This window comes from Peromyscus maniculatus, chromosome 7, assembly GCF_049852395.1.
Source record: "Peromyscus maniculatus bairdii isolate BWxNUB_F1_BW_parent chromosome 7, HU_Pman_BW_mat_3.1, whole genome shotgun sequence".
NCBI lineage: Eukaryota > Metazoa > Chordata > Mammalia > Rodentia > Cricetidae > Peromyscus > Peromyscus maniculatus.
Window position 1 is genome coordinate 89,993,577 of NC_134858.1, and position 72,089 is coordinate 90,065,665.

The window sequence follows — 72,089 nt, forward strand, 5'->3', positions numbered from 1 at the left end:
AATAGAGGGGAGAGACAAATTAATAAAATTAGAGATGAAAGAGATCTGTTACAACAGATTTCAAAGAAATGTGAAGAATCATTAGAGTGTGGAATGACTCATCCCTACCAGGCTCAAGGGCCAGGGAGCCCAAACCAATAATAAGATACTTCCTGAGAGCCAACCAGGTCTGCCTAAAGGCCTTAGCAACAGCAGCTGAGACATGATCTGAGATGACCTGGACCAATGAGAGGCAGCCATGCCACACCAGCAGATGCATATTCATCAGACCTTCCCCTGGGGCTGGTTGGAGGGTCTGTAAAGCTTGCCTCTTCCTGAACAAACTGAGCTTGTCCTTTCCACATCCTCCAAGAGTCTGCTCAGTTGACTCTGTGCCTACTCACCCCCTCCTCCAAAGGGAACAGCACAGGACCCTGCCTCATTAGAGAATATTTGAATATTTATATTTTAAGAAATTGGAAAACCTAGAAGAAATGGAAAACTTTCAGGACACACGTAACTTTCCACAATTAAATCAAATTAAGACATAAACAACAAAAAAGATTCATACAAGTAATAACTTTGAAACAGTAATAAAATTCCCCTAAAAAGAAGAGTCAATGATTAGAAAAATTTACTGCCCAACCTTTAAGGAAAAGACAATACTAATATTTTTCTGTTTGTTGTATGAAATAGAAATGGAAGGAACACTCCTAAATTCATCTTAAGAAACCAGCATTATCCTTGCTACAAAATTGGCTTAGAATACGAGAAAGAAAGAAAGAAAGAAAACAACAACAAAAAACAAATTATCATCAATTGCCCTTATGAACATAGATACAAATATTTTCAAATGCATACATGCAGAACAAATTCAAGAGCATATTAACAACATCATGTGACATGACTAAGATGTCTTCATCCCATGGTAGGTTTGGTAAAACATGAGGACAGCAATGAGGTGATCTTCTCAACAGGTGCAGATAAGTTCTTTGACAAATTTCAGCATCCATTCATGATACAAGCCCCAGAAAAACTAGAGAAATACGTCTCAACATAATAAAGACTATATATGACAAACCAGAACCAACATTATACTAAATAGGTAAAAGCAAAAAAAAAAAAAAATCTCTTTCATCACTCTTACTCAGTATAATGCTCTAAGTCTTATTCAGCAATAAGACCAGAGGAAGAAATAAATGAGGAAAATAGGAAAGGAAGAAGTCAAAGTATCCCTTTTGTGGATAAAATGGTCATATACTTAAAAGACACGAATATTTCAGAACACTTCGTGCTGGTTAGTTTTAACTGTCAAGACAACCTAGAATCAGTTGGAAAAAAATCTCAATAGGGAAATTCTCAGACCAAGTAGGCCCATGGGTGTATCTATGTCTGTTGATTTTTCATTCATCTAAGAGGACCTAGCCCACTGTGGACAGTACCATTCCCTAGGAAGGGGTCCTGAACAGTATAAGAGAAGAGAAGGCTAACTGGGAACAAGCAAGCAGAGATCCATGTTTTTTCTGTTTTTGACAGTGAATGTGATGCTTTAAGTTTCTGCCTGGATTTCCCTACATCAATTGACTATATAACCCAGAACTGTAAGTCAAATAAACTCTTCCTTCCTTAAGTTGCTTTTCACTAGGTTATTTTCTCACAGCAACAGACAGTAAACTAGGACCATTTTAGACTTGATAAGACAGCAGAGAAGTAAACTACAAAATCAATAGACAAAAGTCACTTCTCTTTCTATGTAAACATAAGGGGGGAAATTTCTATCACAACAGTTTAAAATATTTTTAAATACAAGAAAGGAGGAGCTAAAAATAATTGGTAATGAAACTTTAAAGCACAAGAGAAAGAAGTTAAAGAATACACTAGAAGATGGAGTGATAGCCCATGGGCATAAATGGGTAAAATTTATACTGTGAAAACAGCTATGTAACAGAAGTAAAAATACAGATTCAACATATTCCCCACCAAAATTTCAATGGCATTTTTCACAGAATAACAACAACAACAAATTTCAAATTCATATTGGAAGCACAAAAAGACTCAAATGGCCAAAGCAATTATGATGAAAGATCAAGGCTGGAATATCACACACAGTATCTAGTCTCAGATTATATAAGAACTATAGTAATAAAAACAGCATGGCACGGCCCCCAAACAGACAAAGCATAGAAGAGACAATATAGAAATAAGCCCAAAGAGCTATGCTCACTTAATTTTTTTTTTCTTTTTACAAAATTCCCAAAAATTTACATTGGGAGAGAAGGTGGGCTCTTTAGTAAATGTTGCTCAGATAACTAGACCCATATATCTCACCAATACAAACATTAATTCAAAATTAATCAAAGACTTTAAAGTAAGACCTAACCTTAAAGTAGATAGACTTGCAATATAGGTAAGCTGTAACTTCAAGATACAGCTACAAGGCAAAGACTTTCTGAAAAGAAAATAATTCAGGAAATAATCTTCAGATCTGACAAATGGGACTATGAGATGCTAAAAATTTCTGTGCAGCCAAGGAAACAATCATCTGAGACAGCCTATAAAATGAAAAAAAAAAATTTGCCAACTATATATCAGGACAGCGGTTAGTATTTAGAATATACAAATAAGTGCCAAACCAAAAAATCTAATCAATAAATGGTCTAATTAATGTTTGAAGAAATGTTTGATAACTTTAGCCATTAGGGAAATGCAAATTAAAATTGCTTTAAAATTCCTACTTGTCACCAGGTGGTGGTGGCACATGCTTTTAATCCTAGCACTTGGGAGGCAGAGACAGGTGGGTCTCTGTGAGTTCAAGGCCAGTCTGGTCTACGGAGAGAGTTCCAGGACAGCTAAAGCTACTCAGAGGAGTTCTGTCTCAAAAAAAAAAAAAAAAAAAAAAAAAAAAAAAAAAAAATCCTACTTGTCCCAGTCAGAATGCCTAACATAAAGAAAGCAATGGTGGTAAAGATGTGGGTATGTGCTGGGAGGTGGCACATACCTTTAATTCCAGCACTCTGGACGCAGAGGCAAGAGGATCTCTGTGAGTTCGAGGCCAGCTTGGTCTACAGAGAAGTTCCAGGACAGGCACCAAAACTACACAGATAAACCCTGTCTTGACAAACAAACAAACAAACAACAAATAAAAAAGATGTGGAAAGTGAGAGCCCTATCTAGTACTAGTGGTTCTGTAAACTAGTGTAAACACTATGAAAATTATTATGGTGGCTCCCTAAAAAACTAAACTATCATATGACCCAACCTTACCACTCCTGGTTATATACCCATAGGATTCTGTTAACTGTAGAATTACTTGCACAATCATGGTATTGCTTCACTTCCTAGCAGTTTAGATGTTCACCAACAGGTGAGTGGATAAAGAAAAAGTACCTACATGCCATTTTATTTTATTTTATTTAGCCATAAAAATAAATTGGGACATTTGTAGGAAAAAAGATGAAACTGGAGATCATTACATTTAGTGAAATAAATCAGTTTACTAAATACAAATATCACATGGAGTCCCTATCGTTGAAGACACCATTTGCTTTGGACACAGGAGCAGGAAGATCTGAGCTGGTTCTATGCCAAAAGCCTCCCTCCTGAGCTTTCATAGTACCAAAAGATGCCATGGAAGCTTCCAAGCAAGGAAGCAACCAACAGTCCTACCCCGCTATGATTCCTGTGAACCACAACAATGACCAGTGAGGGGAGATAATACTAAGGGTACAGTAGTGATACTTTGTGATACTTTGATGATAACCATCAGCTCTCTGGTTGAACGTAAGGTCCACTCAACATCAGGAAAAACATGTCTGGTCCTGGCAACCTAGCCAACTGCTTGAAGCTAGTATCAGGAATCTTGGAATTGAACCTACAGCTACCACTTTACTATAAAGGCAGAATTCATATCTATATTCTAAATATTTATCCTTATATTCACAGATAAGTATAGGTCACACTATTTGTGAAATTTTAGATTTAGATATAGCTCCATCTCTTCTTCCCCCTTCTTCCTCCTCTTTCTTCTCTCTCTCTCTCTCTCTCTCTCTCTCTCTCTCTCTCTCTCTCTCTCTCTCTCTCTTTCTCAGTGGATCACAGGAGAAGGAAGGGGTCCATGTGATGGTTAATGCCATCAATTTATTAGAATTACATAGGAGAAAATCCTCTGGGAATATCAGTGAACAATTTTTTGTGTTATGTTAACCTCTGGGCATGCCTGTGGGAAGTAGTCTTAATAGGTTAATTGGACTTCAGTGGTACTATTCCCTAGGTTGGGTTACACTAAAAAGGGAAAGCTATCTGACCATCACCATGAACTCTTGATTCTCTGCTTTCTGATTGTGTGCATGGTATGACCTCCCTGCTTCCAACTCCTGCTGTCCTGACTCCATTCATGATGTACTGTAGCCTTGAACCGTGAGCCAGAATGAATCCTTTTTCCCTTGAGTAGCTTTTGTAGAGTACTTTATCGCAACAACAGGAAAAGAAACTAGTGAGAATAGAAGCTAATGGAAAGTAGGCAACACGAAACCAGAAAGGGGATTGGGATGGGGTGGAGTGAGGAAAAAGAGGACCTAACAAGAGGGTAGTGGAGAGAAGCATGAATAACAACAAAGTATGTTGGCATATATGTAAGAAAATGTCACAATGCAATCCATTAATTTGTGTGCTTATGCACATTTTTAAAAAGTCTACATAATATACAGAATAAAAATTTTCAGATTTTACAAAAGCTATGGATTCACCTGTAATGGATGTGCCCTACAAAAAAATCAATTTCCAGGTTTAAGAGACCTGAAAACACAGATATAAGCAAGCAAGCAAACCAAAACAATAAAGTAGGAGAAATCACATACATGGGAAGTTATACATGCTATCTTATTTTTTTTTTCTCTAAGTTTTGGCAAAAGACAAGCGATCGACTGCTCACCAAAACCTCATAGTTTGTACACTTTATAACTTGTGTGCATGTTAACATTGCAACAGAAAGACAGGATTGAGAAATGCAAAGTGCCATTATAAAAACCTTAATTTTACTGGACTGCTCCAACAGTAATTGTCTTAATTAGGGTTCCTATTGCTATGAAGAGACACCGAGATCATGGCAACTCTTATAAAGGACAACATTTAACTGGGACTGGATTACAGTTCAGAGGTTCGGTCCATTATCATCCTGGTGGGAAATGGGCAGTGTGCAGGCAGATGTGGTGCTGGAGAGGTAGCCTAGAGTTCTACATCTTGATCTGCAGGCATCAGGAAGTGGTCTGAGTGTCACACTTAGCAAAGCTTGTGCAAGGGAGACCTCCAAGCCCACCCCACAATGACACTCCCATTCCAACAAACCCACACCTCCTAATAGTGCCGCTCCCTATGAGACTGTTGTAAATCCATCAAAACAAACAAACAAAAAACAAATTTCAAAGAGACTTAGGTAGAAAGCAGCAGAGAATCAGACAGAAAGCAGTGTATCGATCACCCCCGAACCCCACCAAAGGGTTCATGTTGGAAGGTCACTCAATCTGAAAATGCAGAACGAACCCCTTGATTTCTGTTGATTCTGTCTTCGCTCACAGGCTGGGGTGGGGGTGGGGTCTGTGGTTGCTCTCATATATTCGTTTTGTCTCCCAAACAATGCTTCACAGACATGTTTTGATCTTGAATTTTAGTATCTCTCATGTGGCCACTGTAGATATGTGCACTGACAAGCTCAAGTTCTTGGCCCCTCCAACAAATTTAAAACAAAGTTAAACATTAAATTTTGCTAAGACTTTGATGTAAGCGTCTCCGTTTTTTTGCTTTCAATACAATGCTATTTCTTCATTTGAGTTCTTGGCAGTTATTACTGACAAGAACATTATTAATTGTTACATCTATTCTGACAAATCACGTGCGAAGCAAAATGGAAAATTCCAGAACTTCACTCCCAAGTGCCTGCCCCATGTAAACTCCTCCCAAAGCACAACAAGGCCAAGTTCTCAGATCTGTTTGTGTCTAGTTGTGGTTCTGTGAGAGGTCAAGGGACATTTGGGTTTGCCCGCTTCTTTAATTTTCCTTCGCAGGGATGAAACACTTTAGTTTGATATAGTACTTGTGCCCGACAGCGTTAATTAACCAATTAACCAATGTCCTCTTTCAAGAGTCAGAAACCACAAGCAGGCCTGTTCTTGCCTCCTGCAGCACCCCATTCCTGGCTGCTGTCCCTCTTCCTCCCAGATCAGAGCAGTGAGGCTGCGAAGCTAGGCCAGACCCAACGCGGAGGGGCGAGCGGCTTCTGAGATTCTGAGCGCTGCCCTAAGGGCTCTGTTGGCGACTGCACCTTGTTTTCCCCCTCGCTTGGCTGGGGATCAGGACGGCGGCGCCCCACCCTGCAGGAAGCCCTCCCTTGGAGGCTCGCCCTCTGCCCGCCCTGGATCGCCCCACCTCCTCTGTGCCTTCCTCCTTCCCCGGGCAGGATAGTGGAGCGCGGCGGAGGCGCCTGCAGATGCGGGCGGTGAGCGGGGCCGTCGGGGAGAGGGGGTCCCGGGAAGTTTGAGGGATGAGGGAAGGCGCGGGGTCCTTGGCAGTGGTGTTGGAGGCGGGGCAGCGTCCCAGGCTGGAGTTCAGCCGCAGGTGGTTGCGCAACTTGAGCGTGGTGGTGTGGGCGGGGTTTCCTGCTTTGGGGTCCTGTTTGCACCCGGGGTCTGACAGGTCAATGGGGCACTAGGTGAAGGCTCCATGGGAGAGTCACTGGGCCCTGGTGACAAGAGGGTGCAGACCCTACTGGAGCAACCCTCTCCCAGCGTTTCCCTTTTGCACCAGTGGCAGGCAGTCCCCTCCTTGCAGCTCCAACGGTCTCTCCTCAGGCCTCTGACAGGTTCAGATAACTTGGCAAAGTTTGATGGGCAGAGACTGTGTTACAAGATAGAGCCTGTTTCTCCTGTTGTGTTACAGAGTGCAACATTAGCCTTTCGGGACTTAGATTTTATATTTATTGTGTGAATGTATATACTCTTTAGATCCGCAGTTTGCTTGTGGTTTTATTTGTATGAAGTATTTTATGTGGAGCCAGTAACCGACGTACAAATGAAGACATTATGCCATAAGATTGGTTTCCAAGGTATTTCAAGGATCCAGATGCTACTGTGGAAGTAAACACGTAACATCCACCTTCCTGACCCTTGTCACAGGGAAATAAAGAATCCAAGGCATTATCACTAAATTAGTCACACTGTGACATTGTATGGGCTAATGACTTCACCAGATCAGAGGACAGAAATCTGTCACATTATGTGCAATGTAAGTACAATCTTTAAATGCCCACAAGAAACAGCTGATTTAGGGGCAATAAGAAAGTTTAATAAACTTTCTAGTTCCATCACACTTTGTTAAGTCTCTTGAGGCTCAACTCTCCCTCAAGAGGGAACCTGGAAAGTACAGTAAAAACAGACTTTAATTTAGTATAAAATAGCACAAAATTGAAAAAAAAAAAGTCTCTTAATTTTTAAAATTTTATTTTATGGTGCATCAGGAGATAGGAGATATATAATCTAGAGCACTAGACTTTGGGAAGGCCTGAATGTTCTAACATGGAAAAATGGCAAAGTGCTAATTAAAACACAAACGTGAACAAAAGAGTGTGCATCAGTGAATAGGTACAGTTAGAGCTTGTATGTATACTGTAGCCTTTGAGGACACTTGGAGTACAGAATGAATTGTTGTTACTTTGGATGCTCATGGTCCTCTTATATATTTATGTATGCATGTTTATAAAGAAAATATGATGTTAAAGTAAGAAAAGCAATAAAGTTACAGAGAGTATCTGTGGTTTGTAATTCATGTATATATTTCCTTTCTGGATAGAGTAGCTATTACTTACTATAGAAAAATGTGTTATCTTTCCTGAGGATTTTCATCTTCTTTTCACTTTCTTTTTTTTTAAAGACCCTTTTGAGATATTTCCTTAGGAAACCACGTGTTCTCCTTCAAGAATATTGATGGTTATGATGTTTAGTATAGGGACAAAGGCACAAAACCTTTGTGTACTGAGTATCCTAATCATTAGCGTCGTCTAAAGCAGAAAATAAAGGCAAGTTCATATTTCTTATATATTTCACCAGCATTGTGCTAAAACCCACCTTAATAGCACATATTCTTTTGGAAGAAATACATAAATATGCTGTTATTTAGGAAGGAAAACATCTATCCTGAAAAACAAAACTCAAACCATTGAATGAGAAAAATGAAAACTTTTGGAAAAGTCTTAACATAAAATAAAATTTTGATGCCCTTCCTATCAATGACAAAGAAATGAAAACTAATGAGCAACAAATGAGCAAATGACAAAGGAGACATTTCTTGCAGTGGGGATGGGAATGACCTCCAGATGCAGTTACAGCACAGTGTCTGGGAAATCAAGACAAGTTTCCTTTTCCTGCAAGATAGACAATAGCAAACACTGTGAAAAACCACTATATTGTCCACTTTTTTTTTGTTCAGTGTGTGAATTGGTTTAAAGCTTTTGGATATCAATTTAACAATGTTTAAAGTGCACAAATATTTTACCCAGCCAGTGGCTATCAATTTAAACAGTGTTTAAAGTGCACAAATATTTTACCCACTGACTCTGCTTCTGGAATTTAAGACATTGATATACAGAGTTGTCTACATAAGTTTGTCTCACAGTTGTTTATGATAGCATCAATTGTGGGATAATTTAAGATTTCACTGTTAAGCAACCAGTCAAATAAATTAAGTAATTAAATGAGAATAGTTCTACTAAATGAGAATAGACATCTTAATAAGAGAAGATATGGAAGATATCCATCTCTACTAAAACATAAACAACAAACACAATGATATATATTACATATACAAACTACACAGAAATATGTACCATTGGAATGCAAAATGTCCAATATAAAGATAAGAAATGGGGAGTGAATTCATTTTACATAATGGCTTAACTGCTTGAGTAACTGTTTGCTTTAAGATTATGTATGCTTTAAGAAGTCTCTTTAATATGCATAGTTTTTCAAGCTATTTACAGTAAGCCACATGCCTTTCTGTGTATCTAGTTATAAGATAAGTCATGACTTGGCAGCATTCCTGACAGTGTACTTGGCTTGGTGATGATCCTTATATAAATAGTCCTAATATAATGTTCTATATAAATGTAGCAATAATACTTTTGTACACTGTATAATGAAAACATTTCCTTTTTGAAAGCTAAAAGGAAAAGAACAAGTCACCTTTTCAAACAATTTTGACAGGTTTAATTTTAATCACTGTGAATTTGCCACTCACTCTGCTTCCATTTTAATACACCCTATATTTTGGAATGTACCCCCTCCCCCCATACAACCCACAAGATCCTTAACATTTGGTAAAGACAAGGAAATAGTTAACTGTACACTTTTCTTTGGGAGGATTCATGGTGTGAGTACAATAAGGAATATTTTAGGTTATAAATGCCACACCAAAATTTGATTGGGTTTTTTTCCCAACATTTTCATTTGTTCATTGAGAAACGGCTTCTCCAGTTCCTTGTAGGGTTGAGTTTATGCAGTGAGGTTCTATGAATATCAATTATGCATATAGTTCTGATGGGTGTGTCTACACACAAGCACCTCTTCCATTGCAGAACTGTAGAATATGGCTGACTGGGTCCTTCCGTGACTCTTAATCTACTCAATATTCAGCCCCTCCACTGCTAGTTCTCTCATCACAAAGAAACCCATGAAACGACCAACACTTCACATCACAGATGCCGAGAAGCTGCCTTAAGGTCTATGAAGAGAGTTATAGGAGGGGGTATGCATTCAGCATTTATGTCTGGCAAACTCTAAGGACTGTTTCATGTTGGATTCACTGTGAAGGAATACACTGCCAGCTTTGTTTTCCTTTTTTTAAAGTTCAGAATATAATATACCTAGTATAGAAAATGTCAAGAAGAAATAGGGTTTATTTTTGACATATCTTCTTTTTTGTATTTTGACGAACTCTATAGTAATATTACAGATTACTCTGTAAACATTTCATGGTTCTTGTAAAAACCATTTTCAAGATTATTAGTTTACAGTATTTTGTGGTGAGGTGTTTCAGCATGCTACACCAGCATGCAGTTTACAGGTGCTGCTGCTTGCTTCCAGTCTGGATTCTTCTTCAGAAAATAAGAATGCCACTTAAAGCAAAACCATTAGGAAATCTCTGGGATTTGAAAGAGAGGAAAATTACTTAGGTTTAAAAAAGAAATTTTAGAGAACATTACATCATTATTATCTTGATAGTTTTTCTCTTCCCTCCTTTTTTGTCCCCTCTTGTCCTCTTCCTTTGTCCCTCTCTCCTGTTTCCCTCCCTCTCTCTTTCTATTGCTTATTGATCTTCTGTCTGATCACATCACACAGCTTTTTCATGTTCTGAATAATTCTTAGTGACTTCCTCAGAAACCTTTCTATAGAGGAAATGTAGAAATGTCACATTTTACTTTTTGTTTGTTTGTTTGTTTGTTTGCTTTGAGACAGGGTTTCTCTCTGTAGCCCTGGTTGTCTTAGCACTACATAGACCAGGCTGGCTTCAAACCCAGAAATCTACCTGCCTTTGCCTCCTAAATGCTGGGATTAAAGGTGTGTGCTACCACCACCCTGCTACCCATTTTTATTTTTAATCTGCTTTCCTCATTTCTTTTTTCTAACATAATTGGCCTAGCAGGACCCTCCAGCATAACACTGAATGGAGAGGAGACTAAACACCCTTATGGTTTTGGTCTTCGAGGAAGCAGTCTTTTTCGGTTCTTTTGTTGCTGGCTCTGGAATGTTCCATGAGCTGTTGGCCAGATTACTGAAGTTCCATTCTCTTTATTGAATGTTTGGCTTTATATTTTTAAACAAAAAAAAAGAAAAAGAAAAAAGAAAAGAAAATTGGATTCCTTAGAGGTTTTTCTGGGGTCTATTGAGATTAAATGAAGTTTTGCTTTTCATTTTAGTAGTATGGTTACATTGGTTGATTTTTATATTAAAATTATATTGTTGGCTATAAAAGAATATATGTGAATAAAAATTCTCTAAAAATGTAAGATATACACTCAAGTAAATAAAATACTGTATTGTTATTGAGATAAATTCCACTTGGTTATAGTGTACATATAGTGTGACATGGTTAGAGTTTGTTCTGTAATGTTTTGTTGACTTTAGGGGTCTAAGTTCTTAAGCAGTGTTACTAGAGCTCTCTTTTCATAGTTTCTGAGTCTTGTTACATTAGGGTCACTCAGAGCCAACAAAGTTAATTGGATACATTAACTCTTATTTCCTGGAGATTTGCAAAAGCTTGACATTCATTCTTTCTAAGGAAATTTTGTAGCTTATCAGAGAAATACTGTGTTCCCAGTTTCCCTGTGTGGGAAGATTCAATACTGATTCATTGTCTCGCTGTGATTCTGTTTAGGTTTTCTGTTTCTTACCAAGTCACCATTAGTGGTGTGCCTTTCTAGGAAGGCCTGTGTCATTTAGTTGATCTATCTAAACTGTGTTTGTGTGTCTGTTTTCTATAATAAGCATATTATAATATAACATCTAAAAAGCAAACAGAAGCAAAACTGACATGATACACGGCAGAGCTCAAACTGGGGACTTCACCCACCTTCAGAATTCATTCTACTACTGAGTTACATCCTTTGTTTTTCTATAATTCATCTGTCTGTTTTTCTATTGTTTCTCTGTCTGGCTGGACAATTTTCACTGATTAAGTTCGTAGCTTTTTCTCATAATCTCCACGTGACTATTGATTTCATCCACTGATGTTCAAATTTCTTTTTCTTTGTATTATCTCAGTTCTAAAACTTGCATCTACTCTTTTATATCTTTTATTTCTTCGCTGAGACGTTCAGTCTTTCCAGACTTTCTGGAACATTTTTAAATGTTTTATTTACTTTCAGTGTTGTGTACACAATGTGTAAGTGTGAGTTTCTGTGCCCAGGACACACATTAGGAGATCAATGGACAACCTTGTGGAGTCAGTTTCTTCTTCTACCTTTGTGTGGGTTCTGGAGCTCAACTACAGGTCATTATGCTTGTGTTGCAAGATCGTTTACCCACTGAGCCATCCCTTGGCCCAGAAGAATTAATTAAATACCTATATTATACATAAGTCAACATTGGTATCACCTTAGCATTAACATCTTTTGATATTATTTTCTAGAAGTTGACCTTTTTATGGCTCTTTTTGTGCTATGATTTTGTATTGTTTCCTGGACATTTTGAGTATTATTTAGGAGAACCCAAGTCTAATTAAACTCCATGGAAAAAGCTGACAGTCACTGTTTTGCCAGGCAGTTCATACACTTGTTTTGAGGCCTTCCTCCCTGGCCAGTATCTGAGTGGGTGACTTCAGTGCCAGCTTTATTTTCTGTAACATTCAGCTAGCTCTTGAGTGAACACAACCCAGCACTCAGGCTCACACTGGCCACTGTTTTATTTTGTTGAGTTCTTTAGGTCTTTGTTAGGCTCTGGGAAACATGATTGGGAATTCTTTAGAGTAATCCTTGCCTGCCCAAGCCAGAAACACAAGGCATACATATCCTGATACCACCAAATGCCTCCTTCTGTATTTCAGGCTACTCTGAAATGGTATGAGGCCAGGAGTACCAGAAAGGAACTAAAAGCTTCTTTCCTCATGTTACTGATTCTATTCCTATAATTAAAGTGGGCTAGTAACTTTTCAGTTATCGGGGTACATATTTCAATTTAGTTCTGACAGCTACCCAGACTCAATACCGACTCTGCAGTTTCATAACTGCCAACAAGACTTCCCTCAGAGCAGGCATTTGACACAAGTTTGAGGTTTCCAGATCCCTTCCACTCTGACAGTCTCATGAGTCCCCTTACCCCTTCAGATGTGATCATTTTCTCTAACAACTCTCAGGACAGGGCCCTTACAGGTAAGTAAAGCTTCATTTTAAGGAATACAACTCAAAATTAGACAAATAAAAATGCACATCAGGGAAATACTGGCAAAATGGTTCAGTGAGTTGGGATGCTTTCTGCTGAACCTGAAGACCTGAGTTCAATTCCCAGAATACACACTGTAGAAGAAGAAAATGACTTTTTAAAGTTGTTCTCTGACCTCCACCTACCTACCATACCTCTTGCATGGCCTTCCCTACACACATTGTGTAAAGCTTGGATTGTTGCCCTAAACAAAGCATTCATCCCTTCACCCAGTGGGATTGCAGTGACTGCTTTCCTGACCTGATGCTTCTGTGTTTACTAGTTGGGAAGCTGACTTGAGCCTCAGTGTACAGTTTATATTGGGGTTTCAGTTCATAGGCATTACTGCTAAAACACTTGGCTATGAGGTTGGACTAAGTCTCTAGTCCCCTACCTCCCTAGAGGTCAGGCAGATAGGAACATTCTAATCCTCTAAACATGTGATGTGTCTTGCTGGCATGACCAGTCTGCATCTTGAGTCAGCCCTCTGCATAACCTCAGGTGTGATCTGACGGGGTGTATCATGTACAGCAAGAATAATCCTGTCACTGAGACAGGGTTTGGAACTCAGGACAAGACCAGAGACACTGTTGTTATCTAGCACTAAATTACATTTTACATATATATAAATCACACAGATAACAACAAAAGTTTAAACTATCACTTCAATGGAAGTGAAAGAAAATAATGATTCAGACAGTAGCAAGACCTAATAAACTCCCCCTTTTTAAGACCTAGTAGGTATATCTTTTTAAAGACCTAGTAATTATTCTTTATTTAAGGCCTAACAGAGTAGTCTTTATTAAACAAGGCATATGCTTTTCCTGAGAACAATTACAACAATTAAATATTCACCTGTCTTGGATCCTTGTGACATATGAGGCTAAATGTAAACATTTGAAAAGAACCACAGTATTTTATTTAAGCCTTTCATATTCACCAAACGTAATATGCACATAGTCGATTCTCTAGTCCATGAACATTGATGTTGAAAGTACAATGAGCTTGATATGGTGACTCAGGACTAAAAGAGTTGGAGACAACCCCTGTTCCCACTGTTAGGATTCCCACAAGGGGACCATGCTACAGAACTGTAACATATATGCATAGTGCCTGGGTCAGTCCCAGGCTCCCTGGTTGTGGCTTTAGTCTCTGTGAGCCCCTATGGGTCCAGATTAGTTGGTTCTGTGAGTATTCTTGTGGTGTCCTTGACCTCTCTGGCTCCTACAATGCCTTCTCCTCCTCTTGTTCAGGATTCCCCAAACTCTGCCTGATGTTTGGCTGTGGGTCTGCATTTGTTTCCATCAGTTGCTGGATTATGCCTCTCTGGTGACCATCATGTTCAGTACCAACCTGGTTACAAGAGATGTCCAGATCAGGCTACATATCTGATATTGCTAGGAATCTAAGCTGAGGTCTTCCTTGTAGATTCCTGGGAGATTCTCTTGTGCCAGGTTTTTACCTGACCCCAAAGTGCACCCCCTCTCCAGTAGTGCTCTCCCCTCTGCTCCCCCCAGCCTGATCTCTCATGTTCCCATTCCCAACCTGCCTTCACGAAACCTTCTATTTTCCTTCCCAGGAAGATCTGGGTGTCCTCTGTGAACCCTCCTTGTTACCTAGCCTCTCTGGGTCTATGGATTGTAGCATGGTTATCCTTTATTTAACAACTAATATCCACTTATGAATACCAAACCATGTTTGTCTTTCTAGGTCTGGGTTACCTCACTCAGGATGATATTTTTTCTAGTTCCATCCATTTGCCTCCCAAATTTCCTGGTGTCCTTGTTTTTGACAGCTGAGTAATACTCCATTTTACATTTCTGAGTATTACATTTTCTTCATTCATTCCTTGGTTGTTTCCAGGTTCTGGCTATTATGAACAATGCTGCTTTGAACATAGTTGGGCAAGTATCTTTGTGGTATGATTGAGCATCCTTTGAGTACACGCCCAAGATTGGTATAGATGGGTCTTGAGGTAGATGGATTCCCAATTTTCTGAGAAATCGCCATACTGATTTCCAAAGTAGCTGTACAAGGTTTCACTCCCATCAGCAATGGAGGAGTGTTTCCCTTGCTCCACATCCTCTCCAGCATGAGTTGTCACTTGTGTTTTTTATCTTAGCCATTCTGACAGGGGTAAGAGGGAATCTCAGAGTCCTCTTGATTTGTAGCTAACTTTTTATGCTTTGTAAAATATACTGCTTGGTAAACAAATTCTGTTAGCCAACATTTGTTACTTCTTTGCCTAGGAAATGTGTTTTTGTTGTTTTGTTTTGTTTTGTATGTTTCTGCTAGAACCTCAGTCTCTGGGAGAGGAAAGTCTCTGACCCAAACCCAGTGTAGACTGGCAGTTGTCTAGCGGTACACGCTGAGCAACTGAGTGACAGAGCATTTTAAACAGTGTTGATACCCATGTACAATTTACTAGTGAATCAGTAATAATGATACAAATATCCATTTTTACAGCAGTTCTTTGCAGTTGATCCAACTGTCACTCTTTCTGTGATACACAGGATAACCTGAAAAGGAGGCTGGTCATCATGGTCACCTCCATATGAGATAGACCTGGGTGTGTGCTGTCAGTCATGTGCTGGCACACACTACTGGGTGACTTCCCAGTCCTCTTTTCAGCTCCAGGCGTCTTTAAGTTAAGAATAAGATATAAAAAGAATATCGGCTCTCAGAAATTACACATTAGATTCACTAGACAGGAGGCTGAGTACATGGTATAGGTCTTTGCTGACTAAACTATTTTCCTGCCCTGCTGAGAAGCAGGAGAAACCGTTTCTCCACATATGACTTCATTCCTTTGTGTTCCCTTGGGAATGAAGGAGTCAGAGACAGGCAAATGCCAGGGTTTTAGAACACATATTCCAGTTTCTAATCCTCTGCCTGGAGATTCTCACCACGTGAAAACCTCCTTCCCAGAGATCAACACAGATTCCAGCCAGTGCGTTAGTGTGAATTTCTGACCACCTTGGGTCTTGTGACTGAAGTTTCTCATCTCCATGTATGTGCTAGAACTTCTGGTTTTATGGGACACCACATTATGTCAGGAGTTTTAGAAGTGAAACTTAAGAGCAGGCTACAGTGTCAGTGTCTCAGGCTGCTTGGCCGCCGCTGAGTGACAGGGACATCTCTATACATTCACTGACTATTCCAGGATTAAGACAGAATTCTTGCTTGTGCCAACTGGAAATTGTAATTAGACTTTCCTTTGGGCCTCTAGCTCACAAATAACAACACAGAGACTTATTATGAATTTTGAAAGGTTGGCCTTAGCTTAGACTTGTCCCACTAGCTCTTATAAATTAAATAATTTTAACCTGCTTTCATTAATCTACATTTACATGTGGCTTTTTACTTTTCTTTCATTCTGTATGTCCAACTCTATCCATGTCTCCTGCTCTTCTTTCTTGCTGCAGAAATCTTATCAATACCTCCTGCCTAGCTATTGGTTGTTCAGTTTTTTATTACACTGATCACAGCAATCCACCTTCATACTGTAGGAATACCTTACAACAGGAAATTATCTTGCTTACACAATAGTTTGACAAAAATTATGTGTAAGAAAGATAGAGGCTGGAGAGATGGCTCAGTGGTTAAGAGCACTAACTGCTCTTCCAGAGGACCCAGGTTCAATTCCCAGCACCCACATGACAGCTAACAGTAGTGTGTAACTTCAGTTCCAGGAATTCTGACATCCTCATGCATACACACATGCAGGCAAAACACCAATGCACATAAAATAAAAACAAATAAATTACATTGAAAGAGAAAGAAAGACAATGTAGGTAGGTTAGAATGTGTGATGTTCAATAGGAGGCATTCTGTTGCTGCTGGATGTCATTTGAAGTTGAAGTTGCTTTGCAAGGAGACAAATCCTGCCCCACCAGGCTTTGTCTGTGTCATGACTCCTCTCTTTCTCTATGTTATGCTCCAGTCAGCTCTGGATACCTTGTGTGAATCATATGCCCCCAAATGCCAAGGCTTCAGCAGGACTTTCCGGACCTAGGTGTACTAACCCGTAGAGATGTGGCTCAGTTTCCAGGAGTAGATTCCCGACACAATGAAGGCAGAAGTTGATCTGGATATATGGCATGATTCACTGCTGCTGATTGAGAGAACATCTGAAACAGTTTACTAACTGTTAAGGGAGGATTAAGATGACAAAATTCTTGCTTGTACCAACTGGAAATTCTTCTGCTTACATAACATTTTGGCTAAAATGATATTGTAAATCTTTATGGGAAAGAAAGAGAATCTAGGTTAATGAGAAAAGGCCTTAGTGGCTAAAAGGGAAAAGAAAGGAAAGACACCTACAGCCTGGGGGGTGATAAGTGTGCACTCTGCTTTATCTTATTAGGATTAGTTTATTTCTAATGTTTTATGGCTCTGGGATGGGAAAGGGGTATATTTCATTGTATAGTATCACATCACAGCCCATGGCTGAGAGAAGTCATGGACAAAACCTGGAGGCAGGATCCATGAGGGAGACCATGAGAGACCATGAGGGAGGGCTACTTTTTGGCTCGCTCCCAGGGTTTGCTCAGCCTGTTGGCTTCTTAGCTGGAGGTGGCACCACCTACAGTGATCAGGGCTCTTCCCTCTTAATTATTAATCAAAATACACCATAGGCCAATTTAGGGGAGGCCATTTTCTTAGTTGAGGTTCCCTCTTCCCAAATGACTCTAGCTTGTGTCAGTTTGATATAAAACTAGTTGGTACAGTCAGCTTGTAGACCCAGACTTCCTTGATGGAAGAGGAAGCCAATTCTTCCTGAGGAAGAACCCTATAAGAATAATACTAAAATTTGTACTGTTGATTTTTTTAATCCCTTTCTTCAAAGGCTCTTTTAAAAGTAACTTTATTTCAGGATAGCTATATACTAAAGGAAAGGAAATAACCATGCCATTCAAAAATTACTACACACTGGCTCTGAATTGATATTATTCTAGGTCGCTTTCAACATCACTATGGTCAAGCAGAGTAGGGGTATATGTCAAACAACCAATAAGAGAGTGTGGACTTATGGAACCCAACCAATGAGAGTAAATGCTTATGGAAACCAACCAATCAGAATAGGGGCTTATGGAAACCAATCTCAGTATTTTCAGAAGTTTTTAATCATGAAGGGACATTGAATTTTGTCAAAGAACTTTTCTGCATCTTATGAGATGACCATGTGTATTTTTTATATTTTAGTCTGTTTATATGGTGGATTACATTTATTGATTTACGTGTGTTGAACCACCCTGTATCTCTGGGCTCAAGCCAACTTGGGAAATGTGGTGATATTGTGTTCTCCAATATATTGTGCATCCTAATAAACTTATCTGGGGTCAGAGAACAGAACAGCCACTAGATATAGAAAATGGTGACACACACCTTTAATCCCAGGGAGTGATGGCAGGAAGCAGAAAGGTATATAAGGCATAAGGACCAGGAACTAGAGCCTGTTAAGCTTTTAGGCTTTTGAGCAGCAGTTCAGCTGAGATCCATTTGGATGAGGACTCAGAGGCTTCCAGTCTGAGGAAACAGGATCAGTTGAGGAATTGGTGAGGTGAGGTGGCTGTGGCTTGTTCTGCTTCTCTGATCTTTCAGCTTTAACCCCATGCTACACATGTTGAATAATCTTGATGATGTATTCTTGAATTCTGTTTGCAAATATTTTACTGAGAATTTTTACATCTGTATTTATAAAGAATATTAGTCTATAATATAATTTCTTTATTTTTTTAGGTCTTTGTGTGTTTTAATATCAAGATAGTAGTAGCTTCATAAAAATAAGTAGAAAGTGTTCCTTCAGTTTATATTTTTTGGAATAATGTGTTCTTTGAGAGTCTGCTAAAATACTTCAGTGAATCAGTTTAGTTTTGTTTTTCTTGTTTATTTGTTTTGGATTTGACTAAGAGATTTTTAATTACTGCTTCTGTTTCACTAGAGATTATCAATCTGTTTAAATTGTTATTTCATCTTGACTTAACTTTGGTAGGTTGTATATATCAAAAAAATTCACTCATTTCATTTAGGTATTCCAGTTTGAAGGAATACAGATTTTAAAAATGTGTCTTTATGATTCTCTGAATTTCCTCAGTTTCTATTATAGTCCCCCTTTTCATCTCTAATTTTGTTAGTTTGGATCTTCTCTCTTTCTTTTTATTAATTTGGCTACTGATTTCTGAATCTTGTTGATTTTCCTAAAAAAACAAATCTTCACTGCATTGCTTCTTTGTATTTTTTCCTTTGTTTATTTCTAGTCTTTAATTTCAGCTCTGGGTTTGATTATTTCTTACTTTCTGCTCTTTTGGGGTATTAGTTCTTGTTTTTTTTTCCTAGAGCATTTAGGTGTGTCACTAAGTTATTAATATGCAATTTTCCAGGCTTGCTTGTCTGCCTGCTTGTCTGCTTTCTCTCTCTCTCCTTCCTCATCCCCTCCCTTCCCCTCCCTCTTTCTTTCTTTCTTTCTTTCTTTCTTTCTTTCTTTCTTTCTTTCTTTCTTTCTTTCTTTCTTTCTTTCTTTCTTTCTTTCTTTCTTTCTTTCTTTCTTTCTTTCTTTCTTTCTTTTTTATGTAGTCACTTAGTACTCTAACCTTGCTTCTTTGACCTGCCTTCATTGTTTCCCATAGGTTTGGCTATGTTGTGTTTTCATTTTCATTTAATTCTAAAAGGTCTTAATTTTCTTCTTGATTCCTCTCTTGACCCATTTTTCATTCACTAATGAGTTGTTTGGTTTCTATGAGTTTGTAAACTTCCTGTCTCTGTTGTTATGTGCATGTATTACATTTGTATACATAAATGCATTAATATATTTTGTTTTTCAGGTATAACTGGAATTCATAAAATGTCAGGTACAGTTTTATTAATTTCTTAAGATTTACTTTGTTATTTTAAGATGTGTGTGTGTGTGTGTGTGTGTGTGTGTGTGTGTGTGTGTGTGTGTGTGTTTGGGTTTGCATATGTGAGTTCTGATGCTCATGGAAGCCATATATGTCTCATCTCCATAAAGCTGCTGCTACAGGCAGTTGTGAGCAGCCTAGTGTGGGCACTGGGGTCTGAACCTGGGCCCTCTGCAAAAGCAATAACCACTCAACTGCTGAGCCCTCACGCCAGTCCCATTATTATTATTTTTTAATGTTTTTCTTTCACGTGTGAATTATATGATTGTTTTCTTTGAAGGGGTGTATTTTATTCTACAATATTTGACTAGTTAGCATTTAGATATATTTATATGTAAGTTTATTTGTACATATTAACCCTCTGTTAGAAAAAGAGTAAAAGCAGCTCATGTATGCACATAGGCCTGAAAGGTCTCCAAAGGTTAAGAAGAAATCGAATGAAGTAAAAGAAAGATAGGAGAGCAAATGCAGACAGAAAGAGCTGTGGCCTTTGGCCTGGATGTGATAGAGTGAATGCTGACCCTGTCTTTTTTTTAGGTAAATGGTATAAGAAGAGAAACATCACAGTTACAGTCTTTTGTTTCCTTCAATATAAAGTTCAATCTTTTATTTATGAAATTGAGACTCCTCCTTATAGTGAGTCAAGTAAGGATTTCCTTCTGTACCACCCTTGCAGCAACCACCGTGACACTGTGACCAGGTGGCTTTTAGGAAAAATGCGGTAAGAATGTGAGTCACTGCAAATGTGGGCTGAACCAACTCTGACTGATGTGTTTATGACTATATTGCTTTTTTAGCTGGTGAGAATTTATTTATTTAGTGTTTTGAATTCAAACACATTTCCAAAAGACTATGAAGATTCAGCTTTATATTTCCAGCGTTTCTCACATAATAAGAGAAAGAAACACAATTGTCTGCATGGGATTAACTATGTAGGTAGGGGCCAGCAATCGGTCAGCTGAAGCAGGACCAGGAAAGCTTAGGCTGCAACCACAAGCACAGTATGATGTTGTCTCATTTTCAAAACTATGTTAAATATAGAATTCACAAAATTTATTAATAGGTTATTTTTCATAAGAAATATGATTGTACTTTCTGATGCTTATATGAGGAAAAAAGTGCATTTTGCAATCATGTTATCACTTACTGTGTGGGTCATGTTCCTCCCTTCCTCAAGGTGTGGTCCCCACAGCCCCTGAGCAGCCTACAGGAGAAATGGAAAACCAGTTCAAATCACCAACTGCACTGCCTGATGCCCCTCCTGACTACAGTTCTCATTTTGTGCCAGGTAAGGTAAATGTTCAAGAATACCATAACCATAGTTAAGGTGACTTCTTCAATCAACATTCGATTCAGCAAATAAATACTAAATGTGGAGAGAGTGCCAGTTTTAATATACCCCCATGATCACAGCCTGTGCTCTGGAAAGCAGTAAGGAAGGAAAAGCAGGGATAATATTCTCTCTGTTCCTAGTGGACTGAAGAACACAGGAGATGGTGCTGTCTGATCCCACCAGGGATTGGAAGGGAGCTGTGACTGAATAAAGCAGGCTATGCTACATAAGAATTTGATGGTTAAAGAAAAAAGGAACTATGTATAGCAGAAAAATTCCCTATGTCTTACACAGTGTCTGTGAAGATCTGGTATGAGGTGAGCAAGGAGTAAATGGCAGGAGGGGACAGAGAAGTAGAAGGACATAGCTGTGAACACGGACTAAGGCACTGTGGCATGTATTTTTGTGTCTTAAGACTTGGTGGAGACTCAGGAGGAGGGTTCTCACATGGCATTGGAGTAAAGTTTAGATCGTATAGTCATTTTAGGAAATAACTGCATCATTTACAAGAAGTAAACATTGTTAAAATCAGGTTCCATTCACTATGGGAAACACTTGTTTTTCTCCTTATCTCTCCTGGAGTTTGATTAGCATTGCTTGCATGAACATAGGAGGGAGGTTACTTACTTTAGTGTAGACTACAAAAACATGATACCCTCTTTCCCAGCAAACATTAACTGCTAATTGTTCCTCAGGGAAATGTGAGGTCTCACGAGCAGGTAGCCAAGGTGTAGTTGGTTCATGAATGCAACAACAGCTGTGTTGTGTCCACAAGATGCCTTTTTACATCATGCCTCCTTACCCCTCATTATAATCATGCCTCTGCTATACCAGTGGTCACATTTTTCCTGGGAAGTCAACACTGTAGCTCACAGGGTGCATTGCTGGGTAAGATGATTGATGGCTGTTGGCAGCTTGTATAGCACTTTCTGGCAGTGTGGAAACCAGCCATCAAGAAAGAAGCTTCTAGTTCAGTTCCTGCTTGATTTCTGTGTTTATGTCTATATCCAAAGAGTATGATTTGTGTTTTGAGCAACAAGATTGCACCATCAAGTTCAGTTGTGGGACCAAGAGCAATGCAATAGCCTATCTTGTTTAGGGATCCTCTGGCACATCCATGACCAACAACTCAGGGAAGTGTCAGTTCGTATGAAATGAATTGTGTTCTTATAATTCACAGAAACCAGAAATATTATACTTGCAAAATTTGGTTTAATGAAATTATTTAAATTCAAATTAAATTGTAATTTCCATTATAGTTCTGAATGTGTTATACAGCCAAAAATAATGTTGTCCAGTATTGTTTATTAAAAGAATACTTAATAAATAAAACATTGTTATATGGAACCTATTTGAGAAGAAAAATGGCATGATTTCTTGAAATAAAAAACAATGGTAATACTAAAGGTTATTAGGAATGAAAATCCCATAGGCAGTTTCTCACATTGCTATTGGTAGGCAGCTTCATACTAGAGTTTTCTGTAGATTAATGTGAGCTCTTGTGGTTACACAAAGTTAAACATGGATTGTTTTGTTTCGGATTGTTTTCCTGCAGAAATAGTCAGAACCCTTAAGGGCAATTTCCAACTCAGATGGAAGTATAGTATGATAGTTTCTTACACATAATTTTACCACGTTTTTTCCTCTTCATTTTTAACATTATAATATATCCTTATAACAAAACTCACTCATTTATATAAATCAGTATATAGTTACAGAAATTTAATCATCATATTGAATAAGTCCTTAACATAAATTTTACTTTTCTTCTGGCTATTGATCATGAACTTTTATTATTTCAAGTGCTTTTATATTAAAAGTACAAGGTATAGTAATTAACTCATTTACATAATATAATGATCAATATTCTTTAAATGAGGGTTTTGAGACTCTGAGGAAGGATCACTGATTTCCAGTTCAGGTCGGTACTCTTACAATAGTTCTTTTGGGAATTAAAGTACATTCTTCATGATAAACTCAAACTCAAAATGTCCCTCATTCTTCTTTTATACCTACTCACCTTTGTTCTCATTTAGTTCTAAGTTAAAGGCATTTTTAAATTCCACTCTCTATCATTTAATTATACTTAACTGTCAGTCTTTATCACGAGCTCTATCCCTAGCCTTTAAAGCTAGTTTTACCAGAGTTCTTTGACATTCTCTCTGGTCCCACATGACTCCCCCTTCTTTGAGCCTCATTTCCTTTCACTCTCTCAAAGTGATCTTGACAATCCCCCTAGTTTTGTGTACTTTAAAGTACTAATAAACCCCATCCTGACCCATATCATCATGCGCACTTTAGATTTACAACTGCAACTTGCTGTAGACCATGTTCTCTGCATAGCTACAGGTTCTCAAACATAATTATTGAACCAGCTTTGACATTTTACTTCCAAATTTGTACTCTGTTTTCCACATGTTGGAGGCATGTAGAAGAATAAACTAGAAATTTTAGAATCTTTCCTTAAGAATCAGTGTACTATCAAGTCAACACACTTTTTTAAATGTCAGTTTTAATGATTTCTTATTTTTATTCTCTCTTTGTCACTATTAAACTTCCTTGCCTTACATCTGGACTCTGACAAGCACTTCCTGCTTAACTTTGTATGACAAGGGTTACAAATGGGAAGCATCCACTCTCTATTCTGCTGGCACAAAGTTCAAGCTCTGGATGAAAAGCATGAGGTTTGCCCGTATTCTCACCTACCTTATTTCTAGCATTGTCTGCCAACATTCCACCAACAGTCTTTAATTCTTCAGAGCTAAGCCCCATTAGTACAGTTTTGGCCTGTGTTCTCACAAAACCTTTCCTTCCCATAAAGGTCATGTTGAAGGAGTTAGTACTTATATATCAAAGTCAATCTTGTCTGCATAGGTTAATGAGACCCTTAATCATAAAAGTTACAAAAAGTTAAAACAGGAAGGAAAGAAGTGGAAGAAGACATAAGACCTCTAGTGACCATGAACTGGCAGCTGATGTTGTGAATATGATTATATTATTGAAAATGGTCTTCAGATTGAACACAATCCCCAACAAAATCTCAATGTATTCTTCATAAATATATAATCCTAAAATTCACACAGAAGCAAAAATGTCAGAGTAGCCTAAAATATCTTAAGCAGAGAAAACAACGTTGAAGATATCAAAATGCATAATCTCAAATTATATTAAAGACCTGTAGTCACAAAAATTGAGTGATGCTGGCACAAAAAAGATATGCAGGTGGTGCTAATTTACTGTCTAGTGCTAAGATAAAACACTGACCAGAACTAACGTGAACAGAGAAAGGGTTTACTTGAGTTTACAGATCACAGTCCACCATTCCATGATAGTTGGGAAGCCAGGGCTGGAGTGCAAGGTAGAAACTAAAGCAGAGACATTGGGGGATACTGCTTGTTTCTTCTGGCTTGCAAAGCTATATTCCTTTTACAAAGCCCAGGAGAACCCAGGTCCACTATCCCAAGGGTGGCACTGTTCACAGTGGCCTGGAACATCCCACATCAACATCAATTACCAACCAAGAAAATGGACCACAGAGCTTCCCACAGGCCTGTCTGATGGAGGCAATTCCTCAATGAAAGTTTCCTATTCCCAAGTTGACAACCAATGACTAGCCATCACATAATCCAGTAGAACAGAGAATTTAGAGATAAATCCAGACATAGAGCCACCAAACTACAGAGTTGCCACAATCACTCACTGGGTGTGTGTGTGTATGTGTGGCAGGGGTGGTGGTGGAAACAGACTCTTTCAACAAATGATGCTGTATCTCTCACCCTACACACACACACACACACACACACACACACACACACACACACACACACACACAAAAAAAAAAAAAAAATGGATCAGAGGATTCAGTGAAACTACTGTTAAAAAAAAGACACTTAAAGGCACAGGCAACACATTTCTGAAAAACACTTTAGAAGTGCAGGAGACACTTCTAAGAATTGACAGATGAGGGGATTGCATGAAATCAAAAAGCTTCTGCTCAGCAAAGGTAACAAGCAGCAGTAATTGCCACCCTACAGAGTGTAGAAAATATTGCCAGCTACACATTAGGCAGAGCATTAATATCTAGAATAATTTAAAAAAAATCAACAAAAACCTAATCCATAAATGGACCTAATAAGTGAGTGCAAAGTTCAGAAGAAGAAATACAAACATTCCAAAACACTTTTAAAATTTCATTATGGAAGGGGTGGTGGGTACAGACATAAAAGGATCAGTGTGCGTGTGGAGGTCAAAGGCCATCTTTGGAAGCTGTTTCTCTTTTTTCACTGTGGGTTCTGTGGATTGAACTCAAGTTGTCAGACTTATATGACAAGTTGTTTCACGCACTTAAGCATCTGAGTAACCCCTAAAAATATTTGAAAAAGCATCCTTAGGTTCCGGGGTTATGCAAATTGAACTTCATTGGTATTCTGTCTTACCCTAGTCAGAATGGCCATTACTTTTTTAAAAAGCAAGAAAGCCAGCCAGCAAACAAGAAAATAACAGCAAATGCTGGAAAGGATGTAGAGAAGGAGTCTTCATTTCTGCTGGTGGTTTGAACATGTAAATTCGTGCAACCATGATAGAAATCATCATGGTGCTTTCTCAGAAAGGTGAACAGAACTGCCATATCATTCCTGGTAATATACCCGAGGAACTCTAAGTCGAAATGCCACAGAGGTGAGCTAATTGCCTAGAGGACCATCAACGATGGAACCAGCCTAGATGAATGGAGAGGAGGACTAATACAGTTGTGATAGAATACATATGGCATGGAAACTGATTTGGAGAGGAGGTGGCATCAGGAAAGAGGAAGGGATGGGGGAGTATAGAGGGGGCAAAGATGACTAGGAACAAAATAAAATGGTATATGTGTGAAAATGCCCTAACAGAACCACTTTGTATGCTAACTTTAAAAATATTGGGTTAAAAAGAGTATCAAAGTAGTCAGAATGTTTCATTGTGAGCCTAGCCTTTAACCACTGAGCCATCTCTCCAGCCCATGTAGTCAGGATGTTTAAATTCTCCTTTTGCTACATACTAGCTGATATCCTTCAGCAAGCTATTCGATCTTCGGCCCACGAAAAGCTACCAGTGTATATGTCTTTAATCTCTGCACTCAGGAGGGAAGCCAAGGCAGGTGGTTCTCTATAAGTGTAAAGCCAGCCTCATCGACAGAGAGAGTTCCAGGCCAGCTAGGATTACAAAGTGAAACTGTGTCTTTAAAAAAATGTTCATACTAAATGTACACTGTACACAGGAATGTGATAACAGGAGTGTTATTATAATCACCAACATGAAAGCAGCCCGAGTGTTCTTGAATCAAAGAACACAAATAGTGTGATATATTCCATATTGTAGAATACCACCCAGCAGTAAAAAAGAATAAAGTACCGAAAACACTGTACAGGTGCTACAACATGGGTAAAAGTTAAAAACATACAGATCAGGAGAAACCTAGTACACAAGTACTGTACACTTCATCTATGTGACATGCCCACCATAGATAAACCACAGAGAATGATTTCAAGAGGTGAGAGGAAGGAGTAAGTGACTGCTAATGAGTGATAACTCTTCTGGACTTAGGTGGTGAGGGTGGTTACTCAGCTTTGCTGGCACAAAAAAAATGACAACAGCAAAGCCCACTGAATTGTACATTTAGAGAAGGAAAGAAATCAAGATGATTTTCTTTGTTGTTTTGACTTGGAAATAGTGTTTGACAAATGGAAACTGAGCCAGGCATCTCTTCCTGAGAACTCCAGGTCACTTTTAAAGTACTTAGTATATCAAGCCACAATTAAAGAAACAATCCTGAAATGGTTTTCTTATATGTTTGAACATAGTGGATTTAAACAACCACTTTTTAAAATCTAAATCTGATTTCATTTTTCCATACATCCTTCCTCTGTAGCAAACATGACTTCATAAGGCCTGGTGGAAGATAAGGTTATGCATTAGTTATTGTATGGTATTTTATTATTCTGAATACCCTTCTTAAAAAACATTGGGAAATGCTGTTCCCGGGGCATTGAATGACTTATAATGGCCTAGGTAGTGTTCATTCGATTTTGGATGGTGGTAGAGTATGGAGAATTGGACATAAATATGGATAAGTATTATGACCTGAACATTGTACACTCCTACCCCAGGTTTACCTGTTGGGGCCCTATTACAAGGGCTGGGGAGATGGAGTCTTTCAGGAGTTTCCAGAGATCCTGAGATGGAGCCATTAGGGTGAAGTTAGTGTTTTTATGAGAGGTGGCAAGAAAGTGATAGCCTGAGTATTCTTGAAGGGTGCCCTCCCCAGGCTAGGAAGAGGGTGAGCACAGGCTAGATTAGCAGTTGATCTTGGAGTTCCCTGCTTAGAGGTAGGGAAGGTAATGTTTGTTGTTGAAACCACTCCACTTGCAGTAGTCCAATTAAGAAATGAGCTTAAGAAGTTAACTCTGAGAAATATAAGTGTTGATAAACACTCTGAAGTCTAGATGAAAGGACAAAGAGAGATCTCTGAACAAAGGTAACCCAGTAGAGATGGTAAGGACTTCTTTGCAATAACTAGTAAAAATGACAATGATAATTGCATGCTAGACGTTGTACTGGCCCCCTTTAAAAACCAATGAAGTGTGTTCATGATCAGTCAGGGAGAAGCCTCATACAGTGAGAGGTTACCTTGTTTCTCAGTGTGCAAAACTTCATTTCTATATCCGTGAAATGGGCATAATTATGTCACAAGTTTTAAGATGATATGATGAACTAATATGTGAATAATGCTCTCAGTACATTGTTAATATATAGGTATACACTTGGAGAACAGAGGACTTGTTTTCTTTAAGAACATGTTGCACAGTTATTTTCAAATGTAAAAATCATATAACTTTCAATACACCAAAGTGATAAGCACAATACTTTCATCTGTTTGAAAACACAGGCCCTGCTGGACCAGCTCTCCCTCCACCTTCAGGCTTACCTATGGGATATAACGTTCCACAGCATCCTGGTGCCATCCCCTTGTACCACCCCATTGGTGGTACCCATCCTATCCAGTACCAGCCTGGCAAATATCCTATGAGGAATCAGTATGCTCCAGTAATGTGGATGCCAGGGCCAACTCCTATGTCCAGCTGCCCTCCTGGTCTGGAATACTTAGCTCAGGTACTCTAATATATCTAAAGCATTTTCCTATGAAGTATGACCATGGGGTCTAAATAGAGGAAACAAGATGCTGGCTAGAGTGAATAGGGAGATGGATCATTGATGGCAGAGGCTGGCTTGCTGAAACCATGATAGTGGGTTTACAGGTAAACAATGAGTATAAGGATGCATTCATAGGACACATAAGTTATTTTTGTAGCAATAAAGTTGGCTTTCAAATATTCATTATGTCTTTTTCAAGGAAGTTAGAAAAATAAGAATGAGAATAACTAACCTGATGCTGTGCCATTTACTTAGAAGTAAAGTGTTCACATCAAGAAAAACAGAATATATATAAATCAGCATACTTTTCAGTTCAGTTAGGGTAACAACAACAAACAACTCTCTCTCTCTCTCTCTCTATATATATATATATATATATATATATATATATATATATATATATATTAAGCCATGATACTTTAGTATAATTTTTGTTAATTCAGTAGTATAAACTATTTTCTGTTCTACGAAATGTTTGTTTTATGGCTACAAGGGTGAAGTGTCCTGCTGCATTTACACCTCCCATATTCTGGCATACAAACAGTACTTAATCAAATTTGAGCCCCAAACTAGATGTTTTAGTTTGGGAACTTGAGGGAGCTTTCCCACGTCTACAGCCTGAAATCATAGACTAGTCCCACCTCTAGACTTTGCAATGACTCGTCATGTTAAACTGTGAGAAACAGATGAATCCAAACTTTTAATTACAATTCATATATACAAGTTAGATAACACAGCTCAGTGAGACTTAGCTATCCATCCTAAGGGTAACATACACATTCTCCACTAAATTAGACAAGTCTTAAGTTTTTTCTTCCAAATAATGTACAAATTTAGAAGTAGCTGGTAACACACACACACACACACACACACACACACACACACACACACACACACACACCCTATAATGATCCAAAGCAGACATCCATGTAATTACAGTTGCACAATGCAAACATTCTGGAAAGAACATTGTATCATAGTTCATTCACTTGCAGTGGATCTTTGCTCCATTTCCCCTGTGGTAATTTTAGAAACGAGTGTCAAGGTTGAAATTAGATCTGCTAAGTTGGGGGTTTGCTGTATGAATTCTGCACTGGATCCTCAAACAAACCGATGTGAATGTAGTTTTTTCTCCTGTGTGAAGGAGCAGCCACACCCCAACAGAAAAGGAGAAAAAATCTAGAACTATTTCAAGTTTTATCTTTTTGTACATGAAAATAAATAAGAATAAAGAAAGAAAAAAAAGAAAAACAGAATAAGGAAGAAAAGAGCACTAGACAAGGAGAGTCACAAAATGTACAACCCACAGCTTCTTTTCAACATCTCAAACTAACACTCCTGAATCCCCAGACACTTAAATCTAAGTAAATGTAAGATGTTGCTTCAAGCCAAAATCCATGCCCCTTCAAACAGCACAGTGACTCCCCAATTTCTTGTGCATGTAAATTACAGAGCCAGAATAAGAGCTAGTGTGATACACAGTTTTTGTTCAAATGATATATAAAACCTGCAAAAGAAAACTTGGCGAAAGTAAAACAAAGCTAATTGTGGAAATGTCTTCTGAACTTATAAATTTTGTTTTGCTTTTGAAAAAGTATTTAAATACATTACTTAGTAGGAGCATCCTAATTTAATGTGTTCTGATGTAGTCAACCAAACATTCTTGGAGTTGACATGTGTCAGTTTTCAGTTCTCTGTGTGGGAGGGACCTGTTAGATACACTGCTGCATTGCTGATATATGAAAGTCAACAGGGTTAGATAAAATATTTGAATTTCACATGAATAAAATTTCTTATTAAAATTGTTTGAGCAAACCTTTGATGAAATATAAAATCCATTCACAGAAAGTCGTAGAATAGATGCATTTGTTATTCTAAAAAGCTTTCAGACAGTACTGCATTTAGAAATCTCCATTTCTATACCCAATGAAACTGCCTTTGGAAATCTGAAATTTTTTTAAAAGGGGCATCTCAATTTCTGCTGTTACTCTGAGGATAAATCAGTGCACTTTTAAAAATGAATTCTATTTTCCCATTCAGGAGTTATTGAGTTTAAAATAAATTTAAAAGTAAATTAAAGAGGTTTGGAGCCAGACAAACCTGGTCTTTCTCCTCTACTAATGCTAACCACATAGTCTTCAACTCTCATTACCCATGAAATGGCTTAATCAAGGGCAGACTATAACACTGTTGTGAGAAGTTTTAGTGGACAATCTTGTAATGGCTGTCATGTTTTTGGCACACAGAGGCATGCCCTCCAGCTGCTGGCTGTGGACACTGGTAGTTACACACTCTTGTGTCATTTCCCTGTTAGGTCATTTGAGGTGACACATACAGATTATGTGATACTTTGTTAAGACTACCGAGAGCCCTTTTCCATCCACTGAAGCTTTAGAGTATTTCCAGAGCCTTGTGTTTGCCAGTGACTCCACCTGTTTGTCTATTCACTGCTGGCACAGCACCTCACTAGGAAACTTCTGCATCAGCAATAATCAGAACAGTTTGCCCTGTGGCAAACGCTTTTACCACATAATAATATTTTTAATTTTATTTCTATACTCTAGTTTCTTAGTATTTTACAAAAGAAACTGCAAATAATTGTAGGAGCAATTTTGATATCTTCTATGAGATGATCTTGTATTAATTTATGTTTTACATTAAACATGGATAGTGTCCTCCTATCTTTTCGTAACTAATCACACAATATCATCCGTAACCAGTTGTTTTTAATCTTGTTATTACACTCACATAACTTTCACTATTTAATGAATTTTGATGAAATGCAGCATTTTAGGCAGCATTCTGTACTCAGTGATTATGAATGGTCTAATGACATAAATGATTTGCAATTATGTTAAGATCTGTCTGTCCTAGAGGAGACAGTCTATCTTCTACTGGGATGTTCTGAATTGTAACAGATAATAAAACCACCAAACTGTCCATCTTCAAAGTAATTCCAATATCATTCAAGTAGAAGTTTCTCTAATGGTGTTCCTAACCTTCCCTTTCATGGACTACTGTCTTGAATGTTTCTTCCCCTTTCTCCAGATCCTGCTCACAGGGTGCTCCCCTCATGCATTCATACTAAAGTAGCACGTGGGAAAGAACCTGATATTAGGTGAATACAGTTGAATGAAAATCATGTGCTTAACCTCTTTGAGAGGTACTCAGGAAGTAATGTGAAGCAGAGGTCCTGTTCATGCTTGCTTTAGCTTGCTCACCTTCCCTAAACCACAAGAACATCCCATGCTGTGTCTAGTCTATGTTAAGTCGTCCTGATTTGCTCCCATGTGATCATCTCAGAGAAGATGACAGAGAAACAACCCAAGATCCTTGACATGTACCGGGGTTCCTCTATGTGTTGTCACTGTAGCAAGCAAATGTTTTCATGATGTCAGCCAGCTCTCTCATTTCTGATATGGAACTTCCAGAAAGTGTTCTTATTTAGATACCTCTGCCAATAGCCATCTAATTGGATGCAGATGAGATAATCTCCATTCAATTTTCAAAGAGATATTTGCCATCAATTGATACATTTTAACTATTTTATTTCATGCACATGGGTATTTTGCGTGCATATGTATCTGTGCACCACTTGCATGCCTGGTACCCATGGAGGCCAGAAGTGGGAGTCTGATTCCTTAGAACTGGAGTTACAGACGGTTGTGAGCAACTATGTGGGTTCTGAGAGTCAAATTCACATCCTCTGGAAATGCAGCCTGTGCTCTTAAGACTGAACCAACTCTCTAGCCTCTGATAGATACATTTTAATACTACATCATCCCATTCTTTTCTCTTGCTAATTAAAACTAATTCTGGCTGTTTGTCTTCTAATTACTGTTGTTCTGTCTCCACAGTTGGACAACATACATGTTCTTCAGCACTTTGAGCCTCTGGAAGGTAGGTATAATTGTGTTTTGATTAACATGTATTTTAATCAGATGGAGATTTGTATTGTTTCATACCTAGTGCCTTACTTTATGTCCATAAGCTTTTAGTGACTCAAACAGAGACCATTCTCTGTTTCCTTATCTTCACAAAAGAAATAAAGTGAATTTTCCATATAGTTTTATCAATCCATACTCCATACACTGGTGGTCTCTTAGACTCAGAAAGGACTTATATATAATCTGGTTAGTCCCTTGTACCATTTGTCCATTTTTTCGCCTATGCATTCACCTTTTTTAGATGAGTATAAGAAGGTGAGAGGTGGACTGAGCTAGCTAGAGCCCCACACTCCACTACAGTCAGTGAGCAGCAAAGAGAAAACAGAGTCTAGGGCTATTGAGTTCTAGTCTGTGGTTATTGCTATGGAAGTCTGGATAAATGATCCCAGTCAGGTGATGCTGGACTGTTCTAAGTTCCCTGCATGATTACTCACCCTCTGGTAGGCGCTGGGCATGCCCCTCTGGGCACTACACAGGGCGTAGATTTTTCTGGATTTTTTTTTTCTTATATGTAAGGAGCATGTCCCTAGTCATTTCCTCAATTTCATGTGCTGATTAATTCATGGTCTAATGTGTGATTCATTAACATGGTTTTATTATTAAAATTTTCTTAATTATTTTATTCCAGGAACATTGTATTAACCATAACTTTTATGTGGGAAAACTTTTAAAATAATTTCATATTAAACTTAGCAATTGTTTTGAACTTTTAAAACGCTTAAGCCTCATGGGTCACATGGTTGTATTTCACCTGAAATTAAAAAAAAAATTTTTTTCGCTTTCAGTGCTAATCATACTTCTTCCTGTTTCCTTTCTCCCTTCTTTCCTTCCTCCTTCCCTTCCTTCCTTTCTTCCTTCTTCCCTTCCTCCTTTCATTCTTTTTTATGGCAAAGGCTGCTTGAGGCCTATCTTGACTGGTTCTAATTTAAAATTCTTTTTTCGTTCTAATTTTTAGTGATGACAGGTTATGAAACTAATAATAGATATGACATCAAAAACAATGTAGACCAGATGGTTTACATCGTAACTGAAGATACAGATGACTATACCAGGAATGCCTATCGGAACCTCCGGCCCTTTGTGCTCCGAGTCACTGACTGCCTGGGCCGAGAGATCATGACCATGCAGAGGCCTTTCCGATGCACCTGCTGCTGCTTCTGCTGCTCCTGCGCAAGGCAAGAGGTCAGAGAACAGGAGTGGAATTGACACTTGCTTCCTGACCTGCCCTTTTACAGTGTGGCTGGCCTTCTCCTTCCTGTACTACCTGGGATGGAGATTTCTGCCCGGACAATTTGGAATGAACTTGAAACTGAGTAGTGGGGAAGGAGAAAGCTGACTTCTACCAAAGGACAGAATTTCAGTTTTCCTTTATCTCTTCAACTGAGAGATAGGAGTCAAGTACAACTTGAGTCTGTTTTGTGAATAGCTGCTTTCTGATGGATTATAGGGATGGACAGGTGTCATATGGTATGTAATGGTACCAACATATCCACCAGATGACAAATTGGGATGGGCTTTTGACTGATTGCATTACCCACCACAGCCTATACCTTTGTGAAAAAAAAAATGTCTTTAAAGTATGGAATGCCAGACTGTAGTGCCCCGCCAATGGCAGAGCTAGACCTACAGTGCAAATGCTCTGTATTGTGGTTTGGTCCCTCCCCTGTGACATACACAGGCTCAGAAACAAAAATTACCTAAAAAAGACTGTGTGTCTCTGTGAGTTCATGTGCAATTAGTCCTGTTGTGCCTGGAAGATGCTGTTACCTTAGAGTCATTCATAACCTCTGCTTCTTAGAATTTTTCCACCTTCTTTTCAGAATAGATTGAGGTGTGGGTGTTGATGGAGACATTCCATTTATGGTTGAGTGCTCCAAAGTCTGGCACTCTCTGCCCATTGGCCAGTTGTGAGTCTCTGTGTTAATTCTCATCTACTGTAAGAAGCTTCTCTGATGAGGGTCCAGTGATGCTCTGAACTATGGGCATAGTAATATGGTCTTTTAGCACAATAATACTAGATTTTCCTTTATGCCCATGACCTATCTAGTCTCATGTTTTTGGCCACTTGCATCCTTCGTATATAGATCATGAAGTATAATCATGGGTCATGAAGTGTTCTTAATGTGTGCTTGAATTCACTTCCAATATTTTAATGATAGATTTCTGTCTGTTGAGCAGGAGAGATGCTCTGTAGTTTCCCTTTTTGTTCTACCTTTATTTGGTTTTGGTACCAGGGTAATATTACCTTTGCTCAATTAATTTGCTGGTTTCCCTTACCTTCCATTTTGAAAAACAGTTTAAGACATTACCTCATCCTTGAAAGTTTAGTAGAATTTGGCTCTAGATCCATCCAGTCCTAGACTTTTCTTTAGGAAAGAGATACAGTAATGACTGCTTTAATCTCATTGCTTGTTATTTGTTTAAGTTATGTATATCTTCCTGATTTAATTTTGACAGGTCATATGTGTTCAGCTGTTTGGAAAGTTTTTATAGCATCTCCTAATGGTACTTCTGGATTACATTAGATTTTGTTTTAATTCATCTCTCTTGTCTCCAAATTTATTAATTTGTACCCTCCTTTTATTTTGGTTCATGTGGTTAGGGATTTTTCAAACACGTTTATCTTTTCAAAAAATAAAATATTTTGGTTTTAGTCTCTATTTCATCAATTTCTACCCTAATCTTTATAATTACTTGCTATTTACTGCATTTGGATTTGGCTTGCTGTTGATTCTCTAGAACCTTTGAGTGGATTGCTTGAGACCTTATTTGTAATGCAAGCTCTCCCAGCTATTTCCCTTAGAACTGCCCTGTCTGTGTCCTGGTGGTTTGCGAAGCTTTGTTGCTATTTTAGTTTGTATCTATCATGGTTTCAATTTCCTCCTTGACTTTTTCACTGATTCAGGATTCATTGAAAGTGTGCAAATATTTGTTTAATTTCTATAGTTTTCCTTAATGTTGATTCTAGTATTATTCTGTTGTGATCTGACAGAATATAAGGAATTGCTCCAATTCTCTTGTTTTTCTTGAGGCTGGCTTCACTGCTTACAGTGTCACTCATTTTAAAAGAAGGTTTCATGAGCCACTGAAAGAATGATGTATGGCATAGTTTAGCTGTAAAGTTTTGTGGTTTTTAGTTGTAGTTTTTCATCCAGAAGATATCTTGAAGATGGTAATGGGGTATTGAAGTCTCCCACTATTATTGTATCAGGACCTGTCTGATCTTCTGCTGCCTTTAAGTATTTGCTTTATGAAATTGGGAGACTCAATATTTGATTACAAAATGTTTACTATTATTTTACAGTTGTGCTAGCTAGGTTTTTCTTGACTTCACGATCTAGGGTCATTTGAAAAAAAGGGAATATCAGTTAAGAAAAGAGTACTTTCTTCTATTCCAGACAACCCAAGTTTGGTTCCCAGCACCCATGCTCATAAACTTTAAGTATTTTTTTGCAGTGATGCCTTTGTTGCCATTTAATGTCTTAGTCTACTTTCCATGAAATGTCTTATCTCTCCATCATCTTTAAAACAGAACTTGGCTGGGTGTTTCAATCTTATTTGGCACTTGTTTATTTACATTCCATGATTTTCTGGTTTGGGATGGCATGAGTTGCCATGGCATGAGGTCTGATTCTTGTGTCTTTTTCTTTGTATGTGACTTGGCATTTTTCCCTTCTAGCTTTAGTATTGTTCTTTATTTTTGCATTTTTATATCTTCTTTATGAATTGTCATAGAGAGGTTCTCTTCTGCTCATTCCTGTCATGGTTCTGAATGCCTCTTAGGTTTGGTTTCTATGACTTTCTCTAGATTTGCCATAATTTCTAGAATTTAGACTTTATCACACCCCTTTCTTCTACTCCAGAGAGTCTTAGACCTGGTTTCTTGAATGTGCCCCAGAAATCATGGAAGCTTTGTTCATATGTGTTCATTTATATATACATACAATAAATATGTATTATATATACACGTACATATGCATAGCTACATCTCTATATGTATCGATATATGTATCGATATATTGCCTTGCCATTGTCCTGAATCCCTCAAACTCATGCTCTTGCTTGGTCTTGCCTATCATGATGCTTTCCACTGCGTGTTTGTTTACTTGATTGATTGCTGTTTTCATTTTCGTCATTTCTCTTTCACTGTTTTTCAGAGTCTCAAATTCCTTGCTAAATTTTTTTTTCTCCTTCATCTTTTATGATTTCTCCTCCACTTTGCTAATTTTCTTATCTAGGACCTGAATTAGAATACCTAGGGATTTTAAATGGTATGTTATGTATCATTCTTTTCTAAACAATAATCTGTTTATCACAATCTCTGTTTACCAATTTCCCTGTAAAATTGAGGTTATAATTAATAGTTCTTCTCTGACCAGATGGTTGCTTTGTGGATTGAAGATTTCTTAGTACACACCAGTCTCTAAACTCAGTTCCCGATAGATACTATTGTCCTGCCCATCAGTGTTTCTGTTGTTCTCAATACTCCTTTGCAGTTGTTATCATTGTAACAAAAGCTTTATCTCTTCAGTCCTTGTTCTTTTTTCCCAATACAGCAGGCATTTGTATTCATATATGATATTTGGTTTTCAGATCAAAGCCTTTAAATTCCCATAAAGGGGGGCAGAAATAGATTAAAACAAATGAGAACTACAAACTTATAAACTCACTTTTTGTCTAATATCACAATTGAGACATTTTTCCTTTTTTTGTATTCATTTTGTGTGAGCATTTTCCTTACACAGCTCTATCACCTGTGTAGACTCCTTCACCTATCACCACAAAACAAAGTTCCAATAATTTTCATAACTACAAAAATAGTCTTCAGTACCTCACTGCTTCTTCTCCCTCATTTTCACCATTAATTCTTGGAAACCACTAATTTGTTCTGCTTCTCAAGGATGCTATAAAAAAACAAGGCATACATTAGTCACTTAATCATCACATAATTCTTCACTAAAAGGCAACTCTTTATGTTTCTATGCATTATTTAAAGTAAAATTAGCTTTTTAAAAAAGTTTTTAAATAATTTTTTACACAGTTCTGACGTTTTAATAACTTTCATGAAGTTTTAGTTCTAGGGAACGATCAAATTTAATGTGTTGTATAGCTACAAATGTTTGTGTGAACAATGGCTCCAGTAATGCAACCCCTGACAGCTCTTATAAAATTTCAATGCACAGGTAATTAAATACAGCAGCATAGTGAACAATATTTGAAAAATCTTTAATAAAATACTGTTGTCTACCTCTACATGCAGACTTTTAACTGTTACACCACAGCAGCTCCCCCACTTCCTTCAAGAGCTTTTCTTTTTGTGGTTTTAGTTACTACAGACGAATGTAGTCTGAAATACTAATGTCAAGTTCCAGAAATAAACAGTTCCTAGGCTGAACAGCGTGGTGAATTCTGGATCATGAATTATTCTTTTGTGCAGTGTATCCAAGGTGTTCCTGCTATAGACAAGCTGGCTGTTGAAAGACTACGGTCACATCATTTCTGTTATAGGACAGGGTGTTGTAACTGTTCTATAGTTAATGGTTCCTGTTAGTCCTGTACTATGACTAATTCATAAGTTACACTTTGCTGTAGGAGTGTGTTTAATGGCTGTCGAGTGTGGTGTGGACTGGGTTCAGAACTATCTATTTAAAACATCCACTAACGTCTTGGAACACATTCCCATCAAACAGGGGGCACTTTCATACAGTTTTCACAGTCCTTCTCTCTCTTTTGTTTTTTGTTGTTGCTGTCATGTAGGAGAATTAGTTTTGCTGGTTGTGGTTTATTAAGTTAACTAGTCACATTTCATGTATCTATTTAGAAGACATGAAAGTCCTAGATGAGACATTGGCCATTATAATGTTTTTGTTTTTGGTTTTTCAAGTCAAGGTTTCTCTTTGTAGCCCTGGCTGTGCTGGAGCTCACTCTAGACCAAATTGGCTTCAGATTCACAGAAATTCACCTGCTTTTGCCTCCCAAGGACTGGGATTAAAGGCATGTGCCACCATCACCGGCTCAAAGGCCTTTGTTATGGCACAGCAACATGAACACCAGTACATTCATGCAGGGTCCTCTTTGCCTCAGGTCCTTCAGGAGTGACTGGGGTAGGGGGCTGCAAATTTAGCCAGATAATGCTGTAAGTCCTGTTAGGAGCCCAGGGCTTAGATAACTGGAACACGTTATCAAGCAATTCAGCAGTAATTAAACCTGTTCTTTGACCCGTGGAAAAGCATGACCTCATCTCTTTAGAGTGCTTTTGAAAACACAGCCCTGCAAATGGCCTCAGGAAAACACCAGTCTTTCCCTCCCAACATTAATCCCCCTTGCCCTAGAATGACCAAGAACATGTCCAGGTATGTGCATCTGAGTGACATAGGTGTGTATTGTGCACCTACAACATCATAACTCCTGTTATTATTTCGTATGCAGCTGGAAGTACAGTGCCCTCCCGGGGTCACCATTGGGTTTGTGGCAGAACACTGGAACTTGTGCAGGGCCTCTTATAGCATCCAAAATCAGAAGAAAGAGAATATGATGAGAGTGCGTGGTCCATGCGCAACCTACGGCTGTGGTTCAGATTCTGTTTTTGAGGTAAATATGTGTAAAACAATATTGCTTCTACATTTTCCATTATGACCTCAAAATGTTCTTAACCAGCTTTTCTTGTGAATGAGTCAAGGGGACTGAAGAGTTAATTACGAGTTGACAGCAAATGCTTTTCACATGGTTTCTCATGGCTACTTGAAGTTTTCCAAAATGTGAATGGCATTGCCTTTTTTAAAATATTCTTTCCCATTTAGAACATTAAAATGTTTGGGAGTAAATAGCCTGATTGTTCTTGATATATATCATCCTTTCTTCTTTAATGATTTCTAGAATGGGAATATAGGTTTTAAATGCAAAAAATCTAGCAAATCACAGCACTTAGAGAATTGATAAGGGCGTGGATATGATGAATGACAGGGTTATATTGTAACATTTTCTCAAAAAAAGAGTGATCTTTTATTTTGCACTCTTTGCAGGGACTGCCAAAGAAATTGTGAGAAAAAAAAGCCCTGAGGTTTGGGAGGCTTTTCTTAACAGGATGAGGCTTGATACATACTAAACTTAGTCCTTCTCCTACTTCCTATGATACCAAAAGCTTTCTAGTTTTTATTTTATGTCACCATGTAATGAAACACCACTCACTTATTAAGAGAATTGTACAAAATGTCAACAAACCAGATTTCCAGTGCAGGTTGGGTGTGATCACTCCATTACTGAGTGCCATTAGAAGCTGTGTATGAGGTATTTTTTACATCAAATGTCAGGGTCCCTCTTTTAGAAGCTGAAGCCCATTCTTACATCTAGATCTGCTAAGACAGGGTGGGTTTGGCCCCCAGGCCTTGAGTGGTGTTCAGTATATAGTACAGGCCCCTTTGTTTTGTTTAGAGGTTCCCTTGATTGGAAGTGATGTCCTGTTCCCAAATTCTCACCTTCTGCTACAGAAAAGAATTTAATCATCAATTCAAACCACACCTTCTGACAAAATTCCCCAAAAGATGTATTTAAGGATGAGGAAAAGTCATCAGCTCAGTTAATAACAGTTTCCGGACACTTAATCCTAGGATTCCTCATTTGAAATGATGTCATTAATGTTTTTTCCTGCATTATATATTATCGCAGCACAAACTGCTTCTAAGCAGAGGGCAGAGCCATGTCCCTTGATTCTTTTCAGCCACCCTAAAGTCCCACTCCTCCCTTTGCAGGTCCACTCTCTAGATGGAGCCTCTAACATCGGCAGTATTATCAGGAAGTGGAACGGCTTTTTATCAACCATGGCAAATGCTGATCACTTCGAGATTTGCTTCCCTTTGGACCTGGATGTGAAGATGAAAGCCATGATTTTTGGTGCTTGCTTCCTCATTGTAAGCCTCCTGCTGTGGACTTGAGAGAATTATTATTTCTTATGATGAGAAGCAGTATTCTATAGTAGACAATTCATTTTGAAACTTGGCCAGCTTCTGTCTGTACCACTTCTAGGCACTGGGCGACTGGGTTCACTCATTTGCAGCAGGGAGAAAAATACTGGCATTCCAGGGTGATGGATCTGAGCTGAGTCGAGGCTGCTGGGGCACACCTGGAAGGTGTCAGGCAGACAGTGGATGCAGTAATCATCATTTCCTATGAGTTATCTTTCTCACTACCTCCAAACAGCTGTCCTGTGATAATTAATATAACAAAGCAACTGCTAGGCAGCTGCCCTTCTCCTCTTGCATGTCAACTGTAATCATGCTCACCAGTGTTACATCTTCCTTAGGTTTACTGAGTTTTTCCTTCAGTTAAATGAGAAAAAATTTAATCAATGCTGAATATGAAAAACTTATTACCCATCTGCATTCTCACACATTAGCCATGCTCATAAACATTTCATTAGATTTATTTACTTTTCCTGGTGTAGAATGCTCCTGTGATAAATTACAAAGGCTATTATATGCATTGATGTAATTATTTCTATCTATCTGCCTTCCATTTTTCAATCTAAATGTAATTCCACTTCCAATTTCAGGACTTCATGTACTTTGAAAGGACTCCTCAACGACGTTCATCCAGATAGAGGGATGAAGCAAAGCATCAGTTGAAGACAAAATTAGAGAAATGTGCATTGAGCTCACAGCCAGTCTTCAGTTATTTGCAAGTGTATTTCTCTGGCATGAACATTGTTTTCACTGGTATAAGTTCAAGAATACAGTCAGGACACATGTCCCCAGTCAAGTATTTGGCTTCTTGGGACACTAGCTTATTCTGAAATATCTGCTCTATTAGCCAAGTAAACATATGCAATGCAAGCAATAAAAAAATAGGCACATGAGCCATGGGAAAAATGAAGCTCTTAATTGTCAACTTAACAGGTGGTAACATACCTTCTGCATCTGTCCCTCTTTTCTTTGTCAAGAGGGCAAACTTGATTTCAGGTGAAAGGACTGCAACTCTTATTCTTCATCTTTAGGACCAGAAAAGGCACACAGAAATAACACAGAAATGATTTGCTTTAATGAGCAAAGAAAATGTTTCTTGTGAGCATGTAGCAGAATCTTGTTCTGCAGCATTCATAAAAGTCCATAAAGTTCTCAGCAGGGAATTCGATTTTATTACAAAATAAAATGTGTTCTCTTTATAGTGCAGTTTATATTTCCCATAAATATTTCTTTATTCCTTCAGCTGGACAATTTGAGACTATCTATTTATGAAGGCAGGATAAGGCTACTAGGGAAAGTTGACCAGGACCACAGCCAAATAAGATCTTTGCATCTGAGGGCTTGGGTGCTTGAGTACAAACCCTGGACATTTACTTACTTGGCACATTACACACACTTTATATCTGAATGTTCATCTTGATGTCTAGGATTGCCTATTGTATCTTTGTATCTCATTTGGCTTTTTTTCAAAATCAATCTAATGACCAGGATATTCTAATGACAAGCAGTTTATAAAAACTGAATGTATAAATCTTATCATTGTTTAACACTGCTTAACATGTTAAACAACTCTTTCTATGTAAACAATAGGAAAACACAGTAAATATGTTGCTCCGGATGATCGATGAGGACTATGGAGGACCAGCAGAGTTCTTGTTTGTACTAAGGATGTTGTCTGTATGAATACATCAATTAGAGTCTCTCACTTGGGCTTCCTACCTGCTGGTGGACTGTGTTCTTTCATGGACGTATTCCTTTAGAGTTTTTTAAATGAAGACTAAATGCTCTTATGTTGGGTTATCCTGAGACTAGAGGCTTAGCCACAGCCCTTTTTGAAACGAAAGACAGGTGCTTCGTTTTTAATTATACTAATCGTATTATGATAAAGTTAGCTTTACCCCATTATTTGTAACACATCTTTACTTACTGCCATTCTTTTTTATATAAAAAAATGTGATTTCTGAATTATTTTCTAAAAGCTAATTACCTTATATTTTAAAATGCAGCTCTAATCATAACTAGACATACCCATTTTCTGTAGTGCTATGTTATATTCTGCATATAAACCAGACAAACAGAGCTCATGTATGAACTTGTCATTGTACCCACCCTCACCCCTGTATTGCCGAACTAGCCTTACATTGATAATGCAGGTCAGGATACTTTACATCTCATTGACACATATTGTAGTGTTTTTGATACTAATACTTCCCTAACAGAAAAAATTCTTAAGCATAATAAGCTGTCATAATTTAATATAATTCATGCAATTTCTGTATCACATAATGAAATTGTATTGTATCAAATTGGCCAACTTAACTAAAAAATAAACAAAAACTTTTTTTTAAGTTGAGTGCTTTCTTGTCCCATCAAGTTTCTTAGACTTTTAAATAAATATGTAATAGGACTGATGGTAAGATGGTATTTTATTTCCTGAGTTGTTACTGAGTCTGAATGCTTTCCCGCGAGATTTTTTAAAAATAATTTCTTATTAATTACTAAGTTCTTTTCATTCTTGTATAGATTCACTAATTCCTGAGGCACTGAACAGTAATAACTAACATTCCTTTTTAAAATATTTTTGTCAGTTATTTGATAATTTAACAAATATATTTTTATCATACCCACCTTAACCTTTCCCATTAACTCCTCTTACATCCACTCCCACCTTCCTACGCCCACTTCAGACCCTTATTTTGAGATTTCATATGAGTAATGTATTATATCCATCCCACCCCATCTACCCCTCTAAATTCCTTGTTCTTTCTCCTTCCTCTCAAATTTACAACCTCTTCTTTAGATAAGAAACACACAAGCACACACCTACACTTGAGCACAAGCAAGCGTGCACACAGCCTGATGTGTCTAAGTTTAGGATTGACCACTAGGGATTGGATAATATGAGGGGCTAATCCCTGGAGAAGACTGATTATCCCTATATTAGCTGCTATTAATTGCATGTAGCTCTTCTTCTATGAGTGAGGCCCCTTGAGATTTCCCCCCTCCGTGTAAGAATGTCAACCAGTATTGTTATCGTTCAAGTACTGTTTAGACCACCATATTGTTGTGGTATCTTGAGTGCAGCTTCCCTGTCATATATAGAAAGCATTATTTCACTTCAAACCTTGATGTTCTGTGGTTTTTACGATCTTTCTGCCCCTCTTCAGAGATGTTCCCTGAGCCTCAGGTATAAGGGTTGTGTTGTAGATGTATCAGTTGGGGATGGGCACCCTGTGGTCAGATCTTCTTTTCTCTTTATTCTGCTCTCTGAAGAGCTGTGGATTTGTGTGACCATCTCCATTTGCTGCAAAAAGAAGTTTCTTTGGCTAGCATTTATACTAGTTTATGTTTCCCTAAAACTCCACTCCCACCCATCATTGAAGAAGCTTCTTTTTACAACAGACAGAGACTGTTACACAAATCCACAGTGGTCAAAATACAGAGAACAACTGAGTGTCCTAGGTCCGGCCCCAATTAATACTTGACATTCATTTTATCAAAAATTTCACATATTGGTACTCTATTTACATAATTTCTACCATATACTCCCCCTCTAATTTCCTTGTCCCTCCTACTCCACATACACAACACAACTCCTATACCTATGACTCTGAGAACATCGCAGAAGAGGAGACAGAGGATAGTCAGAGCCAACGGACCAAGACATCTGCTGTTATATAATCTCTTCCAAATGAAAAAATAAAGACAAGAACATGATATGCAGTGGTTAGTGACAAAATGGCTTGAGGAAAGAGTAGGAAGTGAATATAATTAAAATATGAATATTATCAAAATTATTGATTAATTAAGACACTATTTTTGGAGACTCTTCTTCGAGGGGTAAGAGCTATATTATCTATCTTATTATCTATCTATCATCTATATCATCTATCTATCTATCACCTATCTATCTATCACCTATCTATCATCTATCTATCTTTCTATCTATCTATCTAGATCCTTAGGATGCAAATGGGAATTATACTCATTTAAGAAAGTGTCGGTCACAGGTCCTCCTTTAGAGTCCACAACATCACCATCTATGTGTAGTTGGCTAAGTTTATAGTACTTGGCCTGAATTTCCTCCTAGTAAGCACACCTTAAGTTCAATTAGACAGCTGTTGGTTACTACAGGGATGTAAATACCACTACAGCACCTTTAGGTATATTGTGGCATTATGGTCCTTCTTATGGTTTGTAAACATTACAGCTGTGTCTTAGGGTTTCTATTGCTGTGATAAAGCACTACAACCAAAAGCTACTTGGGAAGGAAAGAGTTTCTTTAGAGGCAAGGACTCAAGCAGAGGCCATGGAGGAGTGTTGCTTACTGTCTGGCTCCTTATGGCTTCCTCAACCTGCTTTCTTTTTTTTTTCCCTAATATTTTTTTTCTTTTCTTTATTTTATTTTACAATACTATTCAGTTCTACATAACAGCCACAGATTCCCTTGTTCTCCCCCTTCCTGCCCCCCTCCCCTTCCTCCCAGCCCACTCCCCATTCCCACCACCTCCAGATCAAGGCCACCCCCGAGGACTGAGATCAACCTGATAGACTCAGTCCAGGCAGGTCCAGTCCCCTCCTCCCAGATTGAGCCAAGCTTCCCTATATAAGTCCCAGGTTTCAAACCGCTATCTCATGCAGTGAGCCCAGGACCTGGTACCACTGCCTAGATGCCTCCCAAACAGATCAAGCCAATCAACTGTCTCACCTATTCAGAGGGCCTGATCCAGTTGGGGGCCTCTCAGCCTTTGGTTCATAGTTCATGTGTTTCCATTTGTTTGGCTATTTGTCCCTGTGCTTTATCCAACCTTGGTTTCAACAATTCTCACTCTTATAAACCCTCCTCTTTCTCGCTAATTAGACTCCCGGCGCATCCAAATTCCTCAGTACTTGGATGGGGTTTCTGGCACAACTATTAGGGTGTTTGGCCATCCCATCACCAGAGTAGGTCAGTCTTGGCTGTCTCTCGGCCCTTGCCAGCAGTCTTTTGTGGGGGTATCTTTGTGGATTTCTGTGGGCCTCTTTAGCACTTTGTTTCTTCCTTTTCTCATGTGGTCTTCATTTACCATGGTCTCCTATTCCTTGTTCTCCCTCTCTGTTCTTGATCCAGGTGGGATCTCCCGCTCTCTTTCCCTTGACGCTCGCCATTCATTGCTCCCACTTATGTCCAGGCTGTTCATGTAGATCTCATCCATTTTGAACGCATTGGCATAGGAGATCACTTCCTAAATATAACACCAGTAGCACAGGCACTGAGAGAAACAATCAATCAATGGGACCTCTTGAAACTGAGAAGCTTTTGTAGAGCAAAGGATACAGTCAACAAGGCAAAGCGACAGCCTACAGAATGGGAAAAGATCTTCACCAACCCCACATCTGACAGAGGACTGATATCCAGAATATATAAGGAACTCAAGAAATTAGACATCAAAATGACCAACAGTCCAATTAAGAAATGGGCAATAGAACTAAACAGAGAATTCTGAACAGAGGAAACTCAAATGGCTGAAAGACATTTAAGGAATTGCTCAACATCCCTAATCATCAGGGAAATGCAAATCAAAACAACTCTGAGATACCACCTTACGCCTGTCAGAATGGCTAAGATCAAAAACACTGAGGACACTTTATGCTGGAGAGGATGTGGAACTCAAGGAAGTCTCCTCCACTGCTGGTGGGAATGCAAGCTTGTACAACCACTTTGGAAATCAATATGGCGCTTTCTTAGAAAATTGGGAATCAATGTCCCCCAAGATCCAGCTATACCACTCTCGAGCATATACCCAAGAAATGCTCAATCATACCACAAGAGCACTTGCTCAGCTATGTTTATATCAGCATTGTTTGTCATAGACAAAACCTGGAAACAACCTAGATGCCCTTCAACTAAAGAATGGATAAATAAATTGTGGCACATATACACAATGGAATACTACTCAGCAGAGAAAAACAATGACATCATGAGGTTTGCAGGCAAATGGATGGATCTAGAAAAAATCATCCTGAGTAAGGTAACCCAGACTCAGAAATACAAATATGGTATGTACTCACTCATAAGAGGATACTAGATGTGGAACAAGGATGACTGGACTGCTACTCACATCACCAGTGAGGCTGCCTGGAAAACAGAACCCCAAGAAAGACATGGAGATCAACCTGTTTTCTTATAGTACCCAGGACCATAAGTCTAGGGTATTGCTTATGGAGGCACTGCTCCCAGTGAGATGGACCCTTTCACATCAATCATTAATGAAGAGAATGCTCTACAAACTTGCTTGCAGGCCAATCTTATGGAGGCATTTTCTCTTTGAAAGTACTTCTTCCCAAATGACTCTATCTTATGTCAAGTTGTTAAGTATCTACCCAGCATACGGTGGGTAGGAATATTGATTTCTTTTCTACCTTGGCAGCTTGTACAGTACCTTTCAATACTTTGAAAGCTAGTCCTCAGGAAGGAGGCCTCTAGGTCAGTTCCAGATCAATTTCTCCAAGTCTTTTGTCCTAAGTATCTTCAGCAATAAGGTTTTACCTTCTTTTTCAAGGAGGCACCAAAAGGCAACAGTGTCCTTGTTGGTTGATACAAGCTAGATTATCTCAGAACGGAGCGCAATTGAGAAAGTGTCCCCATAAGATTGGCCTGGTGGCAAGCTTCTTAATTAATTGTTGATGTAGAAGGACCCAGGCCATTTTGAGTGGTACCACCACTGAGCAGGTGGTCACTATCCATTTATCAGCTTAAGGACATTTAGATTGTCTCCATTTCTTAGCTATTGTAAATAGAAGATCAGTAATATGGCTGAACAAGTATCTGTAGAGGAGGATATTGAGTCCTTTGGTCATATGATTAGGAGTTGTATGGCAAGGCTTTTTGAGAATTTTCTGCTTGGATTTCCAGAGGGGCTACACTAGTTTACAGTCCTATCAACAGTGAATGGGAGTTTCCCTTCTCCCCACACCCTTACTAGCATTTGCTCGGTGCTTTTCTTAATATTAGCCATCCTGACTGGGGTAAAGTAGCTTTAATTTTCATTAATTGCTAAGGATGTTGAACACTTTTGACATATTTATTAGCCATTTTCATTTCTTCTTTTGAGAACTCTCTGCTCAGATCCCTAGCCAATTTTTGTTTTACTTTTATTAAAAATAGATTTTTTTCTAACAAAATATTTCCTAGTTATGTTTTTCCCTCCCTCTACTCTTTCTAATTACCTCTCTCCTCTCTCCCATCTGGATACACTCTCTTTCTGTCTCTCAGTAAGAAACGAGCAGATTTTTAACAGAATAATATACTATAATATTACAATGTAATACAGTATAATATGATAAGAAAAAACAAAAACTAACACAATAAAGTTGGATAAAACAAACAGAAGGAAAAGAGCCCAAGAGAACTCACAAGAATCAGAGACCAAGTCGTTTGCACACCCTGAAATCCCAGAAAAACACTAAACTGGAAGCCATAATATATATGCGGAGGACTGGTGCAGACCCTTGTAGACCCTGTGCATCCTACCCCAGTCTATGTGAGTCCATATGAGCCTGTGGTTAAGTTGATTTAGAGGCCCTTGTTTCTTGGTGTCCTCCATCCTCTCTGGTTCTTACACTCTTTCAGCCTCCTTTTCCACAGGGTTCCTGAACTCTGAGGGGAGGGATTTGATGTAGACATCCCCTTTAAGGCTGAGTCTTCCAAGGTCTCTCATCTGCTGCATAATATCTAGCTGTGGATATATATATCCATCTGCTGCAGGATTAAGTTTTTCTGGTAATGACTGAGCAAGCCACTGACTTATGAGTATAGAAAAATATCATTAGGGGTCATTTTATTGCTACTTTTTTTTAAAGAACAGTAGTATTTGGTTTTCCCCTAGGTCCCTTGCTATCTAGTCTCAGGTTCTTGGTCACCCAAGCAGTGTGAGATGTGGGTTATATCTCATGGAGTGAGCCTTAAGTCAAATCAGATGTTGGCTGGTCACTCCCACAATTATTCTGCCATCACTGCACTAATGTTTCTTGTAGACAGTACACCATTGTGGGTCAAATAATTCGTCCCTAGCCAATTTTTTAATTGGATTGCTTGTTTCCTTGACTTTAAAAAAATCCTCTATTATGTGTATTGTGAGAAAATATTCTTTCCCACTCTATGGGCCTCCTATCAGTTTTACTGATTGTTTTAATCTGGTTTCTCCTCTCAGAGATTTCCACCGCCCCCCACCCAATCTCAACTTCATATCCACCTTTTTATTTACTTTTTCAGTGACCTGTTGTCTCTAATTTGTGCTGCCTGGGTGGGGGCCATTCACTAGAGTATGGTTGACCTACTAGAGACCATATCCTTAAAGAAAACTGACTCTCTTTTCCCCCTGGTGAGTGACCAATTGTCAATAGCAGCTCAGGTGTTCTTTTTGGGATTTGGGGACTCATGAACTTCTGTCCACTGTAGGATCAAATGCTAATTGGATTAATTTTGTGCAGATCTTGTACAGTCAATCACTACTATTGTGAGTTTATCAGTGTAGTAGTCTTGTCATATCTAAAAGACATGGGTTGAGTCTGTCATTCCTGACCTCCTACTTGTACAGTCTTTCTGCCCCTTGTTCATGGTGGTCCCTAAGCCAAAGGGAGAGGGGTGTCCCATTTGTGGCTGAGCACTCCACTGACACTTATTTTCCCTTGAATCTTTACCCATGACTCACAATGCATTTCCCATGTGCATCTAGGTATGTCTTTAATGTAAATCTCAGAAAAGACAGAAGCAAAGTGATACATTCATAAAGTCAAAGTGGAGGTGGGTAATATATTACCTGACAATATATAGCATGGCTAAGAAGAGCATGTGGTAGACATTCTCTCAGTATTCACAAAAAGAAGAAAAATATGGTAAGTTTGTGAAATATTATAATAGCCAATAAGCTTGGGTCAATCTTTCCACTATTTTACTCCATCAGTAATTACTTTATTGCATATCTGCTAAATTTAGGAACTGAACTGAAAAGCAAATACGAGCACAATTTTATATATATAAAATAAAGGCTTGTAGTCAAGACAGATCCTTAGAACACACCTCTATGATGGCTGCCGTAGACACTGACCTTTTGGAGTACTGGTATATTCACAGGGGGCTGCTAGCTCTATACTATATGATTTACTGCGGTCACAATCAAACTATCAAGGCTGACTATATAGTATTCCAGAGAGAGTGAGTTCCTGGAAGTGCTATAGATAAGGTAAATTTTACAGCCATGTCTGCAAGCAGATTCCATCATGATATAATTTTAAAAGTCAATCTGGAAATTTTCATGAAGGAAATTAGTGACTGGCTGTTTATTATAGCGGTACACAGCCCCAGACATTGTCCAGTCTATTTAATATGGTTCATTAGGAGGATACTGCTATGCAGCTGTGACCCCTTTGTAGCACAAATCTTAAATGGTCTTATTAATAAAAAAATTTGAGAGCCAGATATTTGAGTAAAAGCTGGAAGATCAGAGAGACAGAACAAGCAAGCCACAGCCAACCTCACCTTGATAATTTCTAAGCTGATCTTATTTCCTCAAACTGGAAGCCTCTGAGTCCTCATCCGAATGGATCTCAGCTGAACTGCTGCTAAACGTCTAAAAATTTAAAAAGCCTCTAGTTTCTGGTCCTCATGCGTGACATGAGATCTCAAGTGCTGGGATTAAAGGTGTATGCCACTACTGTCTGGCCTCTATGTCTAATCTGGTGGCTCTTCTGTTCTCTGACCCCAGATAAGTTTTATTAGGGTACACAGATAAAATATCACCACACCCCTGTCATCCTTATGGCAGGTCTCTGTGATAGGCACTATGAGATTTACATTGTAGGGTGGAGGAAAGCAAGTGGGAAACTTTGCACATGTTCACACATGTTACTGTCCACAAAATGACCAAAAGTTCCATCTTAACCACATGCTGTGATCTTCCTCTAGGTAGTGTTTGGTTAGTTTTCATTTTGATGGTGTATATGAAAACAGAACAGAATGGCAGCATGTTTTCTTGTGGTTTGATATTCTGGAATACAGTTGAGAAGGACTTGAGGCAGGAAGGAGGTCTTATATAAGGTGTACTCTCTTTAGAGTTCAATTGCATCCCTGCTAGTGCCACAGGGGTACCAATCAAACATATTTCCTGTGATCATATGTGTTTTTAAATATAAAATCCAGGACAATACTTGGTTTTTAAATTCTTCACGATTAATTTAATTTTCTTGCCTGTAGCGCAAGTAATCATATATTATATAACTAACACATAATATTAATTAAAGTATAATATATACATACATAATTCTCTTCATGTCCACTTAGTAGTGGTTTAATTTTCTAGTTTACTCTTTGTGTCATGTATACCTATAGGGCTTGGAGAGTCTCTATTCTAAAATGACACCTTGTTATGCCCAAGGCTGACTACCAGCCTCATCCTGGATGATGAAATGGAAGTTACTGTTCACAAGGTTAGTGGACTCCCATCCAGCCTCTCTTTATAGTCAAGCATTCAGATTGTTTCTCATTTTTAACCTCTACCAAATTCTTACTCTTCTAGAAGGAAGCTGTACTTTGCCATCAAAATCTTTGGTTTATACTTCAGCCACACTTTCTAGGTTTCCTACAGCAAGAGAATTCTGTGATCATTTACTTTGCAATCATAGCAGCAATAGAAGGAAACTATTAAAAACAACAAATAAACAAGCCAGCATCAAGTTTGGTACTAGATAAGTATGGGAAGGTCTGTAATAGAGACATAAAGTGGTTGCATCGTGCTTGCAGATCGTTGCAGCGTGTTACGCCTCTGTTTTCTATTTGAAATGACATCAACTTTCATTCATCACATTGTTAAATTCCAGATAGTTTTTAAATGCTTAATATTCCTAATACTGTTGTTAGGTAAAAGACTGTTGACGCTGAAACACAATGGTCACCTCAAAGAGAACAAGGAAGGGCTTGTTCTAGAGCCAAATATTTGTGACCATGACCCTTTCCAGATACACTGGTGGAGGCATCAAAGAAGCAGGCTGCAGTACAGCAGAGAACTCAGTCTCGGCATCAGGTGCTCTCTGTGGACGCTGTGCTTTGCATTTGGGAGGAACTGGTGTTCTGCTGATTTTGGTATGTTCCAAAGGCTTTGATTTGTCACAGGACATTAGGTCTGACACTGAGGTGGGCAAATTATAGCTATTTAGGGGCTAAAGCTAGCACAAGATAAATTTTAGTTGAACTCTAGAACCACAACATTTCAACTTCTCCACAATCGTAGAAGTTCTAACCAGCCTTGAAGAAAGTTCAGTTTGAAGGTACAGTTCCTAGGAACTTTTGTCCCAACCACATTCATTACTCCAGACACAAATAAAGTTCATTTGTCATCTTCACCGAACAACTTTTTAAAGTTTGTCCAAATTGTCTTCACTAACAGTCATTAAGAATAATTAGAGTTCCAACTCTTGCATTATAACATATAACAACAGAATTAAAATTGTGCTGTCTTTCATGCTTTTGATTTTGTAGAAATACACAAATGGAGGGTACTAGGGAGAAGCAAACTCTAAGTACAAGACCAAAGTGTTAACTGGTTTTGCAGCCTCCCCACCATGGGAGTCAGAAAACTGAATATGATGGCGTGCGATAGGGGGCAGCAGAGGCTTATGGATTTCATTCGTAAACCACAATCATTTTCTCAGCCAGACTCCATCTGTTTTAATCTATGAGATGTAAGTATTCAAACCCAGAAGGGACATGTAGGACCTCCTACTCTACATTTTGTCTACAAAAGAAGGAATTGACACAGAGAGAGAGAGGTCAGATATCCAATGTGCCCTGGAAATTCACAGAGAACCAACAGTGAAAGCACAGGTCTGTTTGTTGTTTTTTTTTTTTTTTCTTTTTCCTTTTCCATCTCCTTGCCATAAAACCAAGACTTTCACAGAGTCTTGAAAACATTTAATGTAACATGTTTTACAGCATTGATAGTTTGAATTATTCGTAGTTTTCAGAGTTGTTTTTCAGCCCTCAAGCGATCAGTCTACATAAATCGCCTAGCGCCTGTAGAGCTACACTCTTACTGCTTTGACAGTACAATCTGTGCAGGGCACACATCACAGACACCAGCAATGGCTATGTTCTTCCTTCAGCCACTTTGGAGGTCAATATATCACAGGGTGGTGAGAAACGCCAGACATCAGAGTTGTCCATCTCAGTCATTTGGTGGAAAACCACACAGTTTTTTCCCCCCCAGTTATTCAGTAAACTGATCCTTTAATGTGGATTCTAAGAAGTTCTAAAGAACACCCTGTTCCTTCTGAGAAAGAAGCCATCGGGTTTGGCTTCTCTTGACTTCATATCAGTCCTGCTGTAATGAGCTCTGTAATAATGGGAGCTCTGTGGGTGACACAGACGACTCAAGGCTTTGCAGACAGACCTGCTGCATGAGGAAAAAAATAACCTTGGTTTTGTAAGGAAGTAAACACTTTTACAACTTTGTGATTTTTTTCATTATTTTGCTTATTTTATGTGTATTTGTGCATGTCTACATGGTATGTATAAGGTCCAGGAGGGCATCAGATGTTTTGAAACTGGAATTACAGGTGGCTGTGAACCACCATGTGGGTACTGAGTCATCTCTCCAGCCCCTGTAATGATTTTTGATAATGAAAATGATCCATCTTTTCCAGGTAATGTTGGGCAAATGATAACTTTTCTGCATAAAAACACAAAATTAAATATTTAAATATAAAGGATATCTTTCATTGGTGTGTGTGTGTGTGTGTGTGTGTGTGTGTGTGTGTGTGTGTGTGTAAAGGTAATTTCAAAGCAGGAAAATCTATGAATGTATTTCAAGCAAATAAATAGATATTATTCCCAGATCCCTAGCCTGCTGTGGGATATCTTTCTGTATGCTGTGAATATGTGTTGCTCTGATTAGTTGATAAATAAAGCTGTTTGGCCTATGGCAAGGCAGCTTAGAGGCAGGCAGGAAATCCATGAGAGAGACAGGGAGAAGAAAGGCAGAGGTGGAGGAGATGCCATCATGCCATCCTGGTAGCAGCATGTAATGGCACACAGGTAAAGCCACGGAACACGTGGTGACATATAGATGAATAGAAATGGGTTAATTTAAGATATAAGAGATATCTAGAAAGAAGCTCAAGTCATGGCCATGCAATTCATAATTAATATAAGCTTCCCTGTGTTTATTTGGGTCTAAGCAGCTGCCAAACACTGGTAGGAGAGATTCCTCCCAACCGTAGGGCTGGGCAAGACCGGAGAAACCTTCTGGATACACTAGTCATGTCCTCCAGCTGTCTAAAAAGAAGTAGCAGACAAGTAAAAATAAGAAATTTTTATTTTTATTTCTTTTATATTTTTATTATTTTAATAATAAATTAAGGGGTTGCCCTGGATTTAGTAGATAAAGGAAATAAGGCCAATGGCATCACTAATTCTTTCTAGATATGGCCTGGCCTGCCTGCTGGCCCAGCAAACACCTTGAAACAGACAACATGGCTGGGGTGTGAGAATATTTTATACAAAAGTTTGGCAAGTCGGATGTGAGGACTCATCATCTGTAAAGACGGGTGGCTATTTGATCTATTTAATTTCCTGATTTGTTTTCTGTCTCCTCTGCTTTGGCTATCTTCTTCATTCCATTTGGCTTTCCTGTGGTTTTGTTTATAAAGTGTTCCTGCTATTTATTTGAAATATGGACAAAAGAAATCATGTTCAGAGGGTACTGTTTTCTCCCCCTCCCATGTCTATGGGAAAAAAATGTTTTCATTGCCAGTGTTTAGTGAGCTTCCTGTGTGAACATAATCAGTTGAGACAGGTGTAGGAAGGAAACAAACATAACTTTTATCCTGGTTAGGCTATTTTAAAGAACATGCCATGTTCTCTCGTAACAATCAGCCTAATGATGGGACAACAGCATGAGTTCCTTCCCCATCTCAGGCAACCAAAGGCCCCATAGACTCTTTTCTATAAAATGTACTCTATGGGTATGCTAAGAATATACATTTTTTTAGACAGACTGTGTCCCCAAAGATGCACAAAAATGGACAGAGCTGCACATGCCTACTCTGACCTTTTGCATTGACTTCTTGAGAAAGTCATCAAAGTTCAAAGAAAGTACATGAGGGCTGAGAAATGTCCAGGTGTCTTCTCCAACACCTGTCTGCACAGGGATGCTATAGATTGTGAGTGACCAGGGTGAAGTTGTACTTGTTCTTTCAAGCCTGTTCCCCATTTTTTACCCAACACTACAGTTTCTAACTTGCTATGAAGACTAGTACACAATGTGTTTCTGCACAGCTGGATGGAGACCCAGTGACAGTCCATTCCTGTGCAATGGTAACTGGCTTGGGTCTTTTTGCCAATGGTCCTTTCTGTCTTTTTTTTTTCCTGAGGACTCCAGTGCCAATGTCATGGTTGACATAGTGTTTCTTATACTTTCTTATATCTGTGTGCAGATCTCAAGAACAGAAAGTAAATAATAGAACAAGATAACAGAAATATGATCTTCTATCCAGAGCTTCTTAAATAAAGTAATGCTACCCCATAGTTTTCAGAAAATCCAGTGGCAAACTTGCATGTACAAAATGAAGAATATATTTTGTTTGCTCTGGAGGACATTTAAACACAACAACAACAGATTGACCACTGAACAAAAATACTTTAAAAAAAAAATAAATCTGTGTATGTGTGTGTGCATGCAATTACTTCTAAAGGCCAGAAGAGAATGTGGACTTCTCTGGAACTGGAAGTACAGTCATACTCCAGCTTACTAGAAGTTTCTTTGGAATATGAATAAGCATCCTGTCCTTAGATATTGATTTTATTGTCTGAAGGTAGATTCCAGGCAGTATTTTAAAGGTTACTGTGGGTTTTGTCTTGGTCAGATCAAGAGCCACTGAGCATCAGTCTCCAATTCCTTGTTATTACACCGAGAAGTCACTTGGATGTTGTGGGAAATCATAGATCCACATCAAATTCCATAGCAACAGCAGCGGCACCAGAGTTCCCCAGGAGACTCTATCCTGCCTTCAAATTTAAGAATGTCTGCCTCCAGAAAACTTTCATCCAATTTGCATATAAGTGAATAAAATATACTCTCTTGCTTTCATGAATTTTAATGAAATTGCTATATGGAATACAAGATGCCTAGTTCAATGCAAATTCCAAACCAAGTGTGGAAGCCCAAGCCTGTAATCTCAGCCCTGTGGAAGGTAAGATAGGAGGATCCTGAGTTCAAGCCCAGTCTGGGCTATGGAATGAGACCCTGTCTCTAAACAAGTACACGCATAAATGTCAATTTCAGAAATCAATATTTTAACTATTTATTATTTTCAATTGTGTATTGGGGGGGCGTCGTAGATATATATGAGAGTAGGTGTCCTAGGAGTCTAGAAGCACAGGATCCTAGAGCTGGAGTTACAGACAGTTGTGAGCCACCCAAATGGGAGCTGGAGAGCTAATTGGGTCCTTTTGAAGGAGTAGTACAGGCTTTTAACCTCAGCCATCTCTCCAGACCCCAAACACCAGTTTTTTAAGGCAGACATATTCCAAAAAATACTTGAGACTTAGTTACATTCATAATAAAATAGTCAGCTTTCCTGAATGTCCTTGATGAAAATCCAATCTAATTGGAGAGCATCCTGTAGTAGTTCCTTAGGATTTTATCTGTGAAATCTTGCAACTCTACAAACACAGCATTACTCCAAATGTCACTGAAGAGCAATTCTGTCTGAAAAGGAGAAAGAGGATGGATTTGGGGGAAGAAGGCAGAGGCGAATCTCTTAGCTAATGTTTGTTGGCAATGTTCATTCTTAACCCTTCTCCTCGAGCCCTGAACATTGAAACAAGCTTCCCTCACTCAACACAATAAAAAGTCAGATAATTCTCAAACCCCACTCATTTCTCTTCCACTCTAACTTTAGCCCATCCACCTCTCAACCAATTGAATTTGCTTTAGTTTTTGCTAATCTTGATTTTTTTCTTTTTTTTCTGACACATGCAAATGGTTCTAAATCAAAACAATACAGGTAGGCTAGCTACTGTGTGTGTGTGTGTGTGTGTGTGTGTGTGTGTGTGTGTGTGTGTGTGTGTGTTTGTGTGTGTGTAGAAACTCAAGTCTCCTTTTCTTGCTACTTATTATTCATGTGGAAATGAACTTCAGGGCACAGGTGTGCCTGCTCAACTACAAGTTCAGGTAAATATATCTCCTAACTGATGATTTCAGTGTCACTTTCCAATATAAACTATGCAATCTCCTTCTGAAAGAAAGACTATAATCACTGCCAACATAGAAACTCTGCTTTCCAGAACTTTCCATTAATCACACAACAGGTACATAATGAAAAATAATAACAAATGCTTACACTGCAACTGAATGATTTTCAACTGTGAGTATCATGCATATGCCTCTCAGGTCCTGAGTATTTTCTAGAGTCACCAGGAGTCATTTCAGGTGTTCACTAGGCTTTGTTGCCCGAAACCTGCAGCCACCCTTGCTAAAATGCCTATAATGTAGACAGGGAATTCTGTAGTCTGCATGTCTGTATCTAGAGAATTAACTCCACGATGACCTAATTGCTTTGATGACAGTGTTATTGTGAGAATTTATGAATAAAACTGTATTTTTTTAAACCTTGATGTGATGTAAAAATGTAGAAAAAAATTTTGCTTTGCTTTATGCAAGGTAAGTAAGCCAGGCTTTTATAGAGTCTCAAAGCAAACTGACCCAGAAATAGCTGAAGAGATTTTTTTTTAAACAGGCTAACTCTAAGTACTGATTTTCTGAAGGAAAGAAAAAAGAAAGACGATAGCCAAGCCACAAGATTAGCTCCTCTGAGGCTGCTGCCATCATAACTGGGGATCATGGACTGAGTAAATAGTCATGTTCCCCTCCTGGAAGCATTAAGTCATTGGAACCTACTGCTGAGTCACAGACAAACTTACAGGAAGATCTTCAAGTTGGAGATGCAAAGGGAAAACTTCATTCCCTTAAGTCTTGGTTAGCTCCTTCAAAACTCTCATTAAGCACCAGAGTCCATTTCTGTGTTCAGAAGTCAGGGAAATCACAATACTTTGGGGTCCTTTCAAGTGATATTCAATCATTCCAAGCTCAAGAATTGTTTTACAGTATTCATGAACTAAACAAAATACAACACACCCATCCATTCAAAAAGAAACATGAGTAGCCATATTATCTGTCTAAATACAATTCATATATTTACTTTAGAATCCTAGAATTTTTACAAATGTGACCATCTACATGTGCATATCTATTCTAAACTAAATATTTATTCCTTGTGAGGAGTTACTTGTTACTTGGTGAGGAGGACTGGCTAGAGGAATGTGCTGTGGGATATTCAATCATACTGTGAACTCCAAGTTTGCATTTGTGTTAATTAAATAAAATCAACCTTGGGTCAGGAGGCCAAGTTAGCAACTAGTTGACAGAAAGTAAACATAGAGTCAAAGGGTTAAGGCCAATAAGCTGATTTGCAAAGACAGTTTGGATTTGATGATGACACCTTGACCCTATGGCATTTAGTAGCTTTGAATGCTTTGGACAAGGTTGAACAATCAGGAAAGAGGTCTGAGTCTTTTGCTAAAATTTTACAAGGCCCAAAAAAAGCCTTTACTGATTTTTTTTTTGCCAAGAATTGACTTTAGCTATATATAGAACAGTATCAGATGGAGAATTTAGAAAAATATTAATTAAATCTTTGGCTTTTGAAAATGCAGAAGGTGTGGCAAATGCCAGCATTGGACTAATGAATGAAGATCAAGAAGGAACAGGCAAGGTAACCCTTTGCCATCGGGAAACACTTTAATGGTCCTCTTGAAGGCTCCAGTATCAAATATGGTCCAGTCATTCCCTGTCAGCTTTGCATAAACTCATTCACAGGACAATTAAGATTTAATGTCTATTTTTAAAAAACAATGCTGCTCTGGATAGTAGATAAAACAAAATTTTCAGGAGAAATAATGAAACAAGTATTTTTTAAAACTTCTATAAATTATCAAAGACCAAAGCTAAAAATACCAATAAATAGTATTGTAATTGAAGGTTTAGTAGACATAGGCACAGATGTATCAATAATTTCCTTAAAAGCTTAGCATCCAGATTGGACTCTTCAGGAAGTAAATATTTACCTTCCAGTGATTGGAATTATATCTCAGGTAAAACAAAATGCAAGATAGGTTCAGTGTATAAGGCCAGAAGAAGAGATAGGAAAATTAAAGCCATATGTGGCTAACATAGCACTGAGTTTATGGGGACATGATTTGTTGCAGCAATGGAAAACAGAGATTAGCATTCCTCCAATCTCATAAATAAGCCATAAAATAAAGAATACTTCTGAGAAAAATATTAAAAGTTATTGTCAAGAATAGTCACAGATCATTCAGGTTGTCCATAAGCAGGGCACAAGAGTTGTTAATCTTTCAAAGGTACCAAGACCCCTACCTTTAAAATGGTTAACTTTAAAATAGATGAACTTGTCTGGGTAGAGTAATGGCATTTGACATCAGTAAAATTGCAGGCACTAGAAATGCTGGTACAGGAGCAGCTAAATGCTCAACATATTGAAAACTTGACTAGTCCTTGGAATTCTCATATATTTTTCATTAGAATGAAATCTGGAAAATGGAGAATGTTGAAAGATTTAACAGCCATAAATAAGGCTATTAAGCCAATGGGCTCTTTACAGCCTGGAGTTCCCATTACCAAAGAGATGGTCTATTATAGTGATTGATTTAAAAGACAGCTTTTTTTTTACTATACCTTTACAAGAACAAGATAGAGAAAATTTTGCCTCTATGGTACCCACTTATAATAATTCTCAACCTGTTAGAATATCCCAGTAGAGGGTCTTGCTACAAGGAATGTTAAACAGTCTCACTTTATGTCAATATTTTATATGACAGTCATTAGAAATAATTCTTAATCAATTTCATCAATCCATAATTTACCATTATGTAGATGATACTTTAGTAGCTGATTCAGATTCAGATACCTTAGAAAAAAATGTTTGATGAAGTAAAGAGAATTTTGCTTTGTTGGAGATTTCTGCTGCCTGGGGAGCTAGTCTTCAGCAGCACCGAGCTTGAAGAGAAACCATGAAGTTGGTGTACTATGACTTTTTTATCTGAAGGAGTAAGGAGAAAGACACACTCTCTTGATGGTTTCCTTCAGACCTCTTCTTTATTCTTTTGTATTCTCTCTTCTATGTTCTATATTCTCTTTTATCTGTAACCAGAAATGTCCCTTCTGTCTCTCTTGATATTTTCCTTCTAACTCTATCTTTATTCTTCCCCATTCCTCATTTTTGGTGTTTTCTTTCTAACTCTGTCATCATTCTTGATGTTTTCCATCTAACTCTCTTAATGTTTTCTTCCTAATACTCTCATTCTTGATGTTTTTCTTCTCTCACTCTATCTTTTCCTTACAGCTTATATACCCCAGCAAAATCTTTCAGGTGATATAAAAATTACAATATGGTTACATTCTATTTTTCTAATGAATAATTACATTGCATACAAATAAAAAACAGCATGTTTTCCATATCCCTTAACATGATTAAACATTTTATGTATTAGAAGTGAAAAACAAATAATCCCGAGAACCCACATACATTCTTATTATAGATTAACAGAGTGTAAGCAAGCAAGATATTCTTCTTAGTCAGTTCTTTTACTGGCAGGCTGAATTTTGTGGTTACAATGAAAGGACCAATCACTTTATTACTTATCTTGGAAGGTAATCTTATAAGGAATCACAAACCTAAACTTTTATACATGAAAAAGAATCAGTCAGCTCTACTTCAAATCTTTAAGGTGAGTACCCACTCATCAATAGGTTTTTATAGTAGGAGATTGGGGGCAAAAATGGGTATAAGGAATTAATCATCACTTTTGGTCACCAACAAATCCTAGCAAGAAAGACACATTAGCTAATAATAATTAGACTGGTTTATTCTTGTTCCCTGACCTTAAAGAGTTCCTCACTCAACCATGTGCCTTTCTAACACTTTAGATTGTCTTCTTGGGTTTTTCACCTCAAAGCAATTTAACAAAAATATCTTAGTTTAACTTTATTTTCAAAATTTTGTTTCAGCTATGATGCACTTCTAAACCTGTGAACACATCTCCCAACATTAAGATGAAAAGAATTTAAGTAGGCTGGGCTACTGGGACTCAATTTTTTTTTAAGATTTATTTATTTATTATGTATACAGTGTTCTGCTTGCATGTATCCCTTTGGGCCAGAAGAGGGCACCAGATCTCATTACAGATGGTTGTGAGCCACCATACGGTTGCTGGGAATCGAACTCAGGACCTCTGGAAGAACAGCCAGTGCTCTTAACCTCTGAGCCATCTCTCCAGCTTGTTTTACTTAATCAGTAACCTAAGCCACAGTCTTCATGGCTTCTCTTGAAAAAATACAAAGAGGAGATTCTATTAATTACCTAGGATATAAGCTGGGTTTAATAGAAAATTTAACCACAGAAAGTAAAAATCAGGAGAGATCAATTAGAAACCCTTAATGGTTTTCAAAAATTGATAGAAGATATTAACTGGCTATGCCCCCACAATTGTGTTAGCCACTCAGGAATTAAGTAATTTTCTTCAAACCTTACAAGGTGATAAGGACTTGTAAGAAAATTATCAGCTGAAGCTGAGAGAGAATTGACTCTGGTAGGAAAGAAGTTACTGTTGCACATATGGATTGCGTGGATCCAGAGCTTTATTGTATTCTTGTTATTTTACCTTCTACTCATTCTCCTACAGAAATTCTTATGCAGGTTTTGCTTCTGTTTCCACAGGAGAGAAAAGCTATTAATGCCATCAAGATTAATAAAGATTAGATTTGAACACAAGAGACTGCTTGATTAAGGAGAGACAATAGTTCATCAAACAGTGTGGCCATTCAATACAAACTAAGTTACAAGACTAAAAAATAACATCTTTCATTTTATCATATATATATATGAGATTTTTGAATGATAATTTATGAAAGGCACAATTGCCTTACTGGCATAAAAGGAAAAATGGGGTTTCTTAAACCACATGTCTTAATTCCATATTAGAATGCTAAATTGTAGATTGCCATATGGCTCACGCCATCTTGGATAACAGCTTTTGAGTTTTTTTCTCAAAAAAAAAGAGGATATTTTTGTTTTTTACTATTAAAAACCCAGTTAAGAGATAAAATATTTTAAGTAAATTCAAAGGGTGACTATAAAGATGGTCTAAAATTCAAAATGAAGGTCCTTTGTGATATAAAAATAAATATACCTTAAGCTTGAAAATATATATATATATATGGGAATAGGTATATTTATCCACACATTAAATTATTAAAATGCATTTAATTTCAAAAATGTTTTTAATTAAAAGACAATACTTTTTTCACTGCCCAAAAATTTTTGCCTTAACAAAATATAACCTGCCAAAAAAGGAACTCCCCAAAGATAGGCACGGGGCAGAGTTTTATTTTTGTCTTTCCAGGATTTTAAAAGCATCCAACTAAATAATCTGGAGACTACTGGACAAATGAGACATCTGAAGAATGACAAATCATCATGAGAAAATGTCCCAAGGAAAAGAGTAAACTGACCCAATGGTATAGCACACCTTCAAACAGGTAATATTTTATAAATCTTCCCAAATGCTCTCTACAAACAAACAAAAAAAAGCAAATGGTCTTTTTGGTTTCAATTCAATCAAAAATTAAAGCTGGCTTTGGAGTTAGAGTGTGGCTCTCTCATTCTCTAAACCCATGCATGGTTGTTAAAGAAAAATCCAAAATCTCTGTCACATGGCAGAAGAGCCACCTATTATGGGATGGAAGAAAACCAAAATTAAGGAACTATTCTATTGCTACTAATCTCATATTTCTTTGGTTTCTGTTTGATTTTTTAATTTTTTTCTTAAGGTGTAAATATTATCTCAACGTTTATAAAATAATTATATATCTATATATAAACTTTCTTTGTGATATTAATGGTTATATAGAGTACTCACTAATTCTAAAAAAAATTTCATCTAAATTCTTGTATGTGATTTTGGATTTGAGTCTGAAGCAGGTAATTAGGAACTAAGTGCATATACTCTGGATGAACTTGATAGCTTGTGGCTCTCTAACTTTTCAGAGTTTATGTACTTATGCCATTTAAAATATTCAAGTTTTATGTAGTGAACCACGACCATTCCTAATGGCCACATTTGAGGTCTCCAAAAGGGTGACGTGGCCCTACAATGACAAATTCACCTGGACTGTGGTAATGCATTAAGCTGACAAACACCACCCAAAGATCAGTTTCAGACTACAAATTGCTTAGGACAACTTCAAAGCTGCTAGCTGAGAGGGTCCAGCTTCACACCCTACTCTAGCCAGGACTTCAGATAAGCCCTACACTTTCCCATTACATAGAGACTGGACATCAAATGATACAGCTAGTTCTCCCAGAACTTGATCACTATCCCAATTTTCTCAGGGTCTACTTAAGATGCTGTGGCCCCCAGACATCAGGAAATAATTTGAAGAACACAATATCCACATTCCCAATAGGTGGAGTGGGTAATTTTTGATCATTTGATGGGTTATGGATGTTTGTCATTGTTTAGGGGTGTTAGTTGCAAGTTCTTACTGGTCATGGTCCAGGAGAAAACTAAGCAAAGGAGGTTAGATTCATGGATCTCTTTCTGAAAAGAAAAAAAGGGGTGGGGGGGGAGGGATATAAGGATGATAGGATAAAAGGGTAGATTATTGAATCTACTTTTAAACTAAGAAACAACTATTCATCTCATATATTTTACATTGTTATAGATTTTTGTATATTAATACAAATTTAAGGTTATTTGTGTTAGAACATACTGTATATGTGTTTCTACCTTGTTTAAGGTACTGTACCTACCTATGCAGTTCATTTAAAAATGTAATGTAAAGTTCTACTCCTTGAAAGTTATTGTAACAAACTGTTCAGGATAATTAAGAAATTCAGGTTAGTTGTTAGTCATCCATAACAATCAAACTTTTAGTTATGTTAGGTATGTTTTCAAGGTTAAACAGATATATTTTAAAGAGAGATAGGTGGTCCTCAATAACTTCAGAGATCCACAGAGTATGGCATTTAAGATGTTTTAATAATACAAGGCTTTTCATGACAGTGAGATAGGTTGGCTCCTGGCAGCACCAATCTACTTCAAAAGGATGGTGGGTATTGAAGAACCTCCATATGGAGTTTGCTTTCAATGTAACAAAGCTAGCCACTGAGCAAGAAACTTCCCTTGCCTTGACTGCTGATACTATGCTGTCCAAATTTGACAAGCAGGACACAAAATAAGATGGCTTCAGAACTTTGCCAAGACAAGGTAGAACAGTCCTTTAAAACTCTTGCTTCACAGAAAAGTCTGTCAGATATTCTAGGCTTATAGGCTGACTATGAATGCCCTGGCATTGCAGAGTAACCTTGGGTGACTGTCCAGGCAGCCAGATGTCTCTGTCATTTCTGTACTTTCAGAAGTTGTTTGCTTTGTACTTCCTATTTACTCAGGTAATATTTTATCCCTCTTGGGTCTTTGATGGGATTGAATACTAGATAGTTATAACATTTTCTTGGTTACCAAATTCAGAAAAGAAACTTACAAAAGAGATACAAAGTTTATAAGGCTGAGAAATATAAAAGCCTAAGTTGTTTATGAAAATGTTTTAAGGTCTAAAAAGATATTTTTAGGATGTTAACAGAAGTTGTGATAGAAAGGGTTTAGGTATAAAACTGTAGACTCATCAAGATGGGGTAGATAATAGAGTAATTTCTTCAAATTTGCTACATACAAATAGACTGGGCATTGTGAAGGTAATCCTTACTTGACAAGTGTTCTTATTGTATATAGTTTTACTGTGTTAAGAGTTAAAAATCTTAGCCGGGCGGTGGTGGCGCACGCCTTTAATCCCAGCACTCGGGAGGCAGAGCCAGGCGGATCTCTGTGAGTTCGAGGCCAGCCTGGGCTACCAAGTGAGTCCCAGGAAAGGCGCAAAGCTACACAGAGAAACCCTGTCTCAAAAAACCAAAAAAAAAAAAAAAAAAAAAAAAAAAAGAGTTAAAAATCTTTCCTAGCAACTAATTGACAGAAAGTAATCATAGTCAGAGTCTGTCTGGAAAATGATAGAGAGACACAGAGGAAGTAGTAGGGAGGGACCTTTGTGTGATTTTTTTTTTTTTTTTTTTTTTTTTTTGGCAGAGCAGGAAAGGAAAGTCTCTTTCCGAGATGCCAGCAAAGAGAGAAGGTCAGCTAGTTGCTACTCAACCTCTCTGAGCTAGCAGGTTTTTATCCTAGCCTTGGGCTCCTGAGTCTTCTTGATAAATAGAACAATAGAGATTTAGTTAAATCTATGTTTGTTGGCAGTGACAAAGCCAGTGGCTGTGGGAATGGAGTTCCCACCAGAGCGGCCAGGCCACTGCCAGAGAAGCAGGTCAGTAACGGCAGAGCTGCGATTCCTGGCTGAAATAGCAGTAGATTAGAGCGCAGCCTCTATGCCACCAGACAAACAACAGGTATGCCCTAAATTCTCATTTTTGCTGTGTTGTTTCGGACACCATCTTTTAGAAGTGAATCACCACTCCTCAAACTACAAAACTAAGTTTAGTTCAGAATCTCTGACTCAAATCTCTTACTCTCTTCATGCCTTCATGCACTTATTGTAAATCCACTTTTAGAGATTTAGTGAATTGGAATTAATCTGAAAATGCTCTGGCTTTCCATTTACCTGTGTGAGAGATAAAACATGTCTATGTTATGCTTTGCTTATCTCAAGGCAGCTACCTTCTTTTCTTCAGAGGTCATCACAGCAGAAAGGCATATCTTGTTCCTCTTTTGAAAATATTTACATGCATGGGAGAAAGAACTGTAGCATATGTCCTTCTGTGTCTAATTTCACTTAGCACAATGTATGCAGTTACATCATTTTGCTAAAAATGTCAACATATCTGTGACTACATAATATTTTGATATATATGCAAACCACATTTTCTTCCTCCATCCATCCATTGATAAGTAGTTACCTTAATATCATATTGTAGTCATGTTGAATTATGTAGCGATAAACTTGAACGTGCAAATGTTTTTTCTTTTTCTTTTTTTTTTTTTTTTTTTTTTTTTTTTTTTTTTTTTTTTGGTTTTTTCGAGACAGGGTTTCTCTGTGTAGCTTTGCGCCTTTCCTGGAGCTCACTTGGTAGCCCAGGCTGGCCTCGAACTCACAAAGATCCGCCTGCCTCTGCCTCCCGAGTGCTGGGATTAAAGGCGTGCGCCACCACGCCCGGCCTTCAAATGTTTTTTCAAATGCTGGTGCCATTTTCTTTCAACATATACCCAGAAGCGAATATGGGGAAAGGGTTATGCTAAAAGTGGTGACCCAGGTGTGAAACAGTGATTACTGTAGGGAGAACAATGAGAGGTTGTTTAACTGGTCCAAGAAGACAATGAAGTTATAGTATTCTACAGCACAGCTTAGGAACTGTCCAGAGAATGTAGGGTTTTTAATGAGGAGAAGAGAGAGTAAAATATCTCCAAACACTGAGCAATAATAAGAAGGTGGGGATATTGATTACCCCGATTTGATCAGTGCATATTGTATAGGTGTGTTGGAAAATCACACTATATTTCAGGAACCATTATGATTATTATTTGTTAACCAAAAATTTAAAGTTTCTGTGGAGGTGGAAATGTTAACTCTCCTGACCTCACTTTCACATACTGTACAAGTATAAAGTTAATGTTTTGCAACTCCCAAATAAAAATAATAATTTTTAAAAAACCTTCCAGTCTTCCAAAGTCACTTCCTTCTTATTCTCAGAACTCAACATCATCAGAAATGTAATTTATTAACTTGTTTGTAAGAAGTTACAAAGGGACTAGCTAGAGAGTTGGCTCACTTACTCTTACAGACACCCAGGTTCTATTCTAAGCAGCCCCATCAAGCAGATCATAACTCCAGTTATGCCACCAGACAAACAGTTCTAGAATTTTCAGTGTCCTCTTTTGGCCTCTGAGGGAACCTTCACACACATTGGGCACATACATACACCCAGGCATACACACACACACACACACACACACACACACACACACACACACACATGCTCACAAGGTAAATAAATTTTTTTTAAAAAAAGAAAGACCCCCAAGCTCTGAAAAAGTAAAGGCGTTGCCTGCAATGTTTACACTGTATCTTCATTGTTCATATAGTGACTGGTAAAAATCAGACTAAACAAAGATCATCAGTGTTGAATAAATGACCCATTGACAAAATTGTATGAGTGTCATTATGAAGAGAATATCAAAAGAAGAGTTTTTAAAAGTATGGACAAGGATGACATCATTAGAACTATTGTGTTCCTACACAGGATCAGTGCTTGAGATCACAGCTGGCTACCCAGAAATATTCATTGGCCATAAGAAAAATGTCTGTAGGTTGGAAGTGAAAAACATATTTTTCCTCAGTCTCATTCTCTGCTCTTAAACTCTAGTTAGCCTTTCAGCTAGAAATTTTGTTCCAGGATTCAAATCTACTAAAAATTCTTCTGCTTTACCATCTTTTCCAAAACTGTCTTGCAGTCAAGAATCCAGTAAATGTCTCTGAAGTAGGCACAGGAACCTAGAGAGATACTAGCTGGTTTTTTTTCTTCTTCTTCTTCTTTTAGAACAGTAAGTTCCTCGTAGACAAAGCTGCTGGTTAGGGAAGTAGAAGTCTGTTATGATGTTTTAGACATTTCTTTCCAGAAGAAAAACCAAAGGAAAGCTTAGGTTGCCAAATGGGCAACCTGTGACCATCATAGTAGCTTCTGGAATGCATTAACAGTGGTGGTTGTTTTATTTACTGTTGCAGCTGCTCCAAGAGCAATAATTCCTGGAGGACAGTGGGCAGAGTTTGCAGGGAGGAGGCTTGATACATAGATAGAAGCAATCAATGACTTTGTAACTTTCTGGGCTGGGAAGCCATTTTAAAATTAATAAGTAACCCAAAAAACAATAACAAAAATCCAGGGACAAGTTGCCTGCAGTGGACAAACAAATACATTTAGGCCAAAGGAAACTCTATTACAAATAAGTTAGTTGGCTTAGCAGAAGGGAAGAAGGCTGAAACTCAAATCTCTTCAGAGTGGAAAGGCAATGAAAAATCAAGTCCTGGAACCCAGCTGATAGGATTAGTCTATTCTTTAACTTCTAAAGAATAGTTTTGTGCCTGGAACACAGTCACAACACTCTGGTTCTCTTATGGAGAGGCAGGGTCAGTGCCCCCTCCCCTTGAATGTGGGCAATCTTTCTGTTATGTCTGTTTCAGTCAGTTAAGGAAAGAAAGCTTGACACTGTGTAGCTTGTGACTCTGAGACATGAGAATCACTGCTTTCTACAACAGATTTTCTGGAACACACATGCTCAGGGCCCAAAATTTCTGTGTAAAAGCAAACTTACCCTGAGGCTATAGGAAAATAACCACAATTATCTGTCAGGGCTTGATTTTTTTTTTCCCTCAGCTACATAGTTTTAGGGTGTGTGTGCATTTTTATTGTATTTTATTAAGGTGCCAAAAAATGAACCCAAGACCTTATGCATAGTTGGCATTAAATGTCTTACTTCTGAGCTATATGCCCAGGCCCATATAACGTCTATTTTTAACTTAAAACAATAACTATAGATGAAAATAGCCCACACGAACACAATGTTTTTGGTGTTTCTAATAACTTTCAAGTGTATAAGGTATTTCTACAACAAAAACTTGAGAATCAAGGAAGTGAACATGAGATGTGCCTTATAATGATGTAGTGTCTACAGCATATGCCAGTGTCTGTAAAAAGTACAACGTGGGGAGGGAATTGAGAAAAGAGGAGGATGGTTACCGCTGGAGGAGGAGGTCGTATAACCTGGGAATTCAAGACTAAGGCAAGAGCAGGAACCTCCAGAGCTGCAACAGTGGGACACACGGGGATGACAGCTTAGAACTTCCACACAGATGACATCTAACTTTTTATTATGTAGAAACCAAAGGCTTGCTTTCTTCTTCCTTTCTTCCTCTCCCCTCCCTCCCTTCCTTTATTTCTTTCTGACAGTTGAATCCCTGGACATAGAGAGTGATGTGAATAAGTGAATTTTTGAATTTTTGAACCATCTCATAGACAGAGTCTTTGTTTTGCTGTGGTTGCTAGTATATACATATCATTCATTTAGATTTTCCCCATGCAGAGAGGAAAAAAAAATGAGGGAAAGTTTGTCTTAGAAAATGTAATAAATTAGGGCTCAGTGATAATTTACAAACCCTTTTATAAATTCCAAGCATCAATAAATAACAAATAAATAACTTGAAGTTAGATAGCATGAGTAAAACTTGCCCTTAACCACACATGAAGCTAAAGAAAACCTTTTTTTTTTTAATTCTAGGAGAGCCCACATCCTTATTCTTTATATGTACAGTGTGAAAAACAGTCTGTCAATTTCTAATCTAGTATGTGACTGAAAGGTATAGAGCTGGAGTTAGATCAGAGTTAGAGTGAATTTCATACTTGATCCAAAAAAAAAAATTCTCTCCTTGTAGAAAAATCCATGTGGCCTCAGCTCTACAAAAAGAACTACTAGAAGTAACTGGGTAAAGCTGTGATTGAGAGAGGTGGCCCTCCCTAAGGAAGAGCACACCAACTGGTTGTCCAAGGCCAAACAGTCAGCCCTGAAAACATACAGGCAAGTTACATTATATGGACTCAACAAGTTCTAATTGAGAATATAGATGTATATACGAATTAATATGTGCATGTAATTATAATTGATGAAATGAGAGAACATGAATTTGAAGGAGTATGGGAAGGGTATATGGGAAAGTTTGGAGCGAGAAAAGAGAAGGTAGGAATGTTGTCATTAAAATATAATCTGAAAATAAACAAAAAAGAATTAAAAATGTGCTCAAATGGGAGCTGTAAAAAAATAATAATAATAAAATTTCCCCTTGCAGCTGGCATTCAAAGCAGTTTGGGTTACTACAACTGCACTAATGGAACCGGAAAGGGATGTGCTGGGTCCCACTGTGCTTCTGTGTCTTCCAAAAATATCATGTCCCTTTCAGGCTCTTCCGTGAAAACACTGAATAGTGTTAAACTCATGGCTCAACTCCACCTCAAATATTTGTTCAGGGACAAAGGCCTGGTGGAAAGGCCTTGGTGTGGCTCCGAGCATGCCATGTGTCCAGGGCATGGGAGGTAATAAAAGCCACTACCTGATGAGATTTCATCACACAAGCAGAACATCTTGAGGCATAAAACGTGGTCTCACAGCTACCTCACCTTTCACAGAGCACCACATCCCTGAAGGAGATGCTGCTGTTGATAAAACTTGCAGTGATTAATGGAAGCATCAATGATGGCAAATTGTGTCAGCAGAGCCTAGTGAGGAAGACCAAGCCTCACTCTTCATGGCACACTCTTCATGCTGTCATAAGCCAAAATACAACTTTATTCAAACCATGCAGCAAAAAGTCACTTCAGATTTCTTTTATAAAGCTGTACCCTTGAAAGCTTCAACAACACTCGCCCAGGAGGGAACCGCATGGACTTAGGTCACCTTGCTGGGTGATTCTATGAGGAGAGTACGTGCATCTCACTATTGTGTTACTCCGTCACGTCAAATCACCCACACATTTATTTCACAACTGGAACTGATACCTTGATTTCTTAGTTAAATTTGGAAACTGTACCATTTATAATATTTAGAATGTATTATGAGAAAGTACAATAATAGAATACATTCTAAATATTATAAATGGGACAGATTCTCACGCTACTGTAAAAAATAAATCAGACCAAGATTAAACAAAGAGGTGCCTGGTGGATGCCCTCTCCCCTCTGAAGTGGATCAGCACTTAAGATCACTCCAGGAGTAACACTGATTTCTATTGACTGTAGCAATATGTTGAGAAACTGTCTTTGTTTAAGAAGGAAAAAAAGTATTAAATTTGAGCCACTTCTGTGGCTATACCTTGTTCAGCTTCTTGATAATACTAAGTAAGATTTATATGCAAAAATTCCAAAGGTTTCTGGTATATGGATGCAGTTATAAATTGTATTCTGTCTAGGAACCTGTTAGCTGTATTATTTTCTGTGAATGGATTCAAGCCATGGTGACATCATACAGTAGGTCATGTGTGTGGAGTGATTCTGCTGCTCTGTCCAGCACAGGATAAACACATGCATGCACAGCCAGCTCTGTAGGTTGTCGACTGATAATGCAATCTTACGTTTTCATAGCAGTCGCAGTGACTGGAAGAGCCCTTAATAGTAAACTCTGAGGACTGTAAAAACCTAGAGGCTGAGCTGGAGAGATGGCTCAGTGGTTAACAGCACTCACTGCTGCACTTGCAGCAGACCTGGGTTTAGTTCCCAGCACACACTGATGACTCAGAACCACCCTTCACTGCAGGTCAAGAGCATATGATATTCTTTTTCACTCCATGGGTACCAGGCATGCATGAGGTGCAGACAAAAAAATCATACACATAAAAATAAATACAAATAAATTATGTTTAAAAATAACTAGAAGTTTCATGTTACTTTTTAAGGGGAAATTCTTTGAAGAAAGATTTAAACCATCTAATACGGAAAAGCATTTAAATTTTGGTACAAAAATCATAAATTTGAATCATATTTAAAAACACTTAACAAGGTTATCATTTAATTCAAAATCTGGCTTCTAGTTTTTGTATGTGTGTGGGTGTGAAGTTTATTTCTTCTTCACTCCCAGAACATTCTGCTTCCAAGTCTAAGATGTTTTTTCACAATGTATGTTCTGTTCTGTTTTGTTATCTGTAAATCGTCTTGTATGATGAATGAAAAATATTTTAAATATGAATAGGATTCCATTTCTGTGACTCACTCTAAGTTGTCTTCTTCTGTAGCAACTCAGCTGCCAGGTGCTGACCTGGGTCTACTCCCCTGCCAGCAGCCCAGCAAATCTGGCTTCCAGGCTTGGAGACATGTCCATTTAGGACACACTGGCCGAGAAGTACAAGACAGATGCTTAATGTAAAAGTTCTCTCTTCTAATATTTTTCTGCCAAATTTCACTCAGTATTCTAGACTCATTTAAATTGTTTCTGGTTTCATGAGAATACGCACTGATACAATTTCATTTGTATTAAGTCTACTTGTCTGTACAAAGCCAAAAAAAGCCAAGTTTAAATGTGTTACAGACAGCCCAAGTCCATTTTTATAAATCCCTAAAAACTCACAACTTGTCCTTTAAAAACTCTCACAACTCAACAGCCAGGGAAAATGTCAACTAGTGTACAGTAAGCAGCTTACAAGAGAAAAGTCTTACAGCATGCTTGCTTACCATGCTCATGGGGAACAGACTGGCTTTCACGGTACTGCTATGGCTTCTTATAAAACCAGGAAGCACATCATATTATAAACTCACCATAATTGTATAGTTGCTAGAGAGCAATTTTATGAGCACCAATTCCTTCCCTTTTCCTACTGATTTCATTATTAGATTAGAAAGGTTCTCCACTAGAAAACATTGTGGTTCTAATTATATCTTCTTATTTCAAACTTTACTCTTTATTTTTTTAGTTTGGATAAAAATTCACAAACCACGATGTAAAACCGCAAAATGACATCATTTTTTTTTTTACTTATCCTAAAGACTTTCAATGTTTCAAGAAACAAAAGTATGCCCCAGCTGAACTTCAGAAGTACAATAATGAACAATTAGCCACAATGTACAAAAGTTCTCTCTAAAAGTCTTTATTAGCAACTAAATTCCAAGTTACC

General features: G+C 38.0%; 1 protein-coding gene across 5 annotated transcripts; it reads left to right on the forward strand.

Annotated features, from left to right (window-relative positions):
- The first annotated feature begins 6,195 nt into the window (after positions 1 to 6,195).
- Plscr4 (phospholipid scramblase 4) lies at positions 6,196 to 42,614 on the forward strand. 5 transcript variants are annotated; one of them, XM_076576825.1, is made up of 10 exons: positions 6,196 to 6,469; positions 19,763 to 19,789; positions 20,375 to 20,558; positions 21,015 to 21,125; positions 28,096 to 28,319; positions 32,219 to 32,261; positions 33,264 to 33,490; positions 38,738 to 38,899; positions 40,057 to 40,215; positions 40,857 to 42,614. In XM_076576825.1, exons 4-10 carry the CDS (start codon positions 21,053 to 21,055, stop codon positions 40,902 to 40,904), a joined length of 936 nt encoding a protein of 311 aa, XP_076432940.1. In that variant the 5' UTR covers positions 6,196 to 6,469; positions 19,763 to 19,789; positions 20,375 to 20,558; positions 21,015 to 21,052; the 3' UTR covers positions 40,905 to 42,614. The 5 variants fall into 5 exon arrangements, with proteins under 5 accessions (XP_076432940.1, XP_042137370.1, XP_006987010.1 ...); XM_042281436.2 differs by having other exon boundaries at positions 20,514 to 20,558; XM_042281435.2 differs by lacking the exon at positions 20,375 to 20,558 and adding an exon at positions 6,975 to 7,254 and having other exon boundaries at positions 6,383 to 6,469.
- Positions 42,615 to 72,089: the final 29,475 nt, after the last annotated feature.

Excerpts from the sequence above, each read along its gene's own strand:
- Plscr4 (XM_006986948.4), top strand. Across the intron at positions 32,262-33,263 it reads GCACTTTGAGCCTCTGGAAG|TGATGACAGGTTATGAAACT; the intron begins GTAGGTATAATT and ends TCTAATTTTTAG. Across the intron at positions 33,491-38,737 it reads GCTCCTGCGCAAGGCAAGAG|CTGGAAGTACAGTGCCCTCC; the intron begins GTCAGAGAACAG and ends TTTCGTATGCAG.